General features: G+C 33.4%; 3 protein-coding genes and 1 long non-coding RNA gene across 4 annotated transcripts; all 4 read left to right on the top strand.

Moving 5' to 3' along the window:
* Window positions 1-30,234: 30,234 nt before the first annotated feature.
* Window positions 30,235-36,231, top strand: LOC108455144 (exopolygalacturonase-like). The gene is made up of 6 exons (XM_053019075.1): window positions 30,235-30,360; window positions 30,428-30,736; window positions 30,813-31,328; window positions 31,415-31,568; window positions 35,691-35,776; window positions 36,142-36,231. The coding sequence occupies exons 1-6, from the start codon at window positions 30,235-30,237 to the stop codon at window positions 36,229-36,231; spliced, it is 1,281 nt and encodes a 426-aa protein (XP_052875035.1).
* An 11,768-nt stretch (window positions 36,232-47,999) lies between these two features.
* Window positions 48,000-52,530, top strand: LOC108457376 (granule-bound starch synthase 2, chloroplastic/amyloplastic-like). Its single transcript, XM_017756399.2, has 8 exons — window positions 48,000-48,653; window positions 49,468-49,990; window positions 50,115-50,179; window positions 50,277-50,354; window positions 50,460-50,570; window positions 50,739-50,783; window positions 50,899-51,072; window positions 51,333-52,530. The coding sequence occupies exons 1-8, from the start codon at window positions 48,354-48,356 to the stop codon at window positions 52,287-52,289; spliced, it is 2,253 nt and encodes a 750-aa protein (XP_017611888.1). The 5' UTR covers window positions 48,000-48,353; the 3' UTR covers window positions 52,290-52,530.
* Window positions 52,531-53,069: 539 nt separating this feature from the next.
* Window positions 53,070-53,930, top strand: LOC108456386 (E3 ubiquitin-protein ligase MPSR1-like). Its single transcript, XM_017754979.2, has one exon. The coding sequence runs from the start codon at window positions 53,256-53,258 to the stop codon at window positions 53,796-53,798; it is 543 nt and encodes a 180-aa protein (XP_017610468.1). The 5' UTR covers window positions 53,070-53,255; the 3' UTR covers window positions 53,799-53,930.
* A 3,304-nt stretch (window positions 53,931-57,234) lies between these two features.
* Window positions 57,235-58,124, top strand: LOC128280505 (uncharacterized). Its single transcript, XR_008270594.1, has 2 exons — window positions 57,235-57,420; window positions 57,721-58,124. It is a non-coding gene; the product is annotated as an uncharacterized LOC128280505 (long non-coding RNA).
* The last annotated feature ends 13,965 nt before the right edge of the window (window positions 58,125-72,089 follow it).

Genomic DNA, 72,089 nt, shown 5'->3' with positions numbered 1-72,089 from the left:
AAAACATACCAAGATGACATTAACCTATACATGCCATACACCAAAAATACAAAGTTCCCAAAAGTACCAACGAGATGATCGATAGTGTGATGATCTTTCCTGATGATCCCCTAGTCTGAGCTAGCTTCGGTAATCTATAAAACAGTGGAAAATAAACACATTAAGCTTTAAAAGCTTAGTAAGCCATATACAAATAAAGTCATCTCATGAATATTTGCATATCAATTCAAATATGCTAAACATAGCTAATCACATTCAAATTCACAAACCTTTCTCATTGAACATATATTCAATGTCTTAATCGAGTTCATCAAATGCTTCCCCTTTTCAATACTCGTACATAACTGAGTCGCTTAGCTCATTCATATATTCCTTCTCAACTTGAATTTTCCCGTTGAACCGTTCAGAATCATTAAGGATACTCGAAAAATCACATAAGCTCGTACAATGCCATATCCCAGATATGATCTTACATGTTATTACATATCGATGCCACTGTCCTAGACAGGGTCTTACACGAAATTGATTAACGATGCCAATATCCCAGACATGGTCTTACACGTAAGCACAATACAATGCCAATGTCCCAGACATGGTCTTACATGTAATCACATCTCGGTAACCTAATGTCATGACATTTGTATCCTATACTATTCCTAAGGTTCATACGGGACTTTCAAATGTCGTAACTCTGTCGATTCTTGCTCGTAATTGCTCGTTCAACATTTATAACATTTCGATGACAAGTAAACACATAGAATACAATTTAAAGACACTTATTTGCATATAAACTTACCTCGTAGTCGAGTAGAGGGACCGGATCGGCTACTCGATAACTTTCAATTTCCCTCAATCTAAATCTGATTTCTTTCGTTCTTGATCTCAATCAAGCTAGAGAAGTGCCAAAATTTAAAGCCCTATTTTAGCTTCTTCTTCTTTGTTATTTTGGTGCAAAAAAGATGATAAAATGGCCACCTTAATGTTTCTTTTAATTAATATTAACTTAAATCACAAATTACTAAATTAACCTTTGTTTAAACATTAATAATTCATTTAATGGATGGCTATTCATGTCAATTTCCACTAATCATGGTCTAATTACAACATAAGGACCTTTCATTTAATAATCCATAGCAATTAGACACCTTTATCAAATAACATGCAACTTTTGCATTTTACGCGATTAAGTCCTTTTATCAAATTAAGCATTCAAATGTTAAAATTATTTCACGAAATTTTCACACATATATATTCACATGATGTAAAAACCAAAACTAATATTAAAATAATTTTACAATCTCATATTTGTCGTTCCGAAACCACTTTTCTAATTTAGCTAAAATCGGGTGGTTACAGATTACCTGTACAGATTAAACAGAAAAGGGTGAGTTTTTGCAAACTCAGTGTGTAACCCCCACAGAAAACATGGACATAGTTAAACATCAAAAATTAGTCATATATAGTCTGGGGACTGAGCCCATTATAGATTCAGTTTGGGCCTTAGCCCACTCAGATACAGTCTCAGAAATAAATTAGGGCCTTGGCCCATTCCAGATACAATATGCAGTAACAGAAATCAGAATCCTACCCACCAGGCTCTACACACTATCTCCATCTATCCCTACACACCATATGGGGTTAAAAACACCCACCCATCTCTACACCCCATGCTGTACCTAAATGCAGCACATAATCATAATATTGCAGCTGAGTTGCCAAATAACAGGCTTAAGAGCCTTTCAGAACTCTTCCTCCAAATATCATCAACCCACCCCGATGCAATGCAACATGCAATAAATGTCATGATATTCTGCAATTAACAGTCCATACTTTCAAATCAATACTCATGCTCAATACAGAATTCAGACAAACAAATTACACATATAGGAGTCTAAGTAGTACTTACCGACCCTACAATAGGTCCATAGTCGACTTGGGCGACCCGTGCCACCTTAGAAAACTTTTCAGAAAAATGAGCTCACACACCTATGTGGTCTGCTCATGTAGGCCCACACAGCCCAAATTAGCATTGGCCGTGTAGATCACACGGCCTGGCCCAGAATCCCACACACCCGTGTGAACTACCTGTGTTGGCCCACATGTCTGTGTGGCTCATACGGCCCAATCTAGTCTATTTTGTGTGTCACACACGGCCTACCACACGATCAACCACACGTCTGTGTGGTGTCTATAGAATATTTTTTCGGCTTTCACCGAATTTTATTTTTTGCATTTTTAGGTACACACCTGGTATCGATTCGCTGTAAAAAGTATCTCAAGCCTTCTAAAACATATATTCAACCAATACAACTCTCAGTTAATCATTTCACTCCTTATTCAATCAAAACCTATCGAAGTCCACCATTGACAATCCATCAAAACCTTACCTTCAACAGAGCAACGGTCGCTTCACACTACTAAAGTACCAATTAACAGCCCCCAAAACCTTAAATTTCCCCTGATCATAAAACGAACCCTATTAATCCATCGGTTTATTTAATCAAAGTGAAAAACAAAACGCACCTAACAAGCTTACCGATAACGCACAAGAGGCACTGTAGTAAAAATACGCAGAAAAATGATGGTAGGTAAAGAGCAAGAATCGAAACTGGCAGCAATAAGGGACGAAAAATTCGGAAAAGGGGCAAAAAGAAAAGGGAGAATAGAAGGGAGACGAAAATTTGTCAGTTTTTCCTGAAGAGGAAATTTGGGAACTGATTTACCCAAATCCCACTACCCACACTATCTCAACTACCCACTACTTAGATTTTCAGTACAACTCAAACTCTCAGCCACCAAACCGAGCAAAAATAATCAATCATACACATGAAAGGAATCAAACACAAGACCTTCAACAATCTAACATACCACTTATCCACCAAACTAGCATGCCTATTCTGATATAAGTTTATCAATAAATAAATAAAAACCTATTGACCAAAGATTGGACTTAACTCATAAAAATACCAAAATTTGCCCAAGTCATAGCTTGAACTTAGGACCTCTCAAACACTCCCAGAACACTTAACCACTAAAGCAGATACATAATTGTATAACACACTCATAAAAATAAAAATAAAATTTTAGGGGAGTTACACACATTTCTATTCTATTAACAATATGGACAACAAGACATAAAAGCTAAAGAAACAATACAAGCCTTTAATTTGGAATTTAAATGGTAGACGGCCCAAAAGTGGTTTTAAAATGAAATTTTTATGCCCACTAACGAGTTGGAATCATTATCTCGATCGTAGTTGAAAAGGAATAAGTTGCAGTTGCAAAACTGTAACTTTTAAACAAAATGATGATGATGCCTTTACCACGATTAAATTTTCTAACCAATTTTAAATTCATATCTCATTGTAACAAACTTTTAATACACGAATATATATAAACGCATGCATGATTACAATTTCATTACCCTCAATTCTTCCTACTCTTTCCTAATATCTAGACATCATGAATATGGATTTGAAATGCATATTCAGCCTAGCAATCCTTGTTTCCCAGATATCACTTTTGTTGACACAAAATGTGAATGTTGTGATTCAAGGAGCAACATCAACTACTGAAACAGATGATAACTTTGTATGTGCTACATTGGATTAGTGGTCTACTAAAAAATGCAACTACAACCAATGTCCCTAGGGAAAGGCTGGACTTTTAAATTTGGTAAGCATATTTTATTGAGTGAGTATGAACAATGTCTTTTACATAAATTTTGACTTTTCTTGTACTTTATGTTTTCGTAGGATTTAAAAAAGAAGGGTCTAATAAATGCAATAAAAGGTGAGTTCTACGTATATAATATTACATGTCTCTATCATTAATTTATCCATGTTAGGCCATACCCTAAGAATCAAAAAAGAGATTGCAAATATTGTTATCCGAATACTGTTAAAAGCCACATCATAAGAGTGGTTGCGGGAACCAGTTGGACTAAGCTTGGTTCAAAGCTGGTAAGAAAATTTTCAGACTAATTTATAAAATTACTTTCAGCATTTAATCCTTTAAGAATCAAAGTTGGTGGGTCGTTGCAAGATCAAGTGGTGTACGGAGTAGGAGGAGTTAAGAATTGCCCCAATTTCATGAAAAATGAAGATAGTTTATTTGGATTCTCTCAGGGCTACCTTTCCATGGAAATATGGGAAGAACTCAATAAATTTTTCAATCAAACTGGGCTGGTATTTCTATTTGTTCTGAAAAATAATTAAACACTCCCTTTTTTTCTTAGTAAAGACATTGACTTTATTGATATGACATTTTGAAGAGTAAAGGTTACATTCGGGTTGAATGCTCTTCTCAGAAGAAATCAGTCACAAATCAAAAAGGGACTTTGGGTTGGCGATTGGAAATCGCAAAATACAAGGGATTTCATGAAGTATACTATTTCCAGGGGATACAAAGTTTATTCTTATGAATTTGGTAACTGAATTTGTTTTCCCGAAGCTCTACATGAGATTATTTTTCATTATATTTTAATCAATTTATTATTTTAGGAAATCAACTCTCTGGAGTTGGGATGGGTGCAAGCGTTGAGGTTGAACAATATGGAAAAGACATAGTAGTACTTAAGAATCTAGTGAAAGAATTAAACCCAGATCCCAAAACTCAACCAAAGGTTCTAGGTCCTAGTGCCTATTATGATGAAAAATGGTTTAATTCCTTCCTAGAAGTTTCAGAACATGATGTTGTTGATGGAGTTACACACCATATCTATTGTAACAGCCCGGTTTTAGCTAAATCAGAATAGTGGTTTTAGAACCACAAATCTGAGGTTAAAAATTATTTTAATATTATTTTTATTGTTTATAGCATGTGATTATATATGTGAGAAAATTTCGTGAGTTAATTTTATCGTTTAATGGCTTAATTTGAGAAAAGGAGTAAATCACATAAAATGCAAAAGTTGCATTCTATTTGATAAATGTGTCAAATTGCTATGTTTTATTAAATGAAAGGTCCTTATTTTGATATTAGACCATTGATAGTGGAAATGGTCATAAATAGGCATATATTAGATGATTTTATAAAGGTTTCATTAAGGTTAAAATGGTAAAATGGCATATTAGTTATAATTAATAAAAAAACAAGAATTTGGCTTCATTATCATCTTGTCTAACCAAAAATAAGAAGAAAGAATACCATAGTTCGGACTTTGAAGGTTCGGTACTTGTGAGCTCAAATTGGTATGTGATTTTTGTTCGGTTTTTGATGATTTCTATGTTTCTGTGATCGTTACTTTGAGTACTAGCTAGCCCATGTCCCAATTTTTTATAGTGTTGATGATTTTGAAAGTTTTCATTGATGAATTAATGTGTTCTTGGATGTTTGATGATGAATTATGAAAACTTGTTGATAGATTAATATGTTTTGTAAATTGATTTTGAGTAAAAATGCATATTAGGGATTAAATTGAGAAAAGTATAAATTAAAGGGTTAAATTGTAAAATAAAAAAATGGGCTGATAGCGGCATTATGGTAATTTGGCGAAGCATGGGTTAAATTGAATTTTTGTGAATTTTGTGTATTTATGAAACAAGGACTAAATTGAATATGGAACTTTAGGGGCTAAAGTGAAAAAAAAGCCCAAATATGTGTTTGTGGATTAAATTGAATGAATTGGTGATTAAATGGGTTAATTTTGAGTACATATAGATCAAGAAAGAAAGAATTTAGATTTAGATCGGGAAAATCGAAGGTTATCGAGTAATCGATCCGATTCGTCAATTTGGAGTACAAGGTAAGTTTGTACATGATAAACATTGTTAAAATTATGTTTTTAATGTTTTGATATTGTATAAATTGTATATATAAGACAATGAATGCGTACGATGACAAATCGAATGTATTTGGCACTTAGTGTGCATTTCGAAATAACTTCGGCTATATAAAGCACTTAGTGTGTGAATTAGAATAGCTCCGGTTATGCGTGGCACTAAGTGTGTGATATCATTATAGCTTCGGCTAAACATTTATGCACTAAGTGTGTGAGTTCTTAAATCATTGAAAGATTTTTGAACGATTTAATGTATTGAACAAAGAGGTGAGAATGAGATAAATAAATACAGGAAACTACAGGTACATACTATACCAATGTGGTAGTTGATACTATGTGTATGAAGCTGATGAATTTGTATATACATGATAAATGGTCATGAATTAGAACTGAATGATGATATGAGAACTACTAAGTGTTTATTAATTAATAATTTTTATTTTATGAACTATTGAGTATTGTTGGTATGAACTTACTAAGCTATGAAGCTTATTGTGTGTTATTTGTCTTTGTTTTATAGATTATCGAAGCTAGCTCGGACTCGAGGATCGTCAGGCATACATCATCACACTATCAATCATCTTATTGGTACTTTTGGATGCTTGTAAATATGGTATATGGCATGTATAGGCTAGTGAGTTGATGATATATTTTGAATTATGATTTAATCCATGAGATTTGGCTTACTTTTGGTTGTAAATGTTGGTATGGATATGGCCACTTACTTTGGTTTGATTATGTGATATAGAAATGGTAATTTTTTTGGCATGAAATAGGTGATATGGTAATGTTAAAATGCATTTAAAAGTTATATAAGTTTAATGATTTTAGTATGTTTTGGTTGTGGAATTGAGTAGTTAAAATGGTTGTATATAGATAGCATGAAATATGTATGAATTGGCTAGTTTTGGTTGCTTATAAATTTCATGAAATGGTTCCATTTAGGTTGATTTGTATGCATGAGAAAAGGGTGGCAAATTGGCTTTGCAAATGGCCTATTTTTGTCCACACGAGTAGAGACACGGGCGTGTGTCTCAACCGTGTGTGACACATGATCATGTTACACAGTCGTGTGTCCCCTGGGGTACCATTTGAATTAAAGTCAGTATACCCTACAGTTTTGACACGGCCAAGACACATAGATGTGTCTACTAGCCGTATGTGGCAGACGGGCAAGCACATGGATGTGTGGTCGGCCATGTGACACAAGTTACTAACCCCTTTAGATTTCACACGGCATGGCATAGGGGCGTGTCCTCGATCGTGTGGTACAAGTTAGTATGTATCCCTGTTTTTACATGGCTTGTGACACGGGCGTGTCTGGTGGCCGTATGAGGCACACGGTCTGTTCACACGGGCGTGTGACCCTGAAAGCAAAGTAAATTTTCTAAGTTTCCAAAAGTTTGTAAACTTTTTCGGTTTAGTCCCAAACACTTCTAAGCATGTTTTAAGGTTCCATAAGACCTTATAATGGACAATGTGGATGAATTGAATGGATTTTTCATAATGATTCTATAAATGTATGCGATTGAAGTATATTTATCGATAATGCCTCGTAATCCTATTCCGCGACGGATATTGTTTAGGGGTGTTACATCGATAATCTTAGACCTGGTATCCAAATATGTCTCAATTCAGTGTTCATCGAAGAGCTTTTAGAGGCTTACTTATTACTAGCAGGGTTAGTTTCTTAATTCGATGGATGCATATGTAAGTGATGATCCAAACATGATTACCAAGATTCAAGATCCATCTTACTTAAATCAAGTTGCCGAAACCTATAAAGGTGTTTTGAATATTGTCAACAAGTTTAAACTGCAGTTGCGCCTTGGATTTCTGAATCTGGCGGAGCTCTTCATGGCGGTGCTAAAGATTTGTCCCCAACCTCTGCTGATGGATTTTGGTAATATTTTTCTCTCTTTTTCTTCTACCTCTACCTTTTCTTTGTGTATAATAAAACACGCGGTTGACCTTTTCTCCCTTAACAGGTATCTTGATCAATTGGGAATGGCTTCAACCTACAATCACAAGGTCTTCTGCAGGCAAACTATAATCGGTGGAAATTATGCTTTTCTTAATATTGCAACATCTATTCCCAATCCAGATTACAACGTGCCCGTATCTTTACACAGATAGTGTGAGCCTTATCCTTGTTTTTTTCTCTATAGAAACCAACATAATTCATCTTATTAATTTGTTTTGTTTCTAGTACACTTCTATGGCACCGGCTTATGAGAAGTATTGTACTTGCCGTAACTCAAGAGTCTAACCCAAATTTACGTGTATATGCTCACTGTGCAAAGGAAAAGGTAAGCCAACTTTGATAGAGTGACTTTTCGTTTTTCAAATTATTTATTTTTATTAAATGTTATCAGCATCATTTTCTCTCTTGTAGCCTGGGATTTCTATCATTTTTATTAACTTATCGAAAGATAGCTCGCTCAATGTCACCCTTTCAAATTACAAACATTAGAGACGTAATTTGAGATCCAGGGATGTTGCGAAGCCTAATTTTGAATTTAGAGGTTCCAAGGATAGAGAAGAGTATCATTTGGCTGCACTAGCTGGAAATATACAAGGCCAAATCGTGTTGCTGAATGACGTTCCAATGGTTCCAAAAAAACATTTGACATTCCGGCGATGGAGCCAAACCTTGTCAATGCTTCCACCTCCATCTCTATTACAGCTCATTCTATAATCTATGAAACCATCAGAGGTTTTGAAGCCTGTACCTGTGCTTAAATTCCATCATTTCTTTATCTAAAATGTAATACCTTTAAACCCTGCCTGAACTTTTAGAATGTGATAAGAGTTTCAAACTTATTTTTTTAGTTGTTACTATTGTTCTTAGTTACGTATGAACGTTTAGATTAAAGTTTCCTTCAATTTTTCTGCCTTTATCTCAATTCATTTCTTACTATATTTTGCATGGACAAAAAAATCCACCGGGAATAAATCACTCACTGTCGGTTTTTTATTAGATTCGGCATGTTTCCAATGTTTTTGTTTTTTCCATCTACTTCATTTTCCTACATCTTCGGTCACAAGTTTCCTAGCACAATTCCAAATTTAAACACAGTTTCCTACATGTTTTAATGATAAACATGAACACAATAAAATGTAATATAATTAATCGAAACTCATTTAGTTACCTTAGAAATACTTTTTTTTCCAAATATTACAACATACCAAAAATGAAGAATTAAATGAAAGCTATTGGAAGAAAATAATATTCCTTTTCAATGTTTGGCGAAAAGAAACTTTATTAAGAATAACAAATGCCCTCTTTTGTCTCGAGCCGTTGTGGAACGAGTATAGGCCTCTCCTCGTTGAAGATTGAAATTGTTCTATGTCAACCTCCTCATTCTGATTTTTTGGGGTTTGAGTACTCTTTCCACTCGCGCCTTGGATGCCTAATTTGTGTAGCCATTTCGTTCATAAATTTCCCACGGCTTGTTTTGTTCTTTTATTCTTGTTTTCTTTTTATGCTACTTTCTATTTTACTTCTTTTAGTTAGTAGGGAAAAATAACACAGGAGGTCCTTGTACAAAAGTGTCAAGACCTATTTAGTCCATGTACTACAAGAGAGTGCACAAAAAGAACAATTAATGACGGAATTGACTATTTACATTAATAAAATGTTAGGACAGGAGCAATTTAGTCCCTCTCAAATTAAAATAGGGTAATCTAGTCCCCATATTATTCAAATGTGTGGAAAGAGGGATAATTGAATAAGGGGTTAACTCCTCTCGTTTTTAAAAAAAATCAAGTGGTTCAGAGAAAAACAAGATAGGTGTAAATGTGAAAAAAATACATCTATGCAATATAATCATTAGTTGGTGGAGTTTCATAAATTAAAAAAACATAAATAATTCAAACAGGTTTATATCAAATAATAAAGTTTATAAACATTCAAACATATGTAATTAATAGTTTTTAGTAATTTTGTAATGTCAGTAACCCTGAATTTCGATGGAAAATACACTTTGCAAATTTTAAATAAAGAATTTTGTACTACTTTGCCAACTGAGCCAAGTGTCAAATCCACTTGGTATGTAACACACCAAAATTTAAGTGCTCATTTTCTGTATGTTGTGTAACATAAATGCACGTTTGTTCAGTGGTTGAGTGTCTTGGGAAGTGTCTGCGAAGTCTTGGGTTCAAGCCTGGGCAATTGCAAAAACTTTGTTTTTTTTTTTAAGAATAACCCTTGCCTTTAGTTAGTAGTCTTTTACATTATTGTGGGTAAAATTTGTTACAAAGAGCTTGCTAGTCTAGGGGTAAATGGCGTGTGGAGCGTTTCTTGGGGTCTTAGGTTTGAGCCTTGGCAGGGTGGAAGGAGCATTTTATTTTTGCTACAAGTGCTAGGGAGGTATCCTAGGTTGACCAAAATTGAGGTGTTTTGTGGGAGTTTAAATGGGCAGTTGAGTAGAATAAGGTGGAGAGATTTTTGGAGAAGGATAAGGGGAGGAAAAAGTGGAGTTGTGGCCGAATAGGGCATTAACCACTCAGGATTTTGGCTCTGAGTGGTATGTGGTCATTCCATTTCAGATTTTTGCTAAATTTTGATGCTTTTCACTCTTTGTTTCTGAAGCTGAGCATTTCTTTCATTTTCGTGCATCTTTCGGTAGTGTGTTTCGATTCTTCTTTCTTCCCTTTCCATTTTTTTCCCTAGGCCTATTACCCTAACTTTTGTTTCAGTTTTGACAAAGTATTCCTTGTCTCCTTTTCGTCTTTTCTTTTCCCCTCAATCTTTTCTTCTTTGGCCGAATATTCTCCTTTCTTCCTCTCCCTTACTCCAACGTTACCCCTCTTGACCGAATACACATTTTTTCCTTCACCCTTTTTCTCTTCTTCTTCCTTTAACTGAGTATACCATCTTCCGTCTTTCGACTCTCATGATTATCAAAGTTTATTTTTGTCCACCTGGCTTCTGGGACCGAATACTCCATCCCTTTTGTTGTGATTTGGTGTTGTTCTTCAACAAATCGATAAGGTACTCTCTTACTATTATGGCTGAAAACTCCCTTCCTCTTTTGCCAATTCTTATCTTTCTTCTTTTAGGTGTGGTGATATTTTTGGTTTCTGGAACTTCTTGGGGGAAGTGAAGGAGTTACCAGTGGTTACTGAAGCAGTCAAAACCTTCCTCTTATCGCTCGATTAAGGTAACTTTGTTTACGTTTATTGTGTTCAACTGGTGCATGACTTGAATAGGAGGGTGTTGGTCGATTGCCTACCTTCCTCTATTTTAGGCCTTGTGTTTCGTTTAGCCATTATTTGGTTTTAGTCATGTGTTGTATGATCTTTGTTAATGGGTTTTGCTATCAATGTAGTTTTCTGATTAAGAGGATAAGTCATCTTTCGTCAACGGTTTAAATGGGGCTAACCACACTCTTGCATTCAAGGCAAGTTTTGGATGTTATTTTAGATTGGGTATAGTAAAGTGTGATTAACCCTAGTATCAAGCGACTAACAGACTATCGTGATTAAATACGGGTTTGGGGAACTCTTGAGTAAGACGCACGTTTCGTAAACAGGTGTGTAATCACTCTTCTATACTCATAAACTGACAAAAGCCGAAAACTGTGCTTGTTAACGCTATACGGATCTACTCACGCTTGTGCTATGTTTCTAAATGCTCAAAACGAGGGCATATCATTGTAGAGGCCACCATGAGCGATTTCATGGGCTTTGGCCAGTTTAGGCCACGTTGGGCCAAAAATGGGCCGTTGGGCCCCACGGGCTCGTGGGCCCCACACGAGTAAACCAATTGGACGTGTGGAGATTAGTGGGCCAGGCTATGTAGTTCTCACGACCAAGGTCATTTTGGGGCTTATTGGGCCACACGGGCATGTGGGCCCACATGAGCCGTGTTATGGGTTTTGGGCCCATTTTCACTGTTTGACCGTCAAGGTTGCATGGGTCGTCTAAGACGACTGTAGACCTACTATTAGGGCGAGAAGTACTTTTAGACCCCATACTGATGAAATGATTGTTATACCCCTAAGAGGTAAAATGACTTATATACCCCTATACTATGTTGACTGTACTCGAGCATGACATTTTGCATACATGTATTATATTATGACATGACATGTTGCATGGGGGTGGGTTTGATATAATTGGAGGAAGCGTACTGTACTGGCAGCTCTGCTGCAAATACTGTTAAGTGCCGCAATTGGTACTATATTTGGAGTGTAGGGATGGGTGGGTCAATTTTATCCCTACATGGAGTGTAAGGATGGACGGAGTGGAGTGTAGAGGATGGACGGGTAGGACTTCTGTTGCATTACTGATACTGTTACTGTAATGGGCTAAGGCCCACAATAATACTACTACTGATATGGGCTAAGGCCCACACTGATACTGGACTGTCACTGATATAGGCTTCGGCCCAAACTGTACTTGTTTGATTTTGTTAAGGGATTACACACTGAGGTTTCATAACTCACCATTCTGTTTTCCTATGCAGGTAATCCGTAGGAGTGTCGGTGCTGTGAGGGACTCGATGGAGGCCACACAACTGTTTTTTATACTGTTTTAAACTTTTAATCCTTAAGCTATTTTATTTGGGTATTTGAAATGTAATAAGGCCTCTTTAAATTTTACTTTAATTTGGGGTTTGCTTACTTAAACTTATATTTGCTGAGTACACGAACTTTCAAAAAGGTAAATGTTTTCAAAATACCACGCTTATACAATATCTTCCAAAAGCTTCCGCATCAACTTTTCTCCTTTATCAAGTATCTTGATCAATTGGGAATGGCTTCAACCTACAATCACAAGGTCTTCTGCAGGCAAACTCTAATCGGTGGAAATTATGCTTTACTTAATACTACAACATCTATTCCCAATCTAGATTACTTCGGGTTCGTATCTTCACACAAATAGTGTGAGCCTTATCCTTGCTTTTTTCCCTATAGCAACCAACATAATTCATCGTCTTAATTTGTTTAAATTTCTAGTGCACTTCTATGGCACCGGCTTATGGGAAGTACTGTACTTGCCGTAACTCAAGAGTCTAACCCAAATTTGCATGTATATGCTCATTGTGCGAAGAAAAAGGTAAGCCAACTTTGATAGAGCGACCTTTTCGTTTTTCAAATTATTTATTTTTATTAAATGTTATCAACATCATTTTCTCTCTTGAAGCCTAGGATTTCTATCATTTTTATTCACTTGTCGAAAGATAGCTCGTTCAATGTCACCCTTTCAAATTACAAACATCAGAGTCGCAATTTGAGATCCACAGATGTTGCGAAGCCTAATTTTGAATTTAGAGGTTCCAAGGATAGAGAAGAGTATCATTTGGTTGTGCTAGCTGGAAATATACAAGGTCAAATCGTGTTGCTGAATGACGCTCCAATGGTTCCCACAGAAACATTCAACCTTGCGGTGATGGAGCCAAAGGTTGTCAATGCTTCCATGCCCATCTCTATTGTAGCTCATTCCATGGTCTATGTAACCATTAGAGACTTTCAAGCCTCTGCCTGTGCTTAAATTACATCATTTCTTTTTCTAAAATGTAATATCTTTAAACCCTGCTTGAACTTTTAGAATGTGATAAGAGTTTCTAACTTATTTTTTCAGTTGTTACTATTGTTCTTAGTTATATATTAACGTATAGATTTTGTTTCCTTCAATTTTTCTACCTTTATATTAATTCATTTCTTACTATATTTTCCATGGACAAAAAAATCCATCGGGAATAAATCACTCACTGTCACTTTTATATTAGATTCAGGATGTTTCCAATGTTTCTTTTTTCCGTCTACTTCATTTTCCTACATCTTCGGTCACAAGTTACCTAGTGCAATTTCAAATTTAAAGACAATGTCCTACATGTTTTAATGATAAACATGAACATAATAAAATGTAATATAATTAATCGAAACTCATTTAGTTACCTTAGAAAAACTTTTTTTTCCAAATATTACAACAGACCAAAAATTAAGAATTAAATGAACGCTATTGGAAGAAAATAATATTCCTTTTCAATGTTTGGCAAAAAGAAACTTCATTAAGGATAACGAACGCCTCCTTTTGTCTCGGACCATTGTGGAATGGGTATAAGCCTCTCCTTGTTGAAGATTGAAATTGTTCTACGTCAACCTCCTCATTCTGATTTTGTGGGGTTTGAGTACTCTTTCCACTCGCACCTCGGATGCCTAATTTGAGTAGCCAATTTGTTCATAACTTTCCCACAGTTTGTTTTGTTCTTTATCTCAATTCATTTCTTACTATATTTGCATGGACAAAAAAATCCACCAAGAATAAATCACTCACTGTCGCTTTTATATTAGATTCAGCATGTTTCCAATGTTTTTTTTATCTAAAATGGCGTGTATTGGTGGAAGCGCCTGGAAAAGAAGTCGCGCCTAGAGTCTTCCGCATTTTCGAAGCTAGGACGACGACCTTAGATTTGCTGCATGTGTTGGACATGGTGAATCTGCAATAAAATTAAATAACCAAATATTAATTTCTATATTTAATGTAAAAGCATGAATCGACACAATGGATCAGTTCAAATAATCACAAAACGAAAGTCAAATAGCGCTAAAATCCAGAGTCAGAAGATCGAACACTTATCTAAATACTTGAATCCAACAGTCCCATAAAATAAGGAGCAAGAATAATATAATAATAGTAAAAGAATAATAATAATAGGAAACAAAACCTTAACATAATAAAACAATAAATCACCAACTCCTAACATAACTACAGAAATACCAAAATGACTAACAATCACCAATGCAAACTAAGTAATAAAATAATAAATCAACACAAACTAAAAGATCATACTAATTCAAGTCACCAATGCAATACTACGATAGCTAAAATAAGAATAAATAATAAACATAATAAGAACAAAAAAAAATAAAAATACAAAAAAAAGGATAATAAATATAATAAAAATAAATAAGAATAATAAATAAATAAAAAGGGAAAAAGAAAAATGGTGGTGGACCAACGGTGGGGTGGTGGCAGTGGAGACAGGTGGTGACGGTCGTGTAACACCTCAAACCCGGCCTAGAAGTTATGGCCGAATCTGTGATGCCATATTAAAGTGTTTTTCTACACTAATTGATGAAAAATTCGTTCTTTATAAAAACTTATTTAGGTTCTTCACAAAAGGTTAGGCGGCCGAGTTCATTGTGAAAACTCAAGTTGTTTAAGTAAAATATTAGTTATACCCGTTTATTGTTAAACTTTAAAACAATGTTTGTTACGGAAGCTTTTAAAAAGTGTTGTGTGAGCGTGATGTTTCCAGAAAAACATTCATTTGTATTTTTCTGAAAACTTGAGTCCTATTACTAATAGGATAAATGAAATAAATAAATTCCAAAATTAAAATGAACTTTAAAAGGGCTTATTACATAATGAAAACCCAAGAAGAAATTCTTAATCATAATCTATAATAAATTACTACGTCGAATGGCCACCTCTGAGTCCACCGTCGCCTCGATCCATCTAAGCCTGGGGATTTCCTGCACAAATGACAAGCAGGTGAGTTTCCGAAAACTCGGTGTGTAAAATCCAAAAATAGCAGACAATGAGAGTAAAATCTGAGCCTAAGCCCTTTCAGTTTCAGTTAGGGGCCTTAGCCCCTTTTTCAGAAATAGTCGCAGTCTCGGCCTGAGCCCATTTCAATAACAATGACAAGCTGGGCCTGAGCCCTTTTCAGTACAGTATGCAAAAAAAGAATCCTACCCAATCCATCTGCTACAAACCATCTCCTACCAGCCCTACACACCATGTGGGGATAAAATCGACCCACCCAACCCTACACACCAAATTGTACAGATTTCGGTACTTAAATAGTATCTGCAGCAGAGCTGCCAGTAATAGGCTTATAGCCTTTCAGTTCACTTCCTCCAACATCATATAAATAACCTACCCCATGTAATGCAACATAAAATCATACGTGTATGCAGAAAAGTCATGCTAAAAAATAATCATACATAATATAGGGGTATTTCAGTCAATTTACCTCATAGGGGTATAATAGTCATTTAATCCGTATAGGGTCTAAGTACACTTACCGGCCAAAAATAGATCCACAGTCGTCGTAGGTGACCCGTGCATCCTTAACAGTCAATCAGTGATAATGGGCCTAAAGCCCATATTGCGGCCCATGTAGGCCCATACTCCCGTATTGCCCACATAACCTAGAAATGGCCTTAGCCGTGTAGTTTACATAGCCTGACCCACAATCTACCACACTTTGAGTGATTTTTCCGTGTGGAGCCCACAACCCCATTTGGCCCACACGACCCAATTCAGCCTAAAATGGCCCAATACTGTTCCAGCCCAAGAAATCGCTCATGGCCATCTCGTCAATAGTACGGCCCCGTTTTACTACTCAGCCTACCACACAGGCGGCCACATGCCCTTGTGGAGTTGACGATACACTCTTCGATTTTTTGACTTTTGCCATTTAGCAGCTTTTGCAGTGTGATTACACATCTGTTTGAGAAAAGAGAGCAATCCTCACGAACACCAACATATATTCAACACGATCCGATGTCAGTCTTTAAACCATTAGATTAGTCCTCAATATAAGACATTACCTACCTTGTTTGAGCAAGTATGGTTTACTCTCTCTTTAAACCAGTGATCACAATTAGCTTCCACAACCTTGACAAGAATCTGCATTACATCATAGTTTTATTAACTTCCACTATGAGCGAAATAAATATATTGTAACCAAAATATCAAACTTACCACCACGTAACCTTAAGAACGATTGTTAAAAGTAATCGGCCTACCCACACAAGAACCGACTACACAAGATAGTAGTGGCACATGGGATGATTGTACCTTGATCAGGAAATAGCAATATTGTAAAATGCTAAATGAAAATAACAATGTACTGAAAGAGAAAATGAATTACCACTTACCCACACCAATAAAAAACAATAGGCCAAAATCACAAGGGAAAAAGAAAAAGAAGAAGATGTAGTATTCAGCTTGTCCCTTAGTTGCAAAAAAGAAGAGTTATGGGTCAAAAAGAAAACAAGATATTCGAACAAATAGCAATAATCGGTTGGGAGAGAAAAAGAGGAAGAGAAATGGCCCAAAACTAATAGCTAGCAACCGGGATAATAAAAAGGGAACAGGATGTCTGGCTACAACAGTTAAGATAAAGAGAGAAGGAGAAAGGTGAAAAGTACTCGGTTTCAAGAAGTATAGTTGAGGAAGAAGGAAAAAAATGAGTGTTCGACCAGAAGGAGATAGAAGCTATAGCAGAAACCTTCACCCTAAAAGAAAAGTAGACAAAACCATACTACACCCTAAGAAAACCAAACAATCAGCTACCAAAACAAAGAATGCCCCCAAAACCAAAACTTAAGAGCCAAACTCAACCGAAATCATGTGTGTCCACACTTCTCAACTTCGGCACAACTCCTTCTCTCCCTCAATTGGCTCTTACTTTTTCTCCAACTGAACATTAGCCAAATCCCATCAAAATCTCCCCATTTCTCTCCCCCCCCCAACACTCCTAAAATCACTCCTCAACAACTCATTCAAACCTTAAAAATTTTGGTCAACTAGGACACTCCCACGGTGCACCCAACAAAATAATAATTCTCTTAGGCACTACTAAGCCTCGAACCTCAAACCCCAAGAACACTCTACATGCCACTTACCACTAGACTAGCAGGCTTTTTATGTCTTTAAACCCTCACATTAAATTAAGAAGCCTACCATCAAATGACAAGGGCTTGGTCAATAAGGAGCAAAATTTTTGCTCAAGCCAAGGCTTGAACCCAAGACTTCTCAGACTCTTCCCAGGACACTTAACCATTGAAGCAGACTTGTATTTGTGCCACAGACATGAAAAATTAATTTTAACAGGGATTTTGGGATTTTGAAAAAATTGGGGCGTTACAATTTTACCCTCCTTAAAAAAATTTTGGCCTCGAAATTTACCTGATCAGAATAGGTGAGGATATTCCTGTTGCATTGCCTCCTCAGGCTCCCACGTGGCTTCCTTAGAACTGTGGTTTCACCATAGTACTTTTACCAGTGGAACAGACTTCTTCCTCAAAACCTTCACATCATGATCTAAAATCTGAACTGGCTCCTCCTCAAAGGTCAGATCTGTTCTAACTTCAATCTCTTCAGTCGAGACGATGTGCGCAGGATCAGAGCGATATCGCCTTAGCATGGAGACGTGAAACACGTCATGAATCCGATCCAACTCTGAAGGTAACTAAGTTGATAGGCAACTCGTCCCACACGCTTCAATACACAGTAAGGCCAAATAAATCTTAGGCTGAACTTGCCCTTACGCCCAAATCTCAGTACCTTCTTCCATGGCGAAACCTTCAGAAAGACAAAATCTCCCATAGAATACTCAATTTCCTTATACTTTAGATTCGCATATGACTTCTGTCTATCAGATGCCATTTTCAGCCAATCTCGAATGAAACAAACTTTATCCTCGGTATCATAAATCAGTTAAGGACCCAGAACTCGCCGCTTACTCAACTCAGTCCAACATAAAGAAGTACGACACCTACGACCATACAATGCCTCGTAAGGTGTCATCTGTATGCTAGACTGGTAGCTATTATTATACGCAAGTTTTTCCAACGGAAAGTAATCCTCCCAACTGCCCCGGAAGTCAATCACACAACTCCTTAACATGTCCTCTAGTATTTGATTCACCTTCTCTGACTGACCATATATCTGAGGATGGAATGCAATACTAAAGTCTAACCACGTACCTAAAGCTCCATGTAACTTCTTCTAGAACCGAGACGTGAAGCGAGGATCTCTGTCAGATATTATGGAAATTGGTACCCCATGCAGTCTCACTATCCCGAATACATACAACTTAGCCAGTTTCTGCAACGAATAATCTGTGCGAACCAGTATGAAATGAGTAGTTTTGGTCAACCTATCCATAATGACCCATACTAAATCTTTCTTGGAAGGTATTAGGGGTAGCCCACTCATAAAATCCATATTTAGTCTTTCCCACTTCCACATCGGAACCTTAACCGGCTGCAGTAACCCAGAAGGCAACTGATGTTCTGTTTTAACCTGTTGACAAATTAAACATTTCCCCACAAAATCAATAATCTCGCGCTTAAGGCCCGGCTACTAATATATCTCACGGAGATCTCTGTACATCTTATTTCCACCTGGGTACATAGCATAGGGGCTACTATACGCCTCTTACAATATAGCTTGCCTCAAACCAGTATCCTTAGGTACACAAATTCTACCTCGAAAACAGAATACACCTTTACTGTTCAGCCCAAAATCTGCAGTATTACCATTCTCGATCTGACAGAACCGAAGACTCAAATACTCATCTTTCAACTGTTTATTCTTAATCTGCTCAATCCACACAGGTTTAACTTAGAGCTCCGCCAACAAACTACCATCATCGAATAAGCTGAAACATGCGAACATTGCTCCCAAATTAGTTATAGCCCTATGGCTCAGTGCATCGGCCACCACATTGGCGTTGCCAGGGTGGTATTCAATCGAACAGTCATAATCCTTAACCAGCTCGATCCACCTACGCTGCCTAAGATTTAACTCCTTCTGAGTGAGGAGATACTTGAGGCTCTTGTGATCCGTGTAAATGATACACTTCTCATCGTACAAGTAATGCTTCCAAATTTTCAATGCAAATACCACTGCGGCCAATTCCAAGTCATGTGTTGGGTAATTCGCCTCATGAGTCCTAAGTTGACGAGACGCATAAGCTACCACCTTACCCTCTTGTATCAACACACAACTTAAACCAACGTGTGATGCATCACTGTAAATAGTAAATTCTTTCCCTGACACCGGCTGAATCAAGACAGGAGCCTCAGTCAAAACTTTCTTGAGCTTCTCAAAGTTCCCTTGTTGCTCATCAGTCCAGTTAAAAGGTACGCTCCCTTCCACAAATCTTCAGTAGTACCCAGCTAGACCCAGAAAACTATGAATTTTTGATACAGTCTTAAACTGCTTCCAGTCTAACACAGCCTCAATTTTTTGAGGATTAACCCTAATCCCCTTAGCAGATACTACATGGCCAAGAAATGTTACCTCACGTAACTAGAATTCACACTTGCTGAACTTGGCATACAGTTGTTTTTCTCTAAAGATTTGTAGAACTACTCGTAGATGCTCATCATGTTCATCTTCAGTCCTTGAATACACCAGTATGTCATCGATAAATACTACAACAAACCAATCCAGATAGGGTTGAAACACTCTGTTTATCAGATCCATAAAAGCTGCTAGTGCATTCGTCAGTCCAAAAGGTATTACCAGAAACTCGTAATGACCATAACGAGGTCTAAACACCGTCTTATGCACATCAGCCTCTTTAACTCTCAGATGGTGATACCTCGACCAGATATCTATTTTAGAGAAAATCGATGCTCCTTGTAGTTGGTCGAACAGATCATCAATTCTAGGCTGAGGGTATTTATTCTTAATGGTCAACTTATTCAGTTGTCTGTAGTTAATACACATACGCATGGATCCATCCTTCTTTTTCACAAACAAGACTGGTGTTCCCCACAGAGACACACTAGGTCGGATAAATCCACGGTCCAGTAATTCTTGAATTTGGGCCTTAAGCTCTATAAGCTCTTTCGGTGCCATCCTATAAGGAGCGATGGACACCGGAGCTGTACCAGAAAAGAGCTCTATCCCAAACTCTACTTCACGTTCTGGAGGTAACCCTAGTAGCTTTTCAAGAAAGATGTCTAAAAAATATTTAACTGTCCTAATATCTTTTACCAAAGAGTCCCCAACCTCCGAAACACTAACGTATGCCAAGAACGTTTCACAACCCTTGCGAACCAACTTCTCGACCCTTAGCGCAGTAATCATATTACTCAAATAATTCCATCATTCCCCAACTACCACTACCTCCTCATCTGTCTCAGTTCTCAATATAACCCGTTTAGTGGCACAATCCAAATTTACCCGATGTTTAACTAGCCAATCCATACCCAATATTAAGTTGAATTCTCCGAAAGGCAGCTCCCTAAGATCGACTAGAAATATCGTTCCTTGTATCTCCAAGGAAACATCTCTAAACATCTTATTTACTCAAACAGACTGTCTCAGTAGACTTAGAAAGTAATTCCACTCAGAGTATTCTCAACCAGAATCCCCAATTTCTCAGACACAGAGTATGCTATGTATGAATGCGTAGACCCAACATTAATCAATGCAGTATAAGGTATATTATAGATAGAGAAGCACCCATTATGACATCTGGAGCATCTCTATCTTCTCAATGACGTGCAGCGTAAACCAGTGATGGCTACCTCACCTCAGTATGAGTAGCACCTCTGCCCAGTGCTCCATAACCCCAGCCTATACCATTTTCACCCCTAACCTGACCACGGCCTTTCGGCGGCTGCTGAACACCTCTCTACGGCTGACCCGTACCCATACCAGTAGCTTGCATCTAATCAAGCCTCCGTAGACAATCCTTAACCCGATGCTCCAATGATCCACACCTCAGACATACACCCAACTTCCTCCAACACTCGCCCTGATGGCATTTTCCACAATCAGCACAAAACTGCGATCTAGTAGTAGCAGCAATAGGGGTCCTAACTCTAACTGGCCTATCAACTTTGGACTTTTTCTTAAACCTCTGAAAAGAATTTGAGGGCTCAGCCTCCCTCTTACCTCTACTTCTATCTCTACCCTGACGCTCAGCACGCGTTACATCCTCAATGATTTTTGCCTTATCAACCAATGCTGCGAAATCTCGCTCCCTCTGATGTGCTATCAAATCTATTAGACCATCCCTGAGGCCATCCTCAAATCGAACACACCACTCGTATTCTGTTGCCACTATCCCACGTGCATAGTGGCTCAGTCGTAAAAATTCAGCCTCATATTCAGCCATTGTCCTATCTCCCTGAGTTAAGTTCAGAAATTTCCTCCTACAGGCATCCACATAGCTAGAACCCATATATTTAGCCTGGAAAGAAGTCTTGAAAAACTCTCAGGTCAGACAGTTGGCTTGACTGCCCTCTTTGACGGTAAGCCACCATTGTTAAGCCTCATCTCTCAGAAGAGATACTGCACCTTTTAGCTTCTGATCAAGGGTACAGTCAAGGTCAACCATGATCTTTTCTGTGACCTCCATCCAATATTCAGCCACATTAGGGGCAAATCTAGCAATACCCCTGAATATTTTTGCCCCGTTAGACCTGAGTCGTTCAGTAATCGACCCACGGTCCACACTACCAGTACCAGGCCCAGCGACCCTTTCTAGAATCCTCAACATTGCTTAGGACAGTACGTTGTCCCCAGCTGCTCGATTTTGAGACCCTGTCTCAGCCATAGGTGAAGCTGGTGCCTCTCTAACATCCTTATTAGACTGGTGTCTAGAAGACGAAGACCAAGCTCGAGCACCCACACGGCTTCTACCGCAGCCTCTACCACGAGTACCTTTAGTGCTCATTATCCACTCGCGCTTTTATTTGTATTAAAATTTTTATGCCAGTCAGTTATTATTCCAATGTTTATTACAGATGTTTTATGAATAGTAATATTTCAGAGTTTGTCTTCGCAATTCGCCGTTCAAAGTTTACTCTAGCTAAAGAGTTTTCCGTACAGTTTTTACTACTTAAAGTAGTCTCAGTAATATCATTTCAATACTATTATTTCAGTATAAATAATTAGAAAACTTACAGGATCGATGCGGAGACGCGGTGTACCACTCCTTCAGTAAAATATTTCTACGGTTTTGAAAACCCAAACCCACAGCTGAGTTTTGTAACCTGGCTCTGATACCACTAAATGTAACACCCCAAACCTGGCCTGGAAGTTATGGTCCAATCTGTGATGCCACATTAGAGTGTTTTTTCTATAGCACTAATTGATGAAAAATCTGTTCTTTATAAACACTTCTTTAGGTTCTTAACAAAAGGTTAGATGGCCGAGTTCATTGTGAAAACTCAATTTGTTTAAGTAAAATACCGTTTATTATTAAACTTTAAAACTTTGTTTGTTACGGAAGCTTTTAAAATGTGTTGCATGAGCGTAATGTTTCCAGAAAAACATTCGTTTGTATTTTTTTGAAAATTTGAGTCCTATTACTAATAGGATAAATAAAATAAATAAATTCCCAAATTAAAATGAACTTTAAAAGGGCTTATTACATAATGAAAACCCAAGAATAAATTCTTAATCATAATCTATAATAAATTACTACGTCGAGTGGCCACCTCTAAGTCCTCCGTCGCCTTGATCTATCTAAGCTTGGGGATTTCCTATACAAATGACAAATGGGTGAGTTTACGAAAACTCAGTGTGTGAAATCCCAAAATAGCAGACAATCAAAGTAAAATCTGGGCCTAAGCCCTTTTAGTTTCAGTTAGGGGCCTTAGCCCCTTTTTCAGTAATAGTCGCAGTCTTGGCCTGAGCCCATTTCAGTAACAGTGACAGTCTGGGCCTGAGCCCTTTTCAGTACAGTATGCAAACAAAGAATCCTACCCAATCCATCCGCTACACACCATCTCCGTACAAGCTCTACACACCATGTGGGGATAAAATCGACCCATCCAACCCTACACACCAAGTCGTATGAATTTTGGTACTTAAATAGTACCTGCAGCAGAGCTGCCAGTAATAGGCTTATAGCCTTTCAATTCACTTCCTCCAACATCATATAAATAACCTACCCCATGTAATGTAACATAAAATCATACGTGTATGCAAAAAAGTCATGCTCAAAAATAATCATACATAATATAGGGGTATTTCAGTCAATTTACCTCATAGGGGTATAATGGTCATTTCATCCGTATAGGGTCTAAGTACACTTACCAGCCCAACAGTAGGTCCACAGTCGTCGTAGGCGACTCGTGCAACCTTCACAGTCAATCAGTGATAATGGGCCTAAAGCCCATATTGCGGCTCATGTGGGCCCATACTCCCATATGGCCCACATAACCTAGAAATGGCCTTAGCCGTGTAGTTTACATAGCCTGGCCCATATTCTACAGCACTTTGAGTGATTTGTCCATGTGGACCCACAACCCCATTTAGCCCACACAGCCCAGTTTGGCCCAAAATGGCCTAATATCGTTTTGGCCCATGAAATCGCTCATGGCCATCTCGTCAATAGTACGGCCTCGTTTTACTACTTGACCTGCCACACAGGTGGCCACATGCCCGTGTGGAGTCAATAATGCACTCTTCAGTTTTTCGACTTTTGCCATTTAGCAGTTTTTGCAGTGTGATTACACACTTGTTTGCGAAAAGAGTACAATCCTCACAAACACCAATCTACATTCAACACGATCCAATGTCAGTCTTTAAACCATTAGGGTTAGACACTTTTTTACTAGCACTTAGTCCTCAATATATGACGTTACCTACCTTGTTTGAGCAAGTATGGTTTACTCCCTCTTTAAACCAGTGATCACAACTAACTTCCAAAACCTTGACAAGAATCTGCATTACATCCTAGTTTTATTAACTTTCATCATGAGAGAAATAAATATACTGTAACAAAAATATCAAACTTACCACCACGTAACCTTAAGAACGATTGTTAAAAGTAATCGGCCTACCCACAGAAGAACCGACTACACAATATAGTAGTGGCAAAGGGGATGATTGTACCTAAATCAGGAAATAGCAATATCGTATGATGTTAAATGAAAATAGTAGTGTACCGAAAGAGAAAAAGAATTACCACTTACCCACACCAATCAAAAATAATAGGCTAAAATCGCAAGGGAAAAAGTAAAAGAAAAGGATGTAGTATTCGGCTTGTCCTTTAGTTGCAAAGAAAAATAGTTATGGGTCAAAAAGAAAACAAGATATTCAGCCAAATAGAAATAATCGGTTGGGAGAGAAAAAGGAGAAGAGAAACGGCTCAAAACCAATACCTAGCAACCGGGAGAATAAAAAGGAAATAGGATGTTCGGCTACAACAGTTAAGATGAAGAGAGAAAGAGAAAGGTGAAAAGTACTCAGTTTCAAGAAGTATAGTTGAGAAAGAGGGAAAAAATGAGTGTTCAGCCAGAAGGAGATAGAAGTAATAGCAAAAACCTTCACCCTAAAAGCAAAGTAGACAAAACCGCACTACACCCTAAGGAAAACCAAATAATCGGCTACCAAAACAAAGAATGCCCCCAAAACCAAAACTTGAGAGCCAAACTCAGTCGAAACTATGTGTGCCCATACTTCCCAACTTCAGTACAACTCTTTTCTCCCTCAATCGGATCTTACTTTTTTCTCTAACAGGACATTAGCCAAATCCCGTCAAAATCTCCCCACTTCTCTCCCTCCCAACACTCCTAAAATCACTCCTCAACAATTAATTCAAACCTTAACAATTTTGGTAACTAGGACACTCCCACAATGCACCCAGCAAAATAATAATTCTCTTATGCACTGCTAAGCCTCAAACCTCAAACCCCAAGAACACGCCCACGCGCTACTTGGCACTAGACTAGTAGGCTTTTTATAACTTGAAACCCTTACATTAAATTAAGAAGCCTACCATCAAATGACAAGGGCTTGGTTAATAAGGAGTAAAATTTTTGCTCAAACCAAGTCTTGAACCCAAGACTTCTCAGACTCTTCCCAGGATACTTAACCACTGAAGCAGACATGTATTTGTGTCACAGGGATTTCGGGATTTTGAAAAAATTAGGGTGTTATAAGTCGAGTGAGGTATGGACTACGACGGAGACAGAGGGATGGTGGAAGGTGAGGTGATAAGGGGGTGTCTCAGAGGTAGGGGAGTAGAGGTTGTTTTTTGAAAAGGAGGGGGAGGGTTTAAGATGGTTCGCTGCTTGAAGGTAGGGGCAGAAGGAAATGAAGAGGAAAGGGGAAAGAAGGGAGACAGGATGAGGGAGAATGGGGGTGGGGGGAGAAGGGGTTTGATTAGGGGGAAGGTTACAATGGGAAGGAGGGGAGAAAGAGAAAGGACGAAGGGAAGAGGGAAAAAAGAAAGGAGAGAGGGGGAGTTTGGTTATGGGTGGCTGGAAAGGAAAATGAAAGAGTAGGAAGGCTCGTGGGTAGGGGTTGTCACACGAGGGAGAAGAGAGAAAGGATGTTATGTACGGTGGAAGAGATGGTGAATGGCAATTCGCAGCATCAGGGGGGCTGTGAAGAGCGGGGGCTAGGGTTTTGGTTTTTAGGGGATTAGAAGAAAGAAGACAAAACCAATAAAAATTAAGGTTTAAGGGTTAAAAAGGGTGACACTGCCGTGTAAAGGCCCGTATTGGGCAACACGGCCATGTCACACACCCGTGTGCAACTCTTTTAGGCCATGTGTGATTTAAAATCTGAGCCCAATCTTTACATGCCCATGTGTCCAGGCCATGTGGCACACACGGTCGTGTGTCAAGCCGTGTGTGTTACTCCTCGCCTCTCCCACGCCTGTGTGAGAGACTCTGTGGGGTACATAGTCGTGTCTTTTGCCCGTGTAACTTACTAACTTGTAATTAAAATTGTAAAATTAGCTCCAGTACTCACACGGCCTAGGACACGCCCATGTGTTCAGGCCGTGTAGACTACCTTAGGCCATATAACAATCGAATTTTGGAAAAATTATGTCCTAAGACTCACACGGATGCCCGTGTGTCCAGGCCGTGTGACCTACACGGCCATGCCTTCCACACTATATAACTCACTGTAGAATACTCCCTTATGCACACGGCTGGTCAATCTCAATGAAAAGCCATGTACCGGTCAAGACATGTTTTGCCTTAGCATTTAACATTGTCTTTGAACTTTTATAATTTTATTACCGTTTGAAATTTGAATAAATAATAATAATAATAATAATAATAATAATAATAATAATAATAATAATAATAATAATAATAATAATACTAAACCTTTGATAACTAGCATAGTTGAGGCTATTAACAAAATAAAAAAGTTATTTCACACATTTAACTCACAACTCTTATATGTTTAGTAAGTTAGTATTAGATAATCTTGTGGTTGAATGTTTGAAATATTTTTGTTCTTAATTATTTTGGATTTATCAAATGATAAATTATTATATCCATAGTATGAAATGATTTTGGGGTGTTTGTTGAATAATTGCTTATATTTGTAATTTTTTATTAATATTTACATTATTGATGATTATTTTTATTTGAAATTGATTTAATCTTATTTATTTAATATTTATAAACATATTTTGTATACATATATTAAATATTTTTCAAAAATAGCGGTTAGTCTAAAAAGGTACACCAAAATAGATTAATATTGGTATACACCAGTACCAGTAGAAAAATGGTACATATTGTAACAATCTGGTTTTCAGTGATATCACAAATTACAGTTTCATGACATCATTTTCGTAAACCAAGTCCCTAAATATTAAATAGGGGTATTTATTGAGTTAGTGTATCCTGAACTGTAAAATGGCTAAGCGATTTAGCTGAAATTGTGTCTAATTAAGGCTCAAGAACTAAATTGTAAAAATCCAATCGTTATAGATTTTTAGTTGACAAAAGACTTGAGGATTAAAATAGTAGTTAGCCAAAGGTCCAAAATGGTTATTAAACCATTTATAATCGAGAGTTAGCAGATGATGATGTCAACTCCCATTAATTAAAGTTAATAGATAGATTAGATTAATTAAATTATGTTAATTAAGTTAGCTTAATTAGTCTTAAAACCAAAAAGGGATGAGATTCTTTTTTAAATCAGGCACATGTCTTACATCTGACATGATTCCACTTTCAACCGGATTTTGTGGAGAGCAACGAATCATCACCCTTATCCTCAGCCACATCAGCTACGTTTGTAATTATTCGAACTGCCAGAAACTAAAATTTATGATCTATCAAACTTCTTGATGTCCAAAATCTTTGTTGTGTCACCGAACAAGTCGATCTGCGAAAGTTGAATCTAGCTATGATACTAGTTTATTGGGAAATGACCCGTATAAACAATGAATAAATAAAAGTAGAGAAGAACGAACACAAATACTTTATGTGAAAAACCTTCAAAGAGAGAAAAACCATGGGCAAAGGAGGCTTTGGCTTTTTATTAATGAGTAAACAAACGATAGTAAATTATGGAGAAAATAACATAAATCTACAACATGTATATTACCCAAACCCCTTAATATAAAGCTCAAAATCTCAAAGAGAAAATCGATAAACAAAACTCTAAACCTCATAGGGCAGTCACAAAAGGGTTATAAAATACTCTCCATAATTACCACTAAACTCTCACCTCTTATGCGACTACATCTTGTCGTTCTAAAAGAAAAGCTCTCACTAATTGGCACATCAAAATAGGAATATAATGGCCCCTTTAAATAGGCTAATATTAGAGTTCTGATCATATTAAAATATCCTTGGAATAATCAAATCTTAACTTGGAAAAGATAGCAAAGTTTAACTGAAAGAAGAATACGAGGCACACCCCTCAAATCTCAACCTTGACTCATATTTATCATGTCTTCTTTTGCACTCCCCGTCACGGGCCTAACTCAAATTTTGGATAATGTCAACCAAGTCTAAATCGTGCTCAAACTTGGAAACTGGAAGACTCTTAGTCTTTAAATCAAAGTTGTATAATGAAACAAGGGCTGGTAATACCCGGACAGAAGAGTAAATATCAATTATCTCCACCTAGCTGTAACCCTCTACGACTAACCTTACATCAAAACATTTTGCGAACCATTTAAGTCCTTAAAACCAAAAAGGGATGAGATTCTTTTCTAAATCAGGCATATGCTTGACATCTAACACGACTCCACCTTGAATTAGATTATGTAGAGAGCAAACTCCACCTTGAATCAGATTATTTAGAGAGCAACGAATCATCATCCTTATCCTCAACCATATTATCTACCTTCGTAATTATTCAAAACTGCCAGAAACTGAAATTTATGATCTATCAAACTTCTCGATATCCAAAATTGTTGTTGTGTCACTAAATAAGTCGATCTATGAAAGATGAGCTTAACTTTGATACCATTTTGTTGGGGATTGACCCATATAAACAACGAACAAGTAAAAGTAGAGAAGAATGAACACTAATATTTTTTATGGAAAACCCTCAAAGAGGGAAAAACCACGGGTAAAGGAGGTTTTGACTTTTCACTAATGAGTAAACAAACGAGAATACAATATGGAGAAAATAACCTAAATGTACAACATGTACATTACCCAAAACCCTCAATACAAAGTTCAAAATCTCAAAAAGCAAACCGATAAACAAACCCTAAACCTCATAGAGCACTCACAAAAAGGTATAAAATACTCTCCATAATTACCATGAAACTCTAACTAAAACTCTTATACGACTACATCTTATCGCTTTCAAGGAAAAGCTCTCGCTAATTGGCACATCAAAATAGGAATATAATTGCCCCTTTAAATAGGCTACTATTAGAGTTCTAATCATATTAAAATATCCTTGGAATAATCAAAGCTTAACTTGGAAAAGATAGCAAAGTTTAATTGAGAAAAGAATACGAGGTACACCCTACACGTCAAGATTGAAATTCCAAAATTCGATAAGTATAGAGACTTAGAATGATCCAATTAGAGAAAATGGACTATATCTACAATTGTACACATAGTACAAGACTAGTAATTGAATTTAACAAAACGTATTAAATTGTTATTGTTTCGATTAGAACTAAAATTTTAGAATTTAAAATTATAGAGATTAAAATTGACCAATTTAAAAGTACATGCACTAAATTGATCAAATAAAAATATAAGAACTAAATACACAACTTTCACAAAATACAAAAACTCAGCGCAAAATTTAATTATTCTAATTTCATTGAGTTAAAAAAATTAAATCATTGCACAAATGAATTTTGTTTAAAATTAAAAGGTATTGCACGAAGCAACCATTATATTGTAAGCATGAGATTATATAAGCATGAGATTATATGCCAAAATATACAATAGTGTTTAAAATACGTGTATTAAATTATAAATTAAACTTTAAAAAAAGTAATTTCAAGGGTACTGAAACATAAAATATTAAAAATTGGGGAATACTGAGAGTCTTTTGGTAACAAATGAAGAGGAAAGCTAATCATTTAATGATATTAATAATTTTAATCCATAATATTGCTTCAGTTTAGAAAACTTATCAAACTTTTAAAAAATACTTTTAAATTAGGAAGGAAAATCACTTATAAATATTTAGATTTAACTTCTTTATATATAAAAAATATTTAATTAGACATGATATTAATTGTCGTTATTCAAGGTTATTTTTTTAACTTGATGGCTGGTTCATGATTTATTTACCTTTTTGGACCAATGATATATTTACTTATAAATTAGGAAAAAAATCCTTCCAAAAAAATTTGATTAAGAGTTGATTAAGGAACTTCAATCACGTTAATTAAGATTAATTATCATTAATTAAAATTGGAAAGACTTCATTAAAATTATAAATAACGACATGTAAATGGAGCACATTAAACACAAATAGCAATATTCACAATAATGGCTCTCCAAATTGTTTTCTTTTCAATTTTCTTCTTTGTCTCCTTCACTATAGCTCAAGGTGTAAGAACTTTGAATGTTAGAAATTACGGAGCCATTGCTGATGGCCGAACAGACAATAAAAAGGTACCAATATTTTTTATTTCTATTTTTCAATTAAATTATATAATAATGTATTCGTGAACATTTTTAGGCTTTTCTTCGAGCATGGAATGATGCTTGCTATCAGAATGGAGGTTCTATAGTTTATATACCTAAAGGAGTGTACATGGTGGGATCAGTTGAATTTGCAGGTCCTTGTAGAGGACCAATAATGTTTTTAATCAGTGGAGATTTAAAGGCTCCAAATGGAGGACCTTATTCCAATGTTGAGAAATGGATAGGATTTCAACATGTAAATAACTTAATAGTTAAAGGTGGTGGAACATTGGATGGTCAGGGACCTTCTGCTTGGCCTTACAACAAATGTCAAAAGACCAACAATTGTGACCCTCTTCCAATTGTGAGTATAATTCTTTCAATTTTATCCATTTTTTTTTTGTTTGGGTATAAATTAAAATAATATCTTTTAATTTCAGTCAATTAAATTCGACTTTGTGACAAATTCAAGGATTGAATCCATAAGATCAGTCAATAGTAAAAATGTTCATCTTGCAATCTACGGTTGCAACAATGTAAACGTGTCGAAAGTCGATTTGTTAGCTCCTGCCGACAGTCCCAACACCGATGGAATCAAGATCAGCCGGTCGGCTGACATTCGAATTACCAACTCTAGAATAAGAACAGGTGATGATTGTATCGCCATCATCTCTGGAAGCTCCAACATTGATGTGTCCTATGTTTATTGTGGTCCTGGACATGGTATCAGCATTGGAAGCCTTGGTAAGTATAAAAATGAAGAGAATGTTAATGGTGTGACTGTAAGAAAATGTACCCTCAATGGAACAGACAATGGTGTTAGAATCAAATCATGGGAATCTCCTTATGCAATCACTGCTTCAAAGTTTTTATTTCAAGACATTTTTATGGAGAATGTTAGAAACCCAATCATTGTTGACCAGACATATTGCCCTCACTCTCCATGCAATCAAGAGGTAATTTTAATTAATCATAATTTGGGCTAATTTTCATTATTGATCAGACATAACCCAACGTTGTCTCTCTCGTTCTTTTTTTTCAGACAGCTTCTCATGTCCAAATCCAAGATGTTACATATAGGAACGTATGGGGAACTTCGAGTTCTCAAGTTGCAGTTTCGTTTGAATGTAGTAAAAAATTTCCATGCAAGAACATAGTGATGACTGATGTTAATTTGGCAAGTGTTGGAGGTGAAGGTCCTTTAAAATCTTCGTGTTCATACGTTAAAGGTCGTTCCTTTGGCCGACAAAATCCTCCACCTTGTTTCTAGTTGGATTCTTTAAAGTCTTTGTTCGAAGTTATGTGGTTTTATTATAATATCGGTCGTAGGTTTTGTTGGAAAATTTTAGTAAATGTAGCATGTAGCCTTTTTTTTCGTAATAAAAAAATGTATTTGATTTGATTTTTTTTTTAGGATAAATATCAAAACTATCAAGAACTTTGATTTAATGTATAATTTTGTATAAGAACTTCGTTTTGTGCAATTTTACATAAAATTTTATTTTAATTTAATTTCTATAAATTACTAATAGCATTATCGAATTAACATTATTACATTGATATATTAAATAGACAAATAATTATATTAATTTGATGTGAAATTTAATGTATGTATTTATCCTTTAAATGTGTGTATTTAAATTAAAATTAAAGTTTCATATATACATATGAAGTGCAATTCAAGTTTCATTTATATCAAATTACTCATTATACATGTAAATTTAACATGGTGTTGGAGATTGTTATTCATTGATAAAGATATAAAATTTTTAATCTTTTAATTTTTTCATTATCAATTTGAAGTAAATATGTTTGTCGATTTAGAAATCACCATATTCGAAACAATATATTTATTATGACTAAATCAGTAAACAATCAAGTTAATATGGTAAACCATTATTAAAAATCATAATATATAATTCCTTTTGTTTCTTTAATTAATTTTAAAAATTATATTTAAGGATTTAGTGTTTTGAATTAAGATTTATGATTTTAAGGTGGTTTTAAAATTTTATAAAATTAAATTAATTTATTAAATATTTTATATTTAAAATTATAGATTAATATTGGGTACGCTGATGGTGGTTTTAAACTTTTTTAAAATTTTATTATACACTCTTTTTTTAATTATTTTTATTTTTCATTTGTCAACTCCTAACTCTACTTATAAAGTTTAAAAGTCTATTTATTTTTCAGTAAAATAATTATAATTATTATATTTATAATAATCTACTGCCCACATTTGTGAATAAATATACGGACCGTGCACTAAGTCTCACCCAAATGAAAACCTCATTTCCCGTTTTAAACTTATTGCCAAATTTGTAATCATTAATGGGAGGAATATCTGGCACATATATGTATATTACCATAGGATTATGATTGTTAAGTATATGAACATTTTTAAAAAAAATTAAGAGTTAATATCTCTTTTGATCCTTATATTATAGCTAAATTATTATTTTGGTATTTGTAATATTTTTTTATTAGTTTGGCCCTTATACTTTTATTATGTATAGCTCGTGTTCATTAAAAATTAAACCAATCAATGACACACTATCACGTGTCAAAAAATTTAAAAAGAAAAGAAAAATTAAAAATCACAAATTCCTTAAAAATCTTAGAAAATATTAAATCTTAGAAAATTATAAAAAAAAATAAAAAATCATAATCTATTTTTGAAAATTGTAAATATTTTTTTAAATTATACGTGTCGTAACTATTTTTTTGGAAAACAGGAATCGACATAGATTTTGAAAATGAAAACGAATAGAGGAGTCGCCACCAATCCTTTTTGATGAGGTGTGATAGGGTCACCTCAAATTAATCATTTTAATAAAAGTTAAGATTTACTAAAACGATAATTTTTGGTCTACGAAAATCAGAAAATGAGTTCGGGAGTCGGTTACACACGAGGAAGGATTAGTACCCTCGATACGCCCAAAAATTGGTACCTAGTTGATTAATTAGTGTCTTTGTTGTCGAAAATTTGAAAACTTGAAAGAATTTAGAATACGATCCCTCTTTGTATTAATGCTAATTTAAGAAATGATTAAATAAATCAAAACGGATGTTAAGGACTCTCTCATTTCGAAGTAATAAAATATCATACCCAGTAAGTTAGGGCACGACATCTCGAAGTTTGAGGCTGAGCTTGCCTTTTATTTAAAATAAAGGTATTTTATCCTCTTTTAAAAGGATATTCGGTTAGTTAGGGTGAACGAGGAAAATCGAAACCTAGTAAGTTAGGGCATGTTTCCTCGAATTTCCGAACACCGAACATTGCCTTTATTTGCAAAAAATCTTATTTTGGGGTAACAAAATGTCATACCCGGTAAGTTAGGACACAACACCTCGTACCTCCGAGAATAAGCATTTTTCAAAACTCGTATTGCGATTTAAAAGAGTATTCTGTTATTTAGGTTAAATGAGAAAAATCGAAACCCAGTAAGTTAGGGCACGATTGTCTAGGATTACCTAAATACCAAACTTGTTTTATTTTAGAAAACACAATTATGTGCGTCGAATAAAAGACCAATGTAATCATAATTGCATGGTGAAACAAATTGCAGCATTAATATGCATAGTAAAATAATAATAACAAAGGTGATGATATAAATACAATAATAATGACGAATAACATAAACTTGCAGATATATAGAGACATATATAATAAAATAATGATAATGAGAACATGACGAAATAAAAATGAAATAAATATGATGATAAATGAAATAATAAAGCAAATTATAGTGTAAATCTAATTTTAAATCGGGATAAGTAAATAAACAAATGAATAAAGAAACAGTGTGTAGAATTATTTTTAATAATAATAATAATAAAGATAATAAAAATAATAAATATTATGTAAAATGTGTGAACAAACTTATAATTAAAAAGATTAAATAATAATGATGGTATAAATATAAATAAGTATTATGTGGAACAAAATAATGATACAAAATAAATAAAAAGAATAAAAATTTCAAAATCGGAAATTACATAAGAGTATAAACGAATAAATAATAAAATAAAATCAGTGTATTATATAAAAACATAAATGCATAAAAGAAAAGCCATAATGATAATAGTAGTAGTTATAATAAAAGTAAAAATAATACTAAATATAATAATAGTGATATTAAAAATAATAGCTATAAAAATAATAATAATAATAATAATAATAATAATAATAATAATGACAATAAAGAATAATAGAAATAATAATAATAATGAAAATAAGAATAACATTTGGAATACATTAAAACACAATAGTAAAGTAATAACAACATTGATAATAGTAATAATAATAATTAATAAGTTAAGTTAATTAGTAATAAAGTAATAAGCGAATAAACATAGAAAGGGAAGTATATAGTATAATAACAATTAAAATGAAATTAATTAGTTTAATAATAATAATAATAATAATAATAATAATAATAATATTAAGTTACAATAGTAAAATAATAATAGTGATAATAATAGTATATTAGATAACAATAATAAAATAATAAGTAATAATAATAGAGTATAAATAATAGTTATGAAAATAATAACGAGTGATAATAATAATAATAGTGACAATAGTAGTAATAATATATTGGTAATACATAATAGAGGAATAAAAATATAGTAGTAATAATAGTCATAATATTTATAATATATGTATATAAAGAAGGGTGGTAAAAGGATGTGTACATATATATAATAATAATAATGGAAATAGTAATGAAATGGTATTAGAATAAAATAAATATAAGTATAAGTATAATGATAATAATAATAATAATAATAATAATAATAATAAGGAAATGATAAAACACTTAATTTTAATAATAAAACATCAAAATAACGAAAAAGGATTAAATTGAATTTAAAACCAAAAGTTTGGGGGGGAATTCAAAATAAAAAGAAAGGGGAGGACCTATCCGGATGCGTGCATAACATGGGGGGACCAAAAGGGAAATAATCACCTTCCCCTCAAAACGCGCAGTTTAGTAGGGACCGGACTAGAATCCAGAAAAAATTATGGGCCAAAATTGAAAAAAAAAAAACTTGATTACAAAATAATAAAAAGGGGGAAGGACCACGCGCGTAAATTTCCCCTTTTCCAAAAACACGCGGATCCTGTTGGCGGTTCGAGTCGAATCGGGTCGGTGCATGGGCAAAGGGGTAAAACGGCATCGTTTTGGTCTTAAAGAGGCCGACCAAAACGACATCGTTTTGATTGGCTATTTAAGGCAGATTTTTTTGTAAAAATTTCAGTTTTCTTTGCTTCAGAAAAAAAGGGGGGCTTCTCTATTCTCTCTGGCCAGAGCTAGAATCCGGCAAGGAGACCGCCGGGGATCTCAAAACCATTATCATCGTAAACCCACGATTACTGATGGCGATTTTGAAAAAGGTAAAAAAATTTAGTTTTTTTTATATTTTTTATATTATTATTTTTTTGTTTATATTATATATATATGCGACTAAGAAGGCTCGAAAAATAGAAAAGAAAAAAAGGAATAAACTGAAAGAAAATAAAATCACCTTTGTTTTTTTATTTTGATTCTATGTGTTTCGTTTCTTCCGATTTGATGCTTTTTGATTTGCTATTGTGTGCTTTTTACTCTCTGATTTCTGTTCGTATTTTAAAGTCGAGTATTGTTTCTATTTCTCACAAAAATGCCGAAGAAGAAACAATGGTTATTGATTGGCTTTTTATAGCCATTTACAATGAAAATTTTTTATTGTTTCTACTGTCTTTTCTTCATCTCTCTACAGGCGCAAGTGGATGCACTGACTGGGGCGGTGGAGTGGGTGGCCAACTGGCATGGGGCGATTGGACAGGGGTCAGAGGCGGCAGTAGCTTGATTTAGGGTTTTTTTTCTTATTTGTTGATTTTGGGTATTGGGCTAATTGGGCTAGGGTTAGGTATTGGGCTAGGGTTTCATTTGTAATTGGGTTTGGGGTATTTGGTTTAATTTTGGGCCCGTAAATTGGGTTTGTACAATATGTATGAGAAAATTAAAAAATAAAAAATTTTAAAATTGCTTTTTTTGGAAATTTAGGTTTTTAAAAATTAGAATTTATGAATATTTTTAAGAATATTATGGGTTTTTTAAATATTAGGGATCTTTTGCATTTTTATGAATTTTTGATATTTTAAAGGAATTTTGTGTTTTTAAGTGAAAATACCATAAAATTATTAAAAGTTTTCATAAAATTCTAAAATTTTCTAAATAAAAAAACCTAAAATTCCAAACAATTTTTAAATTTTTTATTTCTTAATTTTTTTGAAGTTTTGTATACTTATAATTTTAATTTTTATAATTTTCAAAAGAATATTACGATTTTTAAACTTTTTTTTAATTTTTATTCTTTTGGAACTTTAATGATTTTTTTTTTAGCTTTTAAGTGAATTTTTCATTTTTCTTTACATGTGGTAGTGTCATTGGTTAGGTTCAATTTTTTAACGGAATTTGAGTTTATGTAACAAGAATTATAAAAGTAAAGTATAGGATTCAAATTGATAACAGAAATAAAATATAAAAGCTAAACCGATAAAAAATGATACATATACTAAAATGATAATTTAACTATACTATAAGAGTCAAAAGAAAGGTATTAAGCCAACATTATGGTGATACTAAATCTTTGGTTCCTCACTTGGCATATATGTAAAGTTGCATACACTATGGCATGCAAAAAGGGATGGAGAGTTGCATATTATGGTAAAAACAAGGTGGAATGTGGCAACAAACAAGCAGACGTACGGACAGTTTTATCACGCAGCATGTTTCTGTAATAAATAGATAGATAGATGTTCTGCAATATTTCAAAGCAAATTAAAATCCATAAAACTTCAAAATTGAAGGTTGGGTAAGCGTTGGATTGAATCGAGTGAAATTTTTTTAGTTAATCTAGTTTAAGAGTCCTATTTTATCATTCTATTTTGGTTTGAAATTTTTTCGAATCGAATCAAATGAAATAAAATTAGAGTCAAGTCGAATCGAGTGAAATTGTTTAAGTTAACTTAAAAATTAAACATGTCAAATTAAAATATTGTTACAGTATAACAAATATTTGAAAAAATTTCAAAGCAAAAAAAAATACTATAATATGATAAACTTGAATCATTAACTTATTTAGGTATCCAAAATTATTACTTTTGAACATTTTAAAATTTTTAACTTTCTTTATATATTTTTAGAATTTTTATAATCTTTCAAAAAATATATAAATTTTGGAACTTTTATAAATATTTTGAATTTTAAAATTATTTTGAATTATTTTATTATTCTTGTTGAGCGAGAGACTAATTTATTCATTTTAAAGTTGGCGGGGACTAAAAGAATATTTACACTTATTTGAATTGTAAAATTTAACTTTACTTGAACTTGAAACTCGAAATTTAAATTTTTTTAAATTTTTTTCAAACAGAATCGAGTTTTACTCACCTTTACAATGCTATTCACGAGAGATAGTGAATTTTCAGTTTGAGAGGTATCAATGTGTAACAGTATTTCAAGCAAAGAGAATGCTCAATTTCTATTTCGGATGAACTTGCTTAGGAAAACTATGGTTGGGTATTAAAAAGGTTGAAGGTGCTATTTTGGATATTTCAAATTTTTTTATGGAAAAGGAATTAAAGAAAAGGGGAAAATAAGGGATAGGAAGCAAAAATAAGAAATATATATATATATATATATATTTAGCATATTCAAAATATTATGAATTTATATAATTTTTTTACATTTTAATAATTTAATTTGTGCAAATTTTGATTTACCGTGTAGTAATGTTGTGTTTTAATTATTTTCTTAGTGTTGTATTTGTGTTGTGTTTCAATTTGCTCAATAGGTTTTTTATGGCCACTACAACAAATGTTGCAGATAGAGGTGTGCATAGGCCGGGCCGGGCCGGGTTCGGGCCTGGGCCCACTGAAAATTTCAGGCTTGTTTTCTAGGCCTGGGCCCTGCCCAGCCCGAAATATGGGCCTAAAAATTTGCCCAAGCCCGGCCCGAAATAAAATTGTTAAGCCCGAGCCCGGCCCAGCCCGACCCATATTAAATTTTTTTTAACTTATTTCATTAAAAAAAATTTAAATATATTAAATAATCAAATACATTTAAAACAAATATTAAAACAAGAAACAAATAAAAAATATATTAAAACAATTCTTAAAACAATACACAAATTAAAAAATATAATAAAAATTGATTATATTAAAATTAAAATTAAAATATAAATATGATTAAAAATAAAAAATATATATTTATTATATAATTCGGGCCGAGCCCGGGCCAAAAAAATTTTACCCGAGCCCAGCCCATTTTCTAAATGGGCCTCGTTTTTTTGCCCAAACCCATATTTCGGGCCTATATTTTTACCCGAACCCTCCTAATTTTCAGGCGAGTCTTCGGGCCAGGCCGGGTAGCCCAGCCCATGCACACCTCTAGTTGCAGACAACAACGGTTTTTTTTTCACATATAATGGCGTTTAAAAACATCACTAAAATAATAACAGCAATAGAGAAAACGTTGTAAAAAGCATCAGAAAAATCTTACGGTGACTCTTGTTGAGGCAAGTCTCTAAAGTAGTATGGGAAGTGCTAACAGTAATGGCCATTACAGCTAGCATGGTGACAAATTCCATTGTTTATCATGTTTGAACTTAATAACTTTTTAAAGAAAATTTTTGAATTTTAAATGATGCTAATATTGTATAAGTTTAAAAGTTCGTTTATAATCAAACAATTTGAAGCAATTTATCTTGAAGATTGAATTGAATCAAATCCCTTTGATTATGGAGAATGGATCAAGATAACATATCTTCAATAAGAGGTTAGATTGTAATTTATCTAATATGTTGTAAGTTTTGAAACTCTTATATATTTGATAAACTTGTATCGGTTTTTTTTATTGAGTATTGTGAGCACTTATTTGTTCATTGAGGAACCTTATTTTTGTGAGTACATTTGAGATAGTAAATAAGTTTTAATGCTTTACTGCCTAGAGAACTTAGAAGTGAGTGATTTAGATCTTTAGGTACAAAAGTGAGGTTGTTATACTAAAGTGTGATAAAACTTTAATCACTTGTTGTATTGAAATTAAAGATAATAGATTTACTCATTAAGTTAGGCTCCGTAGAATAAAGAAACCAAACTACATAAACAACTTGTGTTCTTGTTTTCTCTGCTCTTATCGCAATGTCACCTTCAGTGGCCACTGCAGCTATCACTTTCATTGAAACACTTTGTTTTCCTAAGCAACTATCAATTGCATGTTTCAACATTTGGTATCAGAATACCTCACTTAACTTATATTTTTCAGTGTTGTTAATTGCTAGATATGGAATAATCTTCAATTGCTCATCCCCCTATGTTGGAGGGTTCTAACTACTTTTATTGGAAGGCAAGAATGAAAGCCTTCATCAAGTCCACTGATGAGAAAAGCATGGCACTTAGTCCTCACTGGATGGTGAACACCTATGATTAAGATTAAATAGGAAGAACTCCTAAGTTTGCATTGGGCATCAAAGTATACGGGTCACGCATACATAGTCCATCATTCATTCAGAGTTCAGGTATACCACACTATGAATGTCACAAGTGAAAAAATCCATAAACGAATCTAGGATCTATTCTACTTGGGTCTTGTCTAAAGTACTGTCAGTTTAGTTAGTCACATCTATATCTCTATCTTTTGGGAGTCATCCACTTCGATGCTCAACACCTCAATTGGACTTAATAGATGACATATCAATCTTTCAAGTAGTTTGTTCATTTCTGATTAGTCTGAGGACATGTTTAGGTTTATCTACTAATGCAAATTGTCTTTTCATATTACAATCCAACCACGTAACCGCTTATTATTAGTTAAACATTAGATAAGTAGTGAGCTAATATTTACTTCAAATTTGCTTTATGTGCAAAAAATCGTTAAGAATAATATACAAAGACTATCAATGTAATCAATGTATATTTTATTAAATCAATTTGTTCGAAAAATATAAGTCTACATAAATGAAAATACTACACTTAAGGCACTTGATCAAACACATTTTGCAAATGTCAATTCTAAAACTCTTTATACTATCTTTTGTGTGTTGATGTACAAGAATTTAAGAGGACTTTGAAGTGGACAACTACTAAGGAAGCATGGGACATCCTAGAAACTATTCATGAAGGCATCAACATAGTGAAACGATTTAAAATGTGAATCATAACCACAAAATTTGAAACCTTGAGAATGTAATATTTAGAAACTATTGGTGATTTTAATGCAAAGCTTTATGATATGTCTAAATTCTCTTTAAAAGAAGACTATTTGAACTCAAAATTGGTTAAAAAAGTGTTGAGGTCATTCTCGGAGAGGTTTGCCATCAATGTCACTTTCATTCAGAAGGAAGAAGATATAGATAGCATGAGGATTGATGAACTAATAGGATATTCTCTGCAAACCTTTGAGATGGCTCTAAATGAAGTTAATGAAGCAAAGCCGATGGAGAAAGGAGTATTGTTTTGCAAGTGACATATGCAATGACCAACTCCATTTATAATCGAAGATCTTCAAAAACAAATGTTTTGCTTACTCAGAACTTTAACAAAGCATTCAAGAAGCGGTCCAGAAGATCCAAGAAATTTGAGGTTACCAAAAACATTCCCAAGAATAAATTCAAGGGAGTGGTTATCAAAAAAGTGGCCAAGGGAGAGAAGAAGGAAGAACTCTATTGCCATGAGTGTCATGGGTTTGGGTAAATCCAGGCTAAGTGTGCTAACACTACAACAAAAAAAGAAGAAATTATTGTATGTGACCCGGATCAATGAAGATTCCACCAACAATTTTGATTCTAATGAAACCATGTCAGCTATTTAAAATTAACCTACTCCTTAATCCGTCAAGGACATTCATGAGTTCCTCAGGTTGGTGAGTTACTATCGACGCTTTATTCACCATTATGCGGCAATTGCTAAGCCTCTGAGAAACTTTCTTTAAGAAAGACAATTTCAACAAACCTTTCACTATTGAGACTGATGCGTCATGGAGGTGTTGTCTTATCACAAGACTGTCACCCGATTGCCTTCTTTAGCCAGCAACTTAGTACCCGAATGCAATTAGCTTTTACTTACCTATAGGAGATGTATGCCATCACTCAAGCAGTAGCGAAGTGGCATCAATATTTTTTGGGAGGCAAATTCACTATAGTCATTGATCAACAACCACTTTAAAACCTTACTGAACAGGTTATTTAAACTTCAGACCAACAAAAGTGGCTTGAAACTTTGATTGGCTATGATTTTGATATTGTTTATTGTCCGAGCAAGTAGAACAGTGCAATAGATTCTCTTTCCAGAGTCTAGAATTCTCAATTTCTTGCTTTATCTCGTGTTGAATTTGATGTTGTGGTGGATTTAAACACCACTAACAAAGATCACCTTGAATTACTTGACTTGCAGCAACGTTTGTTACATGATAAGCAGGGCCTTCCTAACTTTACATTAAAGGATGGTCTTTAAAGGAATTTCCATGGATTTGATTATTGGGTTACCAGCATTCAAAGGCAAAACTATCATCATGGCGATATTTTATCAGCTCTCCAAATATGGACATGTCATCGGTTTACTGTCTAACTTTTCTAGTGCATCCATAGTTATATTTGTGCAGATTTTGTTCAACTTCATGGAATACCTGTTGAAATTAGGACAATGGAGTTATGGCGAGAACTTCATCGTCTACAAGGCACAACATTTGTCACCAGCATGGATTACCACCCGCAAGCTGGAGACCAAAATAACCTATTTACAATGTTATGTTGCGGATTATCCCACCACTTGGAAACAAAAAATTACCATGGGTTGTGATAGAGATCATATGATAAAGTTCACAGAGTTAGTTTGTATCAGTTGGAGTAGTTAGTCAGTTAGCAACTGAAGCAGTTGATACAGCTAGCAGTCTGTTCAAAGAGCAGTTATTCAAAACTCTCTATATATACAACGTTAACAATGTACAAAGGACTTCAACTCTGAAATACAGAATAGATAAATTTCAGATTGCACTCAATTCATTTCTTTATTCATTGTTCATTCACTTTGTAGTTTTACCTTGATTCTAACAGGTCGAATATTGGTATAACACGACCTACAAAACCTCTGCTCAAATAACTACGTTTGAGATTTTATATGGTCACCCTCAACCTACATGATTCGAGTGGTAATGCATTAGTTGAAAACTACATTTTAGATCGCGATAAAGTTCTCTCCTTGCTTAAACAGAATTTAAGGAAATCTTTGGCTGATCGACGTAGACAAGAGGTTCATTTTGAGGAATGAGATTGGGTTTATATGAAACTTTAGCCTTTTAGCTAGAATTCGATTCACCTACAGCACCATCACAAACTCAGCAGAAGGTACTCCGACCCCTACAATTGAAGTTATACACAAGTTGGAGCTTTCAGATTCTGCTCATATTCTTTCTCTTTTTCATGTTTGATTGCTCTGCAAGTCATACAATTAGATTTGGTTGATTCTATTTTCACATTGATTTTGCAACCAGCTGCAGTTCTTGATTAAAGACTACTCATTCAGTCGAGCAATGACTTATTCAGTGGGAGGGACATCGAGTTACTGATCCAACATTTTCCTAACTGGAATCTTGCAGACAGGTTCTTGTTGGTGGAGGGAGTATTGTTATGACTATATATTCAGAATAACAGCAATAAAAATCACATAAATTTCTTTACATTTTCTTTGTTTTTGTAATTGCATTTACAATTCACTAAAAACGCTAAAAGAATAGTTCGTAAATAATCATGCTTATAATCGTTATTAAGTTAAATAAGCGAATATGAATAAAATTTTGAGACTCATCTATCAAACAACTGAACATGAACAAAGCATGTTCAATTCATTTTTGTTCACGAACAAACTTATTTAAAACACGTATGATAAATCATTTCAATCTAATTAAAATTTTATTTATCATTCGATTATTAATATCAATTTTATTTACTTTATTTATTTATATTGTAATTGTTAAATACTTACTTCTAAAGTACTAATAAATTTATTTATTTGTGGTTTATTTATTTAAGTTAGTTAGTTTATTATTCACAAATATGTTTGATTATATGTTTATTAAAAAATTTATTTAATATTTGTGAATATGTTCATTTGAGATGGATTTGAATGGGTGATTGGGCGCGGTGCAGTGCAGTACAGTATGTTTAGCTTACTTTTTATCTCACATTGCAATATCGTTGCTATTAGAATTCTGTGACCCGAATTCTTGTTAAAGAAATAATACAGTAGCCAAACTAGGAGATCTGAGCTACAGACTATGTTGCACAAGTAGAATTCGTATAGAACTTCTTCTATTTGACATTGATTAAAATAAAGTTTTTCAACCTTTAAATAGATGTAATCGAAACTCCTCTTATATCATTCGATTTTCAACATTAGTGAATTTTTTTCTTCCCTACCCATGGTTTTTTCCCGAAAGGGTTTTTACGTAAAATCTATGTGTTTTATTTTTCATTCTTATTGTTTTATGATTGTTCTATATTGCCATTATTGACAATCAGTTTTAACAACTATAGTATCTAATCTCAACGCTACAGTTGTTTTTACACTAACCATAGATAAATGCACCGCCCATCGAAACCCACTCTTGATGTTCATAAACATATTTATTTAATTCAAACAAATAACACATAATTTTAAATAAGTCAACATCATAAGAGCGGTGGTGTAGTTACCCAACTATAAAAGTTTATAAAATGGTCATCCAATTATTTGATTTTTTGACTGAACAATTTTTAAAATTGGCATAATAGTAATTTTAACCCTAAACATTTATACATTGTCTTAATTTAGTCTTGATTTTTAGTTTTTTTAATATTTTCTTTTCTTTGTGAACCTTTCACTTAAAAACCTAAAAAAATAATAAATCTAACAACTAAATTTGATAAAAAAATACCAAAAAAAATATAAGATAATAATTTTCAACTTTTCTCATTCTTTAAAATTAACCCTTAATATCACAAATAAAAGTAAAAAAAAACTAAATTACATAATGTGTAAATAGTGAAGGTTAATTGATATAATGTATAAATGTTGAAGGTTTAAAGTTGTATTAATGCCAATTTTAAAAGCTACCAAATTATCTCCCCATTAATAATTTAATGATTAATGATGAATTTTTTGAATAATTACGTGGTAATGATTAATGATCAAATTTTTTAAATAATTACATGATAAAAATTGAATAACTACGGAACGAAAATGGTGGTTTAACAAAGGTGTTGCAAAGAATCTCTTTTGTCTGTATACAATGATTGATAATATTATCTCTGAAACAGAGAAACCTAAACAAGATTGGACGCAGAAGAGAACTGCTTGCTTGTGGTCCATCTTCTTCTTTTCCAGCTGAATGCAAAAAGAAGCAAATTCCAATTTTACGGCTCTCATTTAACCTCAAATCTTCTCCTCATATCAAATGGAAGGCCCAGATTTTGCACATATGTTTAAAACCAACTATGGCTCAAATGGTGTGCCACTTAAAACTGAAATTAACTCGATTAGGGACAATTCAAATTTTAAAACATTTGGAATTTTCAATTGTGTTGATATTTTTTATTTAAATTATTTAAATTCAAATTACTCTAATGCCATGTAATAATGTTGGTTTCTTTGTAAGATCAGTTGCCTATTTTCATGGACAAATTTTGAGGCCGCTGTCCATGTGTCATAGCTGCATGCATATATATACTTTTTTAGGGTAATTTTTATTTTACTCGTCGATAAATATTAATCTATCGTTATAATCGTTAATTTATCGTTTGGAGTTCACTAATTAAACTTTAAAAAAAATAATTTAAGAAGATTATTTGGAATTTAATAGAAGATTTTAAATGGTTTAAGAAATTAAGGTAAAAAGAAAATGATTGGTGGGCAAAGAGTGATTAGAACTTGTTCCTTGTCTTAAACCCACGTTTTTAAATTGTGGTGAAAAGAGACCCCATTACTTTTGTCCTAAACAGAGATATTTTTCCTAGGAAAATGAAATTGAACTCTAACTCCCATCTCTACCCACAAATGGTTCTTAATGAATTGATTGAATAAAAATTGACCAGTTTTTTTTAAATAATTTTAAAATTTAAAATATTATATTTTTAAAAATATATATAAAATTTCAAAAAAATCTAAGAGATATATAAAGAAAGTTAAAAATTAAAAATTTTATAGAATAATAATTTTGATGATCCGAATAAGTTAATTAATGATTCAAGTTTATTATACTAAATTATTTTTTATTATTTGCTTTAAAAAGTTTTCAAATATATATGAGTTTTAATTTATGTGCTTTAACATAAAATTAGTTATATTAAAATAAAATTTTATTTTGACATGTTTTATTTTTAATTTAACTAAAATAATTTCATTCAATTCAACTCAATTCGAAAAAAAAATTCAAATCGAGTTAGGATAATAAAATAGGTTTTGTCAACTCGATTAATTCGAAATTTTTTCACTTGATTCGATCGAATGCTCTCCTCTAATTGAACTATTTAAAATTTTTTATTTAAATCATTGAGTTGTTAATTTTTTGTTTAAAGTTTCGCCAGTGATCTCCAAGCGACAATTCGACAATCAGTACAGTAAATCAATACCCATTGATAAGTAGAAGAACACACCTTAGATCCAATTCAATTTGACGATCAGTGTCAAAGATCAAAAAAAAAAAGTTGTTTGGATTTTGGTTCGAAGATTCATACATTTTAAAGTTGTTTTATGAAGAAAAAAAAAGCTAAATTGTATAAGAGAAATGGAAAGAGAGCTTTTGATTAGTGCAGCTAGTACGAATAAAGAAAGCTATATAGCATTAATTTTAACAGCCCAGTGGCTAAAATAAAAATTTTTGAATAGTTCAATGACCAAATTGTAGCTCTTTAGTTAAGTGACCAAAACAAAAGCTTACCCATGGTTTAGTGACTAATAGTGTAATTTACCAATAGTAAAATTGGATTTCTAATGACATAATAGTAAATTTAACGCTCTACATTTATATTTTTTTATCAATTTGACTCTTATTTTTTTAAGCTAAATTTGAAAAAAATAGCCAAATCATTTTTTTAACGAAAATATGAATAACTACTTACAAAAATTAGTTCATAGATTTAACGATTATAGTTTACATTAAAATTAAAAATTTCAAAATTAAAAAAAATAGAATGACTAAAAGCAATCCAGTTAGAGAACATGGACAAAATCTCTAATTTTACGTACGATACAAGACTAATAATATAATTTAGGGTAATCTACAAAAATAGTCACTTTTGTTTACCTCAGGTTACATTTTAATCACTTATATTTGAAATATTACGTTTTAGTCACTTATGTTATTATTTTGTTACGAAGTGGTCACTCTACCGTTAAGTTTTGTTATCTCTCTAACGGTAATCCTACCTGGCAGTCCAACTAGATTTTAAGTGCCAACTTGGATTTCTAAATGGGATAAAATAGATTTTTAATTTTTTAATTAATTAAAATTTTTAAACCCAAACCTTAACTAAAAAAGCTGTTCATATCTTTTTAATTTTTCTTCCATCTCTTTTTTTTCAATGGGTTTTTTTTTCTCATTTGACTGAAAAACTATTATTAAGATTAAAATAGTTGAAATCAAATTGACTGCTTTATAAAGATGGATTCAATGGAAGATTCAGGTATGTCTTCTTTGTATTCCTCTATCTCTTTTATTCAGTACTGAAAAACAAAAAATTAGATATTTTATTGTTTAATAAAAACCCTAGATTAAATTTTTTTATTTTCTTCTACTTTTTGAAATTTTTTGTAAACATGTATTTTATTTTGTGTCAATAGACATCCCATAAAATACAACCAGAAACATGTTTCGTTCAAGCTAATTTTAAAATTTTCAGAAAAGGGCTATTACTTTCACTGTTCTTATTCCTAATTATTATATTTTCTAGTTCTTTCACAGTTCTTGAATAATTGGTTTCTCAATCAAATTTTTTCTGATTTGAATTAACTTGTATGTTCACAATCTCTTTGTGGGTATTCCAGATTATTCTTTCTTATTGCTGATTTCAACTATTTTGATCTTAATAATAGTTTTTCCAATCAAATGAAAAAAAAACCCATTGAAAAAAAAAGAGACAAAAGAAAAATTAAAAAGAGGAGATGAACCGTTTTTTAGTTAAGGTTTAGGTTTGAAAATTTTAATTAATTAAAATTTTTTAATTAAAAATTTATTTTCATCCCATTTAAAAATCTAAGTTGGCACCTATAATTTAGTTGGACTGTCACCTACAATTACCGTTAGAGAGATAACAAAACTTAACAGTAGAGTGATCACTTTATAACAAAATAATAACATAAGTGATCCTAAAACATAACATTTTAAACATAAGTGACTAAAATGTAACATGAGACAAACAAAAGTGGCTTTTTTTATAGATTACCCTATAATTTAACCGATCAGATTTAAGTTCAGGAGTGAAATTTCAAAATTTTAAAAATATAGATACTAAATCGAGAACCAACACAAAGTAGAGGGTCTAATAGCAGACATAGACCTTATATTAATTACTTTAAAAATATTAAATTAAACCGATAACAGAAAATTTCATCAACCTCTCATCTGTTTTCTCACAATCATGGCCCAAAACCAGATCTGTAGCAAAGCAACCTTCCTAATTTCTGTTCCCAATTTCTCAGCTAATTTGAACCTCAGAAAAAGAGAAAATTTAAATAGAAAAACATTTTATCCTCCATGATTTCCAAATTCTTGGGACCCACTTAAAAGAACAACGCAGATTTTCCTGTTTAATTTCCATGGTTTTTTTTTCACTCAATCTTTTGATGTAAAAAAAAAGAAAAAGAAACCATACCTTTCCACTATAAATAATTTGCCCATTCACCCATTTTCCCTAAAATTATGTTGTAATTGCTAAAGATTCGTTAGTTTGAAAAAATGGCTTCCATTGGTAATAGTTGTTCTTCACCTTTTATAATTGAAAGAAATGGTGAAAGTAAAGCTTTTGTTTTTTCAACTTTTAGGTCAAGAAAGACGAAGACTTTGGGTGTTGTGAATGGTGGGGTTTCTTTGTTTTATAACAAAGGGAAACAGCTTTCTAGATTTAAGCCTTTGAGAGTAGCTAGTACTGGGGATGTTGTTGGTTTTGGTGATGGTGATGACTCTGAAAATTCACTTCAGGCTACCATTGAAAAGAGCAAGAAAGTTCTTGCCATGCAAAGAGACCTACTTCAACAGGTACCCCTTTCTTTCTTAATTTCTTTTTTTTTCTTTTTTTTCTTTTTTTTTTTTGTAAATCGTGTTTCTTTTGGATTAAAATTTTATGTTATATATATATATATATATATATATATGTTTCAAAGTGATTCATTCTTTGTTTACTTTATTGAATGTGGACTTTGTAACTATTACCTTTTGCAGCAAAGAAAGATAAAGAAACTTGGGATTAGGGAATTATGGCTATCAATCTTTCTGGACTTAACAATTTTTTAAGGGATCAAGAAATAAAATATCTGTAATAGCCAGTAAGTCTCTGTAGATTAGTTCAAGAGATAGGGTTCCATTGGAATCTGCCATTTCATATTACTCAACAAGCTTTTAGATTACAAATTTACATTCATAAAGGGTATTTTTTTACTCCTCTGTGGTGTCTGAAATATATATTTACTCAGAATGGGTAATGTCATTGCGGAACCGGTATCTGTTTTTCCGGTATTGAACTCCTCAGATTACTATTGAAGTGTTAGATTACTTCTACATTAACAAGCATTTGGTATTTTTGGTTCTTGGTGGCTATCAGTCTATTTCTTGGTTCATTCGGCATTGTGGACTCTGAACTTCATGTTGCTACGGTGGTCGAAATTTTGGTGCTGAAAACCTTTTAGCACTTGCAATCATACTAAACATCAACTAGCTTTATGAATGATAAAATTTTCGATGTTTAAGATATTATGAGTCAACTCTTGCCTTTCAAGAGCTATAAGCGCTTGCTGATTTGGTTAGTGAAAATTGAAACCTTAGTGATGTTATTGATTTTCTATATCCATGGCAGATTGCTGAAAGAAGGAAACTGGTTTCTTCCATAAAAGGTAGTGTTACCTACCAAGATGAAGATGAAGATTTTAGTTCAGGGGATAGCTCTCTTCCCAATCCAGATCTTACTTCTGGAAGCTATAACAGAGTGGATGTAGTGAAAAATGGTAGCATTCCTTCAAGCAGTCATGTTAATTCAACTACGAAGAATGTATCAAAGATTCTACCTTCAGTTGAAGTCCAAGAGAAACCGGAACTATATTTGGCTCCTGAAAAGGCTTCCTCTAATAATGGTTCTATCAAACAATCCAAAACCATTGATTCTAAAGCATTTAAGTCTGATGTGCTTCCTTCTTATCTCTCGAGTTCCAAAGCCCAAGTTACAGACGAAGAGGAAGAAAGTTCAACTGAAGCAGACTCGAAAGAGGCTGCTGAGGTAGATGATGCTGCAGTTGAAGATGAAAAACCCCCGCCGCTAGCTGGTGTAAATGTCATGAATATTATATTAGTAGCAGCAGAATGTGCCCCATGGTCTAAAACAGGTAATATACCATTTGATAGATAATCCAAGGTGGCAGTCTCTCTTTTCTGTTCTTGATAGGCAGGCATTGTATAACTTGTCCATCCTTCATAATGTAATTGGAGGCTAATGCGTTGTTATTATAGGTGGGCTAGGAGATGTTGCTGGTTCTTTGCCAAAGGCTTTGGCTCGTCGTGGACACAGGGTTATGGTAATATTTTGTATCTTTGTTCCCAATGATCAACCTACGGATGGCTATGGCACTTACTTAATATGGCTTCTTAGCAAAAAATTTGTTTTTTGCTTAGGTTGTGGCACCTCGATATGCTAATTATGCTGATTCTCAAGATACTGGAGTTCGAAAGAGGTACAAGGTAAACGGTCAGGTAAGACAGCGCTATTGCATATTGTCGTAAATTACTTAGCTTTTGGTGGCTAAACAAAATCGGGTAATCCTACAGCATAATCTTCTCATGTTATGTTATTTGCAGGAGCTGGAAGTATCCTATTTCCAAGCCTATGTAGATGGTGTTGATTTTGTTTTCGTGGATAGTCCCATGTTTCAGAATATGCAGAATAACATATACGGAGGAAACCGACTGGTAGAATGTCTTTTATAGTGCTTTGTTAACATCTTATATTAGTGTGATTGGCTGGTTGTAGTCTATGTATGTTACACGAATTCAAGTGTGAGGTTGGATACCAGCATGTTTCCAACATGGCTATGTTCAAATATTTTGATTTTAATTAACTTTAGTCTTGTGGTGTAGGATATTTTGAAGCGCATGGTATTGTTTTGCAAAGCAGCAGTTGAGGTACGATTACTAGATTGCCTAAGAATATGTAGAAATTGACTTATTTTAGTTAAGTCTAATATTGATTATATCTTAGTAGTGTCGGAAACTGAAGAAGTCGGTTTATTTTTTTCAGGTTCCTTGGCATGTTCCTTGTGGAGGTGTCTGTTACGGAGATGGTAATCTGGTTTTCATTGCTAATGATTGGCATACGGCCTTGTTGCCAGTGTACTTGAAGGCATATTATCGGGACAATGGTTTGATGTCCTTCACGAGATCCGTTCTTGTTATCCATAATATTGCTCACCAGGTTTGTCCTTTTGAGGATTCTCTCGATGCATTCTTTTATAGTGAAAACAGATTCGGATCATTGGTATTTTTGCTTTGCATTTCATGAAAATGAAACTGATTCCCAAGCGTATTCACTTTTTTATCTCTAAACATTTTTGCATCGGAATGCATGATTAATAACCAAAAAGTGGAAAGATTCGAGCTATGTTCCTTGGGCTTGGGTTTGTGTTGTATTTGCGTATACATCCAACACAAGTATGTTTGATTATTTGAATCCAGGGTCGGGGGCCTGTGGAGGATTTCAGCTATGTCGATCTACCAGAACACTATATGGACCTTTTCAAGTTATATGATCCGATTGGAGGTGATCACTTCAATATCTTTGCGGCCGGACTAAAGACGGCTGACCGAGTAGTCACCGTTAGCCGTGGATATTCTTGGGAGCTTAAAACTGCAGATGGTGGTTGGGGTTTGCACGGGATCATAAATGAAAATGATTGGAAATTGAGGGGAATAGTCAATGGAATCGATACAAAGGAATGGAATCCACAATACGATATTCACCTCAAATCCGATGGTTATACTAACTACTCCTTGGAAACACTGCAAACCGGTAAACCTAAATGCAAGGCCGCGCTACAAAAGGAGCTCGGGTTGCCAGTTCGCGAAGATGTCCCACTGCTTGGCTTTATTGGGAGACTAGATCAACAAAAAGGTGTTGATCTAATTGCCGAGGCAATTCCCTGGATGATAGGCCAAGATGTGCAATTAGTCATGTTAGGCACCGGCAGACCTGACCTAGAACAGATGCTTAGACAGTTCGAAAACGAACATCGTGACAAAGTAAGAGGATGGGTAGGGTTTTCTGTAAAGACAGCTCACCGTATAACAGCCGGGGCTGATATTTTACTCATGCCATCAAGATTTGAACCTTGTGGTCTAAACCAACTATATGCGATGAACTATGGAACAATACCAGTTGTCCATGCAGTCGGTGGACTGAGAGATACAGTGCAGCAATTCAATCCATTTGAAGAGTCGGGGGTCGGGTGGACATTTGACAGTGCGGATGCAGGCAAGTTGATACATGCATTAGGTAACTGTTTGTTAACGTATCGGCAGTATAAAACAAGTTGGGAAGGGTTACAAATACGGGGAATGAAGCAAGATTTGAGCTGGGACAATGCAGCTGAGAAGTATGAGGAAGTGCTTGTTGCAGCCAAATATCAGTGGTGAGAGCTCTGTTTGATCTGAATGAACCCTCTTATCACCTTTTTACCACAAATTTTGGGTCTCGTTTTCAAATGTTGTATTAATGTTCTATTCCTATTTTTTTGCTCTCTTTTTTTTTGTTGTGCATGTATTGTATCCAACATTGCCAGGATTCGTAGTTAGTCCCATAATGTCATTTTTACTGTATTTATTTTTCAAAATTTAGTAAATAATATATTTATTTTATATAATTAATGTAAAATAATATTATGTGAATTTACATTTATTATTTTGATAATTAGAATATTACAATTGATAATAAGCAATTCAAAAATTTTAAGGTATTTTTGTAACCTAATCGGAATATCTATTGTCGACTAATATAAAACTATAATTAATTAAATTTTAAAGTATAATGAATGGATAATTTTATATGGATATAGAGGACAACTAGATTCTCGTGTGATGTACGAATGATTGTATTTAATATGAAATATATTTTTAATTATTTATTTTATTTAAAAATGATATTTGATAATATTAACCAAATAGATTAATTATTCTTATTTGGGTTAAGACTAAAATTTTAAATTTTAAAATATTTAAAAATTAAAATTGATCAAATTAAAGTATAAAGATTAAATATAATTTTTTGAGTAAACTATACCATTAAGCATTAAACTTTAGATAATTTTTGTCTTAGTCACTTAATTAAAAGAGTTATAATTTGATGACTAAATTATTTAAATTTTTTATTTAAGTTGATAAATTATTCAAAAATAAGAGAAAATACATGAATAAAATAGAAACTTCTAGAATATATTTTACGTAATTTCAAACGAAATCATCAAACATCCTGGAATCCCGAACTTTCCAGGCTTTTGGATTCCTTTTATAAAAATCTTCTCTTTCTCCACATTTTTTTTTTCAATTCAAAGTTTTCTCTTTCTTCTTCTTAGAGATTCTTTAAGCTTCTCTGATTTTCCAAGTATGGCGGAAGCTCCTACCCAGAGCCAACAGCCTAGTCCTGTCGTTTACGTAGTTTTCCAGATCGGCGGCGTAGGAGTCGTCAGCGAAAATAAACTTAGGCCGGCGCCAGCTTCCAAAGCTTCCATAGAAGCAATGCCGAGGATAAAAGTGAAAGAGAGTGGCAAAGATTGTTGTATTTGTTTGGAAGATTTTGAAGTTGAAGAAGAAGGAAGGGAGATGCCATGTAAGCATGTGTTTCATTCGGGTTGTATTGAGAAGTGGTTGTTGATCCATGGGTTATGCCCGGTTTGTCGATTCTTGATGCCGCCTGAGACGGCTGAAATAGGAGGTGGTGAGGGTAATGGTGGCCGGCGAAGAATGGAGGGTGGGGAGATCAATGGTTTGGAATTTTTGCAGTCGGTTTTTGCTTTTGCTAGCTTGGCTAGCATGATGGGTTCGGGTCGGGCTTTCCGTCAACCTGATTCGGGTCAAGTTGATGATGATGGGTATTCCAATTGCAACACGGATGATACGCCTTCCAATCAAAACACGGATAGCAATTGACACATACTTTTTTCCTGAATCGTACCTAAAGAAATATTTTTTAACCGACTAAATTGTAAATAAGTAAAAGAATTTATTCAATAATTTATTTACTGTACTTTCTTAACTTATCTAAAAGTATATATTTGATAATTGAATTTTTTTTTAATCTAGTTGCTACTTAATTTGTATTTCATCATCTCACTTAATATTGATACATTGATAGTCATGACAGCGTCAACTTCTCAATATATCCTATATTAAAATATATATATATTAGAAAAATTTCATATCAATATTTAATTCCATTCAACCATTTGAACCAAATTCTCGAACATTCATAATCATAGTGGATTGAAATGAAAGAAGTAGAGCAAAGTATGATTGATTTGTATTTTTTACAACTTTTTTTTTTAAATTATTTTGAGTTTTATGATTTTCCTAGAAATATTTGGGCATTACTTTTTGTGGGCATCCCCTTAATTAAACCACCTGGGGGTGTTATACCCCAAACTTTGAGAATACTTTTTGACAACTCTTTAAGTATCACTTCTCGTGAACAGTTATTAGTTAAACTTGTTAGAGAAACTCCTTAAGAGGACTTCTCAGGGTCAAGTGGCACAAAGAATCTCACCCAACCGTCATTTATGATGTCGAAATCATCCCTCGATTTAAAATTTTTAATTTTAATGAAAAATGGTGAAATCGACTTTTTGAAAAATGAAAATATGGAGTCGCCACTGATCTTTGTTTTGGTGTGATCGGACCACCTAAGAATAAAGTCATAACATTTTTAGTTTGCTAAAACAAAGATTTTGGTCTACGAATTTTTGAGAAAATAGGTTCGGGAGTCGGTTACACATGAGGAAGGATTAGCACCCTCATTACGCCCAAAATTGGTACCAAATCGATTAAATATTGTCCTTGTGTCTAAATTAAAAGTTTTTAAAATGTGGTTCCTTTTATAACGTTTGAGTAACCCGAGTTGATTGTCAAAAATCTTCTTGTTTTGACGCCCGAAAATTTACAATTCGAGGATTACAGAAGGATGCTCAACTATTTAGTCCAACGAAAAATCGAAACCCAGCACGGTAAGGTACGATTCCTCGAATTTCCAAACATTGACCATTGCCTTACTTTATAAAATATGTGTGAAATTCTGAGGAAATATTCGATTGTTTTGGACAAATGAAAAAGCGCAACCCAGCACGATAGGGCTCGATTCTCAAATCGCCAAATATCGAACATCGCCTTCATTTTTAAATATTTTTTATAAACATGAGTGAGAATATAAAGGAATGTTCGATTGTTTTGAGCAAACGAGAAATCATAACCCAGCACAATAGAGCATGATTCTCGAATTGTCAAATGCCGAATATTGCCTTTCGTTTTAAAAAGTTTTTAGAAGACATGAGTGAAATTTTGAAGTAATATTCGATTATTTTGAGCAAATGCGAAATTGCAACCCAACACGTTAGGGCACTATTTCGCGAATTGCCAAATATCGAATCTCGTCTTCGTTTTAAAGAATTCTTAAAAAGAATAAGTATAGAATTAGTTTAAAATGTGTTAATCTTACTTGAAATAACATGGAGTCGACTTTAAGAATTGAGATTTCATAAAACCACATTTCAAAAGTCACGTGGAAAACGATGATATGAGGTGATATATGCATGCATAAAACGTGACAATAGGAAAGCGGAGGCAATACAATTTACTTAATCGACTAACAAACACCTAAGCGACTAAGTATAACCGACTTGAAAATATAACTCAATTTCAATTACGCATGGAGACCGATTAACATGGCAATAATGAATAAATAAAATACAACGACGGCATACATGACATAATAATAAAATTATTAGAGGCATAAAATAAAATGCAATCCAAAGAAGCAACATGGTATAAGATTATTGTAAAACAATGACAAGCTTAATATACACATGCAATCCTCAAAATATATATATTGTAGAATGAATATTTTTAAAACACATAATGTATGAGTTGACAAATTTGCATAAAAATAAAATTTTATATATATACTTATTGAAATGGATATTATAAAATACAATTTTGAATCGAGTCATGTGCAAAACATTTTAAAAAGCGAATTTATTCGAAAATTGACAAAGCATATGATAACTTGGATAACATATAATATGAAAGGATGATAAAATACGTGATGAGATATAATACACAAAATAGATTTATAAAACTTATATACGTGTAAGTTTATTGGAAAGAAATCAAGAGATTAATAATATAAATTTTAAGTTAGTCTCAAAACTACACATGCCCTTATATTAAAACATTTAAATAATAGACTATAATAAAACACATAAGTAATATAATATGAGGATATACTAAAAAAATAATGATTTTAATAATTACAAGAAGAATGAAGTTTCTAAAAATAATTTAGCATATATATATAAAGAGAATATTTGATAAATCATAAAGCAAAAAGTATTTTAGATAAAGAATCTATTAAAATAATGAGTGTGCATATATATACATATAAACTTGAAAGAAAATATACGTAAAATAACATAGAGATAATAACATGTATAGGACTAAATTGATTTTATTATAAATTATATACGTAATAGGTTTAAAACATACTTACATGTAAGGAGCATTACAAGTATAAAATACCATGAATTCAATGACATACGCACATAAATCAAATATAGATGCTGAATAATATTCACATATATATATATATATATATATATATATATATATATATAATAATTCAAAGTATGTAGAACAAACAGCGGGATGAGATGTGATAATAAAAATATGTGCCAAGGTAAAAATTTCAAAGACATGCAGGGAATAAAATGCCATCAATAGTGTACATAGAACGAAATTAACTTATTAGCATGCATAGATATGTATATATAACGAAGTGTAAAACATTTATAGAAAATACGCACAATATTATGGCAATATCATAAAAAATAATGAAACAAAAGCGATTATAAGATGGATTAAAATGTACAAATGGGTAACCAAGAAAAGAATGCTATAAAGAAAAAAAGGATTTAATTAGAAACAATCCCAAACAAAAGGGGTAATTTATAAACTAAATAAACAAAAAGAGGACTAAAGTGCGAAGCGTACAAAGCATAGGGGCTCAAAATGGAATAAGTCCATGCCCTAAAACACTGCATACGAATGCGGACTAGATAGCAAAATAGCGCAAATTATAGGAGAAAATTAAAAAACGAGAAAGAAGCGCAGATGGGCCGATTTAAACACGGTGCAAAAAGGGAGGGGTTTAATGTGCAATTAACCCCTCACCACGAAAACGCGCGGATCCCAGAGGGTATCGAGTTGGGTCGTCGAGCGTAGTGTCGAACGACGTCGTTTTCTGGCCATTACCTTTGGCCCAAACGGCGCCGTTTTTGCTCCTTTAAAAGGCTAAATATGGGTTCATTCAGCCGAACCCTAGCAGAACATCAACCTCCCCTCTTTTTGCTCCTTAGCCGAATCCCAAGAGTTCCTCTTGACTCCAGCCTACCACCATGAATGGAGACTAAACCGTTCGAACCTTGGAGTCCCTATTTCAGCCTTAAGACCCCCTCTACAGTTCGATTCCGGCGAAGAGGAAGGGATCTTGTGGCACGTTTTCAAGGTAAGGCGTTACCCTTCTTTTTTGATGTAAAATGAAAACGAATCAACTGAAATAGGTATAAGAACATGGGATTTAAAGAAGAGGGAACCACCTTCTCTGCTTTTCGATTGATTGTGTTCTATGCGTGTTCTTACAATATGTGTTTGTATTTTTGTTTTTTTTGGTTGCGTAAAAAAAATACCTAGGCTATTACATGGCTTTTATAGCCGAAACAGAATCAAAAAGATCCCAAAAATAAAAATAAAAATACAATACAAATTCTTTTTCCTATTTGCTGTTGTTTTGTTTGTCTTCTTGCAGGTACGGGTGCGCACTCAGGTACGATGGTTTGGGCGTGGCATGGCTGCTGAGACGCTAGTATCATACGGAGAGTGGGTGTGGCGCGATGTGGGTGCTGCTCGTGAAGGCTGTGGCGCGAGTACCCCTTTGCCCTAGGGTTTGCTGAGATTTGGCTTGGCTTCAGGGTCGTTTGGACTTGTTTTAAATATTGGGCCACTGGATTTGGGCCACAGGGACTGTTTTGGGTCTTTGGGCTTGTAATAGGGCTTATTATTGGCCATGTAATGGGACTGTTATAAAACTTGGGTTTTAAATTTATTTATTTATTTATATTATATATGTATTTGGGTTTCTAGTGGGCCCGGGCAAATTTGGCCCACTACATATGACATCAATTATTAAATCTCATTTGACATTATTGACAACTTATCCAATCGTCACCCTAATTACCTTGTCCTTATCTAAACTTACCATATCAAGCCAATTGGCTTTACCACCTTTAGTCACATATAGCCGAACCACATGTGGCATATTAGGATCTAAGCCTATAAGCCAACACCTTATCCCAAAAAGGGTCTCTCCTCCCTCTCTCTCTCTCTCTCCCCCCCCCCCTCTCTCTCTCTCTCCCTCTCTCTCTACACCAATTAAACCCAAAAATATCTTCCAACCACCACCAACAGCCCTCTGCGTTACTTAAAGTCAAGTGAATCATTTATCCTCGTCGTTTTACAACCCTTGTTCGATCTTCACATCAACAATGATCTTTTAATATATTTCTTAGAACTTTTAATAATTATTTATGATCATTAAATTTTTATAATATTTAAATGTTTAAAAAATTATGATTTAAAAATTATATTTAAAATGAATCTAAACAAATGAATGTCTATATTTAAATAAACTTGGACATTAAATTATTCAAGTTCATTTTGAATTTACATTTTCATAATTTTTTAGATTTTATTTTTAGAATATATACATTTATAGGGATGTCATGTGTTAGCTTTTCATTGCTTTCATTAGTCACGTCAACATCTATTAATAGTTAAATGAAAATTTCTATTAATGAAAGAGCTAAATTAGTTTTTTTTTTTCTCAATAAGGGCTCACTTGAGTGAAAATTTTCGATGATGTCCTAATTATTCTTTTTTAATTTTTATTGAAGGTTTTTTTGACACTTAATTCTTAAAAAGAGATACATTGTAAATTAATACTACACTTTTTTAAGGGGTAAAAATACTTTACACTATTCAATGTCTTTTTTGTAACACTTCAAATTTCTATAGTTTCAGTTTTTGTGAAATGGTAGCATAGGAAAATATCTGAAAATGTTTTTGCATGAATTTGCATAATATCTATTTGCTATTGCGTTTAAATGCGTTGGGGTTGTGTTGGGGAAGTCCCAAGTTCAAGTCTTAACTTGGGCAAAATTTTGGTTTTTATTGAAATAAAGCTTGGCTTTTGATTAATGGGCTTATAAGAATTTTTTGGTGAAAACTTAACAGAACGAGCCTACTGGTCTAGTGGTTAAGTGGCAAGGGTTTATGTTAGAGGTCTTGTGTTTGAATCTTGGCTTGGGCATTATTTTTGCCACTAAGGCCGTGATAAAATTAGAGGTGAACTAAAATATTGTAGTGGTAGGGTTTATCAGATTTTTCTGAGTGGTTTCCCCAAAAGAACTCTCTCTGCCGTAATTCCCTACTATTTTCCTCCCTCCACGTTCTTTTTCTTTTATGTTTTATCGAAATTTCCTCTATCTTCCTCCCATTAGTGTTGATTTTGTACTAACGGGCTTCTGCGATTCATTGACGTTCTCCTCATTGGTAATATTGTTCGAGTTAAGTGTCTGGTAAGAGGTTTCTGCTATTTGGTAAGAGTGGATCAAAGGGCTGAAGAACAGCCATTAACGCTTTAAGGATTTAGGTCTGCTACTTTCCATTCAAGGGTAAGTTAATCGTTCGTTGAATGGATATTTCATTTGGGGTTAAGTGAAAAGACTCGTTTATGAGGTTCTAATAGGTTGGATATACTGATTATAGGTCTTAAAGTGCTCGGGATTGCGTTAGGCTTCAATCGAAACCAGGTGTGTACTCCAATCTATCTGAAATCGCATTTCGGCGAAAGCCGAAAATGCTACTATCGACGCCACACAGGCTTGTGGATAGGCCGTGTGGCGAGACACGGCCTTGTGATCGATGAGCTAGGCCGTGCGCATGCCACACGGGCACGACGGATGCGGGCGTGTGATGACTTGTAGGCTATGTGCGAGGCACAGGCTCAAGCAAATAGGCCGTGTGGGCCACACAGGCGTGTGGGAATTTGAGCCAGGCCGTGTGATTCACACAGGTAAGACTAATTTGGGCCGTGTGACCGACACGGGTGTGTGGCCCCACACGAGCAGAGCACACAGGCGTGTGAGCCCAATTTGTTGAAAATGTTCTGTAAGGTTGCATGGGTTGCCTGAGTCAACTATGACCTATCGTAAGGTCGGTAAGCCTTATCTAGACTCTTAATTCTGTGATGTATGTGTTAGCATGTTATACCTGGCATGATTATCTGATCTGTTCTGAAAATAAATGTATAACCCATTTGTCTGTATTATAACATGCCATATTTGTATGATGCATTGCATCGGGGTGGGTTTGATAAAGAGAATGGAGTATCTGTTGGGCTTCATGAGCTTGATATCTGGCAGCTAAGCTGCATACTTATGATATGTGTTGCATTGCGGTACCTTATGGTGTGTAGGGATGGATGGGACGATTGTATCCGCATATATGGTGTGCAGGGATGGGTAGGTCGATTTATCCCCACATGGTGTGTTGTGTTGGACGGAGTTGGTGTGCAGGGCTGGTAGGCATATTCTCTTGATCTGATCTGTTTTGCATGCTATATCTGAGATGGGCTGAAGCCCTAAGACTATATCTGATAATGATCCTGTTAGTGCCCAGGCCCGAAGTATGAGTGTATTCTGTTATCTATTTGCTTGCATGCTATATTGTGGGGATGTACACACTGAGTTGCGAAAACTCACCCTTTTATTTATTTATCTGTTCAGGTAATCCCCCGCAATAGGTGGATCGGTGCAGAGGAGGACTCGACGGTGATCACGTACGCATACATTTTGGTTATGACTTTTACTTGGGTTTATTTATTATTTGTTAAGGGTTGATGTGATTTTGGATTTTAATTGGATTTTGAACTGTGGATGTGGATTATAAAATACAACATCAATATTATGGTTTTCCTAAAATAAACTAAGAATTTTCATAAATAAAAATGAGTTCTCAAGATAATGATTAACAATTGAGTTTCAAACGCTTCCGCGATAAAAAAACGTTTTCAAAACAATACGACTTTTTCTTCATGATATACGACTGAGTAAAAGACAACAAATGACATGGTCTATGAATCAAAATGGTTTAGTTAAAACACTCTCACGTGACATCGCCAGATTCGGCCATAACGTCTAGGCCAGATTTGGGGTGTTACATTTTTAATTCTTTTCCATTTTTTAGATTTTTCTTTTCTTAATAGTGGATAAATTGACCATAATAGTCCATAAACAATATATAATTAATATAAATATAGCCTATAATATTATATTATATAAATGTATTATTATAAATATTATTTTATATAAATAATTAAAATTTTTCATTTTAAACTAAAATAATATAATTTATCTTTTTACCTTTTTGGTAATAAAAATAAAAATAAAATGTAAAACAACTCACTATAAAATTTAACATTTTATTTATTTTATAAATTTATTTAACAAAAGTTATTTAACAGAATTACAAATCTTATTTATAAGTATCACAAATCTTTTTTCTTATTTATAAATGTGATGAATCTTATAAATAATAAAAATATATAAAATGACAAAATCATTAATATAATAAACATCAAAGGATATATAACTGAGTTCAAAAGTTTCTTTAAATTTGTACTTATATATATATAGGTAAGATTGTCAGTTTTTAATATTTGAAGTAAATTTTAATGCATTACCTAATAAATTAAATTCTATTATTAGTCCTTACACTTTATGAAAGTTTTGGATTTAATCCATGTACTTTAATTTAGTCATTCTTAGTTTTTATACTTTTTAAATTTTAAAATTTCAGCCCTCATCAAACAATAATTGTTAAATTTATTAAATTAAGTTATACTATTTCCAAAATTTGATTCGAAAACATATGACCATATATATAATGTCATGTTAGCTTACTATTTCGACATATTACTCACTAAAAATTAGTTAATGGACTAATGATTGTCATTTGCATCAAGATTGAAATTTCAAAATTCAAAAAGTTAGGGACTTAAAATGACCTAATTGGAAAATATGGACTAAATCTAAAATTGAACGCATAGTACAAGACTAGTAATTGAATTTAACCAATCAGATTTCACTACTATTGTTTTGGGTCAAGGGTGAAGTCAGAAATTTTATTTAGGGGGCCAAGATAAAACTATAAAATTTTGAAGAGGCCAAGGTTAAAGATTTTTCATTTAAAATACTTAAATTGCATTGCTTATATTTTTAGAGGGGTCAAAAATGAAAATTTTCCATTTATTCAAAGGTTAAAAAACTTACTTAAAATAATTTATATTTTAGGAGGGGGTAAAAAGAAAATTTCCTATTTAATCAAAGGGGAGTTAAGGGCTGGCCTACCTTTTGGCTTCACCGTTGATTTGGATTAAGACTAAAATTTTAAAATTTAAAAAGTATATATATTAAAATTAATCAAATTAAAGTAGAAAAGCTAAATCTATAACTTTTAGAAAAAATAGAAGGAGTAATAGAATTTATCCTTACGTATAATATGTTACTCAAATTTAGATGAAGTGTTCGAATATAAAATTGTTCAAAGTTCAAGCTATATGTTTGGTCATATAAATTTGATTTAAGTGGGTTGAGTTTGAACAAAGAAAATATGAATTTGGATAGATTATTATTTATTAAATTAAATATTATTTCTATTCAAATTCAATTCAATAGTAAAAGTAAATATTAATATTTTTAAAATTTTAATATTAAATGAATAATAAATTTAAGTAGGTGGGCGAGCTAAAGCCAAGAAAACTTTTAAAAAAATGGTGTGAATACTTAGATCAGTCGTGAACAAGTTTAGTGGAGTAGAGTTATGTTATTTTTTAAACAAGAACCATATATTTATATTTATACTAATTTATTAAATTATAGAGTAAAAATTAGAAGGTTAAAATATGTTTTAAATTTTTGTACATTTTATACATTTAAAATTTAATTTTTCACTTTTATTTTCAGAAATGTAGTTTACTTATTTTTCAAATTTAAGAATTCAACTACAATCGTTACCCCAAATAAAATTCTTTTATGAAATTCACGGTGACATTTTCAAAATAAAATAAAAATTCACTTGATTGCGATATTAAAAAATAATGTAGAAAAAATAATCGAGTAATATATTGTGGAATAGAGCGGTTGAAACAGATTTTTTTTCTGAAATTTCAGAAAAAAGTGTTCGACTAATAGATTAATAATTTTAATTTAAAAATAAGTAATTTATATACTTTTAAGGAAATCATCAATGAGATCTTGATTTATTGGTAAAGATGAAGATTGAGTCTTCTCGAATTTTATCATACACAATTGTATTTGTAATAATAATATTCTAAAAACACTGTAAGACTCAATTTTAAATTTTTTGAAGTATAAAATAAATGATATATTTTGATTAAATCATTTCTTAAGAATTTACATGATTGTTAAATTTATTAGGAAATTTATATTTATAAAATGAAAAATATTTATATCGGGTATTCTTATTTATTTTATTATAAAATATTAATATAGTAGTATTTTAACCTAAGACAACGATAAAGATGTTTTTACTACAAACCCATCATACATTGTAGACTTTTAAAAATTACCTTTATTATGGAATTTTTTTACCCAAAATGTCATTTTCTAAAAAAAATTACCAAAATAGGTCAATTTTTGAAATATTTATGGGAATAGGTCGATTATTTGTACTAAAATCTAGGAAAACGCTTGTAGCTGGAAGAGCTTTTTGCGTGTCACCAGTAAAACGCTTCCAGCTAGAAGCGTTTTACTGCATTTCACCTGAAAATGCTTCCAGCTAGAAGCGTTTCCCCTGTGTTATATTAGGGTTTATGGTTCTTTAGGATTTTAAAATTTTTAGTGTGTTAGAGTTTAAGGTTTAGGGCTAGGGTTTTAAAATAGGGTTTAGAGTTTTAAACTGATAAAAATTTTAACATAATAATTGTAATTATTGAATTCGATATTTAAAATATTCGTATTTACACCAATCGTATATTCGAATTTCATTTTGCAAATTGATTAAAAATCGAAACTCAGAGTACTCGGTTTGGATGCAGAACTAGTTTTAAAAATCTTTGCCTTTTTTTAATCTTAGTTTGATCTGATATTTCAGTAAAATACTTATCTAGTGCATTATTTTTTATGAGATGGGTTTTGAAATGATTTTGAAAAAATTTCCCGGATAGTAGAGGGTTGGAATTAGTAGAGAAAAAACGCTCCAAGCAGGACACACTGTCAGCAAAAGTACCAAAAGCGATTGTCGAAACCATTTTTTAAAGGAATGTTTGAAAAACGGGGATCGACTTTTGAAAAACGAAAACGGGAGTCGCCACCAATCTTTTAAAGTGTGATTGGATCACTTTATAAAATGTTTTGGTCTACGAAATTATGAGAAAATAGGTTTGGGAGTCGGTTACGTTCGAGGAAGGATTAGCACCCTCGTAACGTCCAAAATTGGTACCAAATTGAATAATTTTGTCTTAATGTCAGAAATTTGAAAGAATTTAGAAATGAGATTTCCTTAAAACCGTAATATTTTAAATTAAAAGTATCAAGATTCATTTGCTTCAAAAGAGTACAAACATCACATCCAGCATGATTAGATACGATATCTTTAAACTTTCAGAATCGAAATCATCTTATGATTTGTAAAAATTAGTTTAGAAGGATATTTTAGATATTTAGACAAGCGAGAAATCGCAACCAAAGCATGTTAGGGCACTACTTCTAATTCCTAAATATCGAAACATTGCCTTACTTTTTAAAAAAATAAAACCTTTTGAAATGAGATATTTTTGTTTTGAAAATGATGATGTATTTTACAAAAAATTAACATTAAATAAACCTAGCTACATAATGCATGCTTTATCATTTTATGCAAATATAGTATAGAGAATAATAAATAATAACATAAATTACACAATATACGTTATCACCTTATGCATGGCCATATATGACATATATATACATGCATTATCGTTACATGCAACATACAAAAATGGAAAAATAAATCAACTGCAAATTAAACATACATAATAATATTTCATGCAGATATACTCTTAAAATAACAATATAAAATATTCAATTAAAGATAAAACAAATGATATGTAAAATTTAACCTATTAAGCAACAAAAGAAAAGCAAAAACTAAGCAAATTAAAATGTATAAAATATAAGTTGAATAAAAATAAGCTATTTAGAAATATACTAAATAATATAAGGATAATAAAAGAGAACCCTTTTTTTAAAAATGATATATACATATATAGATTATACTATAAAATATAATAACTTAATATGTAAGAAAAATAATGTATTAAATATTTCTATTATACTTATAAAAATAATTTAAGAAAATAATGTATTAAATATTGCTATTATACTTATAAAAATAATTTAAGAATGTACATAATTAATAAATAATAAAAATAGTGTATATTTTATAATAAAATAAAGATAATGTAAAGAAATATGATGAAAAATATATTGTATAATATAATTTACAAACAATATAAATCATATGATAAATAAAATAAAAATATATATGATAAAATGTATATAATATATAAAAATATCATATGGAGTAAAATATAATATGTAATAAAATAATATGAAAACAAATAATATATAAATATAGTGAAATATATAAAATGTATATAAGATTTATAAGAAACATATATAATAATATAATATACATAAATAAAAAATTATTATTTTATACATAATTAACATTTTAAAAAATATATATAAAACATATGTTTTTAAAAAATATTTTAATTAATACAATATAAATAATACATATGCCATATAAAATAATATAATAATATATAATATAATGGATTTTCCATATTTAATAATAATATAACATACAATTTTAATATAAAATAATAACATATATTAAATAAATAATAAAATTCAAAATAAATAAATTTATAAGTGTAAGGGACTAAAATTAAAAGCAATTAAAATTTTGGGCAAAATTAAAAATAAAAGAAAAATTTAGGCCTATTTAAAAACGCATTAAAATCGAGGGACTCATTGGGCAATTTGCCCTAATCCCAAAACAGCACCGTTTCCACGAATTCAGTTTTAAAGCCACTGTGAGGACCAAATTGAATCACAATTAAAATACTAGGGCTAAATTAAAAAATAAATAAAATAAAATTATAAAGATTAAAATTACGAGAGGACCAATTAGGCAATTAACCCACTTTACGAAAACACGCTGATCCTCCCCAGGTAACCGGGTCAACACGCGGATCCTCTGTATAATACGGTGCCGTTTTAGTGCTTATTGAATTAAGCAAAATGACACCGTTTTGGTAGGGTTATATAAACCCCGATTTCAGATTTTAAAATCATTTTAGCCAGGTTTTAAAAAAAAAAAGAAAAGAAATCCTCTGAAAGAGGATCTGGGGTCCGACCTAGGGGTTCTGTCGAGCCTCCGTCCCCGGTCTACTCACGTGCTCACGCGCCACCACACATGGTGGTTGGAGGGTTAAAAAAAAACCTCATTCTTTCAAGAAAATCGCAGGTAACCTCTTCCTTTTTCATAATATTATCAGTTTTTGCAATAGATCGATTTGTATACTCGTTGAATAAATAACAGAATAAAAAAAAACTCGAATCACCTTTTTAAAAGAAACTGCTTGAACTTATCTTTTATGAATATGTGTAAGTATCTTTTTATTCTGTAAAAATCCGGTCCTTTGTACAGATTTGTAAAGAGGCTTTTATAGCCTTCTATGAACTGTTTACATTTAGAAAGAAATCTTTGATTTCTTTTCCCTATCCGTTTTCCTTTTCTGTTGTATTTTCTTTCTCTTTTTGCAATGCAATCGAGGAAAGGAGACCACCAGCATTGATTCGGCCGTCGGTCACGGTATGATACAAGGCCGGAGTCATGGCGTTGATTCGGGTCACTGCGAGACGAACGGACACGAGTCGAAGGGGCGTGACTCTTGGACTGATTACGGCGCGAAGCTTCTAGAAACCCTAGGGTTTCCAGATTTAGTTTAGGCACTAGGCCTCACTGGTTTGGTTCTGGCTCGGGTATTCGGGCTTGGGTGTAGCCGGGTTTTGGGTAGTAACGGGTCTGCTGGGTTTAAGCTAAATGGGTCGATAAATTGTAATGGGCTGTAAATGAAATTTGGGCTTTGTACATGGACTATAATAAATAAACATTTATTTATTTATTTTTTATTCTTGGTTTTAAAGCCCGGGCAGAAATGGGCTACTACAGCGCTTTAGCTGAGGTGGCACTGAAACGCTTCTAGCTGGACGTGCTTTCAGTACTTTTGATGACAGTTCGTCCTGCTTGAAGGTTTTTTATCAACAACGGTACAATTTTCCTTCAAAAACATAATAATAAAAATCATTGATACAATATAAACGTTCAATACAACGATAAAATTAATCAATCTAAATGCTGGCCAAAATCTGTGCCACATCAAGGTGGTCGACGGTTGTGCTAGATTCCTTCTTGGTTTAGTCTTTGGACGGGGTTGTGGTCATTAAGGTTGTGGTCTCGGTAGCTCTTCTTCTTTGCCTTTGGTCGATTGTGATCCTCGCATTCTCGTTTACTATCGTGCATCCTCCGATATCGGAATAGGTGGTTGGGAAGATGACCTAGCTTGGTAGAACAAAGATTCTAGAAGTGTTTGTGTCACAAACGGTGAATGAGCATAACTATGTTGAGTCCAGTACACTGATGGGATAATGAGTGGACTCTAAGCTTGAAACATAAACAACCTATACGTCATCATCAGTATTGTCGTTATTGGAAAAGTAGATGGCATGGGCATATAATACATCGAGGACAGATGTCCAAAAGTCTAACCTGACATAAGACTAAAAGCAGAAAAATGTTGTGCAATATATGATGCTTGTGCGAAGATGATAGAATTAGAATACGCACTAGAATAAGATGGTACATACTAACCTGTAAGTGGTGTAGGCATCGGTGCTATGGTCATCAGTGCCGGTTCTTGCGTGGGAGCTAATGATGGACCCGTCTCGCTAACCCTTAGATTTAAAGAGGGCCATCATGGCCTAATCGTATGGGTATGCCAATGCGTCACATCTTTCCCGTACAAATATGACATTCCATGGATCCTAAACTATGACATGTACTCCAGATTGCAAGCTAACTCCGGAACGATAATAGGTTCACGAGTAGGTAAGAAATCATACTGATTATTCCACATGTTGATATGTTAGAAGTGGAATTGTAATACCCCCTAACCCTTTTCTGACACCGGAACAGGATTACGGAGCATTACTAGTCACTACAGATTAAACATGAATAATATAAGAATATTTATTATACAGTTCAGTAATTTGTCTTATTGACCCCTTAATGGTCCCTTGAGGCCCAAAGAAGAAGTTAAAAACAAATCGGAATCCGATCAGAAGCTTACAAAATTTTTTTGTAAAATTTCCAAAATATTTCTTATGAACAATACCCATACACTCGTGTGGTCTAAAAGACATGCCCGTTTTGATTAACCGTGTGGCTCACACGACCAGGACACACGTGTAACTCTCTAACTTATTGCTCATGAACAAATTAGTTTCACACGGCCAAGGCACACGCCCGTGTGGATTTATTTTCAATTCGAATCTAATTCAGTTTTCACACGGCCAGGGCACATGCCCGTGTGCTGTTATCGTGTGCTTCACACGGCTAAGGCACACGCCCGTGTCTCTGCCCGTCTGGCTATTACTGGGCATTCTGTTTACAACATTTTAGGTGCAAGGGACACATGGCCTAACCACGTGCCCGTGTATAAGCTGTGTCTCACATGGTCTGATCACATGCCCGTGTCCTAGGCCGTGTGGACTCAAAAATTAGTCGTTCAATTCAAGTTTACCAACCCTGCAATCCTTGAATAACAAGCAACTTAAATTCCAATCTTTCAATCGATCCAAAACATGATTAAATACTTCAAAAACATTTCAAAACTGTCAATATAACGATCTAACTCATGTATATTTATAGAAATCTAGCATAAATTTTCTAAACAATTTATTTAAATACCATCCAACTCAATTCAAATCAAACCATGTAAATGACCATATTATAAGACATATGTTTGTGTATATATATATTAACCAATTTTATCTTATACACCATTAATATTCACATCTCAAAATGACATCAAATGACAACCTAGGTACATGCCATTTTCAAAAGAGAAAAGACGTCACCACATATTTGAGTTCGGGATCGGCTTGGATGCTGAGTTGTTAGTCACTTTCGTACCTAACCTGCGCACGGAAACAAACCGTACGCTGAGTATGCACTCAGTGGTATTTATATAAACCAACACTTAAATCAATTATTAACTAAAATGCATTTAAACTATAAATTTTCAATTTTTATAGCAATAACTATATTCACCACTCATTCTCAAAGAAATATTCAATTCAATTCAAAATCAATCAATAACACTTAGTTATTCAGTACAGTAGTACAATCATTCAGTTGTTCAGTACAGTAGTTTTTCCCCTATTAACATAACTCAGACCTAGATAGATACACGGATCCAACCAACACACCAGTACGGCACTTAGTGCCTCATCGGCTTAGCCGAAGTAAACAGTAACAGTACGGTACTCAGTACCTCATCGGATTAAACCGAAGTAATAGTAACAGTACGACACTTTTAGTGCCTCATTGACTCGAGGTCGAAGTATCCCTGAACACTTCCAATCCTATGGCATGCCAACTATATTCGACTTAGCCCGATACTGTTAATAGGGTATTCAATTAACTTTCAATTTTCAGATAACAGTCAATTCACACTTCGATTCAATATTCACAACTTATTTCGTTCTAATACAAAAATTGCAATTCTTACCTCTATATCACTTACCATACATATTAAATAATAAAAGCAACAATTAATTTTTAAGTTCGATTTATAGAAATACAAACCGTAATTTTCGAATTACTCTTCGTCAACCTTCTATTTTCCTTTCTTTGTCAATGCCTCCGATACTACGTTACCTACAAAAATTAAACAATTTACACTATTAATACAGCATTAATTTACAATAAATAATTGAATTTATATTTAATTCAAACCTAAATTCCAATTTGATCCTAATTAACTCATTTACTTTTATCACTCAATTCATACTTCATTTCTATTCAATTTCCTATCATATTCACCCTAGCCATCAAATATTCATGGTAAAACCCTAATCTCAAGTTTCTTTCAATTTAGTCCCTCAAACATAAAACTTATAGCTTCTTTTACGATTTAATCCCTTAACCAATTCTAACTTGATATTCATTCAATTAAATCCGTAATTCAACAATTTGTTCAACATGAACCATACTTATAAACTTATGAACTTTCAAAGTATCAACTTAATTTCATCAAAACCTTGTTCTAAAGCTTCTAAAACATCAAAATTAAAAGAAAGGGACTTAATTGACTTATTAAATTTAGCTTCAAACCCTAAAACCTAAATATTCCCTTTTTCTTTTCTCCTTTCTTTTTTTCCCCTATTCTTCTCTGTTTCGTCTCTTTACTTTCTTTTTTTTTTTTAGCTTTATTTCATTTCATTTATTTTATGTTTATTATATTATTATATTATATTTTAGTAATAATTATTATTAACTTAAATAATAAGTAAATACATACATATATTACAAATGTATGTATAATAATTATTACACATGTATTTAATTTTTACCATACATTTGGCACCTATGGCTTAATTACTAATTTAGTCCCTTGCTTCTTCTTTATTCTATAATTCAACTTTCACACTTTAATCAATCTACTCCTTACACTAAATTAACCTTAATTAAGCTAATTCACCTAGCCAAAATCTAATTAATCACTCAACTAACATTTGTAAAATATTTCTAATAAATATTTATGAACCCGATTTATGAGAACAATAACCTAGAAACACAATTTCTGATACCCATAAATTTCAGATCATTACAAGAATATCGGCCAATTCTTATTCAACAGCCGCAAGTTGATAGGATGCATATCATCAAGGTCTTGAGGTGCCACGAGAATTGATTGTCGAAATCCAAATTGTCGTAATACTCTATCGGTCTCATGTATCTCGACGGTAGAATACACTACCAATGGGACCTTCACGTGCCAGGTGTTGGGATTCACAAAGAATTTCTAAAGGATGACTTCTTAAATTGCCGAATCCTTGTATGGTGCCCATTCAAACTATATTAACGTGATAAAAACATTATTTATATATATACTACTAAATATGAAATCGACTACGTTAATATTATATAAGTCAAATTTAAATAAATACATACATTCGCTTCTGATCGTTAGTCTAATAGAAGCTGTATATCTTGAAGCTCAGTAGGTAATCCCACGTGACTTGGCTCACAATTCCACCTATTTAAATAACTTGTTAGCATCATAATTTTAATTTAAATCAATTTTATCATTGTAATATCTACTGAATTTTACTTTGTTACGAATGGAAATGTGTACGGGTAATTCGCTCGAGGACGTAAAAATGGAAATCGGTACCGCACCAATGATTGTAGTAGTAAGATGCAACCACGAAATTTGATTTTTCTTGGTTGTGTCACCCGACACATCTCCTGGTACAATGTCCCCAACACGACAGACCCTCAACTGAGTTCACTCGCTCCTCTAAATCGATGAGTTTCAGTAGTCACCTTAGATGGATGAGATTTTGTGACTTATTTGGCATCAAGATATCCCTGATGATTTGAAGAATGTACGCCCAAGCGTGTCGTTCTCTTTCAACTTTAGTCGAATCCTCATCCAACCCCGCAAAATTTCTTCGTAACCAAGCCATTTCAATCCGACCAAACTGAATAGACCCGGTGACTACCGACCTATCTACCGTTAACCCTAACTGTAAATACATGTCCTCCAGAGTGATAGTACACTCGCCGCATAGAAGATGAAATGTGTGCGTCTTAGGTCTCCACCTCTCCACCAACGCGCTTACGAGTTTCGAGTCAAACTTACACCCCCAACCTACAAGGGCCACATGCCAAAAACCAACTTCCCTCAAGTATGGTTCG

The sequence above is a fragment of the Gossypium arboreum genome, chromosome 9, assembly GCF_025698485.1.
Source record: "Gossypium arboreum isolate Shixiya-1 chromosome 9, ASM2569848v2, whole genome shotgun sequence".
Classification (NCBI taxonomy): Eukaryota; Viridiplantae; Streptophyta; class Magnoliopsida; order Malvales; family Malvaceae; genus Gossypium; species Gossypium arboreum.
This window is presented reverse-complemented; position numbering and strand designations above follow the sequence as displayed.

What these genes read in the sequence shown, in the direction of transcription:
- LOC108455144 (XM_053019075.1), top strand. Translation starts at nt 30,235, where the DNA reads ATGGCTCTCCAAATTGTTTTCTTTTCAATTTTCTTCTTTGTCTCCTTC. An exon ending in GCCGAACAGACAATAAAAAG is followed by an intron (nt 30,361 to 30,427) that starts GTACCAATATTT and finishes GAACATTTTTAG; the next exon opens with GCTTTTCTTCGAGCATGGAA. An exon ending in ACTCTCCATGCAATCAAGAG is followed by an intron (nt 31,329 to 31,414) that starts GTAATTTTAATT and finishes CTTTTTTTTCAG; the next exon opens with ACAGCTTCTCATGTCCAAAT.
- LOC108457376 (XM_017756399.2), top strand. Translation starts at nt 48,354, where the DNA reads ATGGCTTCCATTGGTAATAGTTGTTCTTCACCTTTTATAATTGAAAGA. An exon ending in TATACGGAGGAAACCGACTG is followed by an intron (nt 50,571 to 50,738) that starts GTAGAATGTCTT and finishes CTTGTGGTGTAG; the next exon opens with GATATTTTGAAGCGCATGGT. An exon ending in TCCATAATATTGCTCACCAG is followed by an intron (nt 51,073 to 51,332) that starts GTTTGTCCTTTT and finishes ATTTGAATCCAG; the next exon opens with GGTCGGGGGCCTGTGGAGGA.
- LOC108456386 (XM_017754979.2), top strand. Translation starts at nt 53,256, where the DNA reads ATGGCGGAAGCTCCTACCCAGAGCCAACAGCCTAGTCCTGTCGTTTAC.